The 56987-nt window shown below is 36.6% G+C and overlaps 2 protein-coding genes across 6 annotated transcripts; one reads left to right on the forward strand and one right to left on the reverse strand.

Moving 5' to 3' along the window:
* Positions 1-459: 459 nt before the first annotated feature.
* On the reverse strand, positions 460-17423 carry LOC129260286 (DET1- and DDB1-associated protein 1-like). 3 transcript variants are annotated; one of them, XR_010293728.1, is made up of 6 exons: positions 17216-17423; positions 7583-7666; positions 7167-7221; positions 6742-6803; positions 3554-6296; positions 460-3094 (listed from the first exon to the last, which is right to left on the reverse strand). XR_010293728.1 is itself a non-coding variant. In XM_054898295.2 (5 exons), the coding sequence occupies exons 1-5, from the start codon at positions 17216-17218 to the stop codon at positions 6183-6185; spliced, it is 318 nt and encodes a 105-aa protein (XP_054754270.1). In that variant the 5' UTR covers positions 17219-17423; the 3' UTR covers positions 460-6182. The 3 variants fall into 3 exon arrangements, 2 of the variants coding, with proteins under 2 accessions (XP_054754270.1, XP_063956326.1); XM_054898295.2 differs by having other exon boundaries at positions 460-6296; XM_064100256.1 differs by lacking the exon at positions 17216-17423 and having other exon boundaries at positions 460-6296; positions 7583-7672.
* On the forward strand, positions 17077-39815 carry LOC129262102 (maspardin-like). 3 transcript variants are annotated; one of them, XR_010293727.1, is made up of 10 exons: positions 17305-17392; positions 19825-20045; positions 20974-21135; positions 22323-22403; positions 23467-23612; positions 29942-30050; positions 31632-31739; positions 33764-33904; positions 35228-36008; positions 36443-39815. XR_010293727.1 is itself a non-coding variant. In XM_064100254.1 (9 exons), exons 2-9 carry the CDS (start codon positions 19980-19982, stop codon positions 35372-35374), a joined length of 960 nt encoding a protein of 319 aa, XP_063956324.1. In that variant the 5' UTR covers positions 17077-17392; positions 19825-19979; the 3' UTR covers positions 35375-39815. The 3 variants fall into 3 exon arrangements, 2 of the variants coding, with proteins under 2 accessions (XP_063956324.1, XP_063956325.1); XM_064100254.1 differs by having other exon boundaries at positions 17077-17392; positions 35228-39815; XM_064100255.1 differs by having other exon boundaries at positions 17381-17733; positions 35228-39815.
* Positions 39816-56987: the final 17172 nt, after the last annotated feature.

Genomic DNA, 56987 nt, shown 5'->3' on the forward strand with positions numbered 1-56987 from the left:
TTTTTATCTATCCCCTCTCCCTTTCACCCCACCCTTTCACCCCACCCTTTCACTTCCTTTGCACGTACAGTATACGTTTTCCGGTTGTTTCACTTTCCACATTTTTAGAGGTAGGGGCTCTCATTTAAAACCTTAAGAATATCAAATTTTAGATGATTACAATATATATATAATCCTACTCATAATTGATTTTTTAGGAAATGGGAGAAAAAGAGGGATAAAATAAAATACTAATTTACAGTGCGTCCCACAAAAAACGAAACCGAGATTTATCTATGATTTATCATAACTTAATCACAAATACAATAGACAAATGACCTACCATTGTAAAGCTTAGAATCTCCTCTTTCATCTGAAATTATTTAGATTATTTCTCATTCACGCATGAGTGAGCAAAACAATTTGAAGAGGGGATACCAAAAAGTCATAGAAAGAAAAATGACAATTAACAAATTATCATTCATAATATAAATGCAGAATATTTTTATTAATCATTAACATAAAATAAATGATGGTTTTTAACCATCAGAATGTTGTTTCCAGCTGTTATGTGTACCATTTTGTAAAAGTATAACAAGAGCTACATCCATGAAATAGTATGTGAAGGAGGAGAATGAATACATAGTGTGATGTAGAATGTATAAAAATCAAATTGACTTTTTTTTTCCTTCTCGAGCCCCTATAAAATCTTACACATGGAACCAAAATCAGACTATGGTTATGTGTATTGCAGATGCATGGAAATATATTTATGCACAGAGGAAAATTACTTTTACAAAATTGATATGTTTTTGGTGCTCATACAGTATCTTAAATGCAGTAATGACAAGAAACCAGAGAGGATATATAGACAAAGAAATCAACAAATATTTAAGTTTGATATAAATTAATACATTTGGCATAACTGCCATTTAAATGCATTTCAAAGCATAAATATTTCATATCATCCTCAATTCCAGGAATTTCATCTCACAAATAGGAAGATCCATTCATGTGTATCCTAATTTTCATTCCCATTACAAAAGTGAGCAATGCTTACCGAAACACAAATTATTTCATAACTTTGTTGTCAGAATGTTTTATAAAGTTGAGTCTAAGAGCTTTTCATACAGCCATTTCAAAAGTGTAACCTTTCATAAGATACACAGTAAAACAAGATTCATACTCTGTGTACAAATAAATAGGCTTATAATGAGTTTTCACTGAAGCATACTACAGCCAAACTCTTTCCCTAATTGGTGCACACATACCAACTCACTGGATGAACACCCCAATTTCAATTATTACTTAAAAGTTGCATGGGTAAAAGTAAAACACCTTCCCAATTTGAATAACTTTAATTTTGCAGGGGAAAAAATCTAGGACCTGGGGCCCATTGCAAAATTTTGCCATAAAAAACTCCGGCAATTTTTTTTGCCAGAGTTTTCTGGCAATTTTTTTTGCCAGAGTTTTTTAATGTGTAATTTTCAATGGCATAATTTTGTTTGCTAGAGGTTTTGTTTATTTGCCAGAGTTTTTTATGGCAAAAGTTTTATGCAACAGGTCTCTGATGCAGAAAATTTTGCAATAGAACACCACTGCAAATATCAAGCGCAACTTGATATTCAAACAATCGAATGCGCACAATTTATACTTGATCTATCGAGTCATTAACATGCAAAATTTCCTGGAATGGGCACCTGATCAAAAGTTTACCCCTGATCATTTAAACTTGCCTGGCCAATTGCTACTGACCCCTGCCCCTCCCCAGTAGCTCTATAATGCCAAAAGGTCCCTTGATATGTATGTATAGTCCGGCATGACTGGAGCATACACATATACACAGAGCTGCCAAGTTGTATTTTGCATTTTCAGTATTCTTATCTCCCAAAATCAGTATTTTGACAAAAAAAATCAGTATTTTTACCGTGTGAGATAAATATTTTGTATTTTCCCCCAAAAAAGTGTATTTCATAATAAAATGCTTGGCGCACTCGTCCATCACGGCACTCAAGCTGCATGCAAGCTAAAATGTGCACTGCTCTTGAAGATAAAAAAAATAAAATTGAAACTTGTGTATATCTCACCCTGGTTTTTACAAAATGATTGAAAAAAAAACAAGTTACCTGAAATTACATTGATCTAATAACCATATTTGTGTACGTTTCATGAAATAGAGACATATAGAGATGATTTTTCTCAATAAATTTCGATTTTAAAAAAAAAAAAAAATACAAAAAACATATTTTTTAAAGAAAAAACGTACTGCCGTATTTTGGTTGCAAAAACGTACTAAATACGGAAAAATCGTACTACTTGGCAGCTCTGTATACACTTACAAATGATACATGAAAACATTTTCAATTTCCTTCACTTGGACATCAAGCTGCCTGGAAGTATCTATTAGCAGTAGCACAACTTGCAACTAGCACATCAATGATGTGGGGCTCATCCGGCATCTCGCAACGAAATTTAACACAATTTTAATTTCAGCCCAGTTGACACTGTAGTGAATTATAGTGGTGACATTTATTGAGGATACAGAATTGAAATTGATGAAGAAATGACATAGAAGCATGTTTTGTGATCTATGAATAAATTTCATATAAATTATTAAAGCATAAATAATCTTCTAGTCAAAATTTCTAAACTCTGTGTAGAACCTTGGTGAACCTCATGTAGCTCTCAGATGGAACAAAAATAATCAAAATCAATCAACAAATAAATAAGTATTTTTTGTGAGTTTTGAAAATATATGAATAAATTAGCATATTTAATGAGTTTCAAAATTCTGTGTTGAAATTTTGTATCAACACCTAGAGCAATCATATAAAGCGAACAAAATTGAAATTGATTAACAAATGAAGGAGAAAAAACATTTATTTGTGATTTATGAATAAATTTTGCATAAATTAGCATAAATAATTTTCTAGACAAAATTTCAAATTTGTGTGTACAAGTTTGGTTAACCTCATGCAGCTCTACCAAATGAAAGAAAAAAAAATCAAAATCATTCAACAAATAAAGAGGAGGCATTTTCTGTGATTTATGAATAAATAAGCATAAATAATTTTTTACTGAAAATTTCAAAATTCTGTGTAGAAGTTTAGTGAACCTCATGAAGTTCTACCAGATGGAAGAAGCATTTTATGTGAATTTTTAAAAATACACATAAATTAGCATAATTAATGAGTTTCAAAATTCTGTGGAGAAGTTTTGAATCCCCCACCTAATGCTATCATATAAAGCAAACAGAATTGAAATCAGACTTGAAATGATGAAGAAGAAGCATACTGAAATTCCGGCAGTCAACAAATAAAGAGGCATTTTCTGTGATTTATGAATTTCGCATAAATTAGCATAAATAATTTTCTACTCCAAAGTTCAAAATTCTGTGTAGAAGTTTGGTGAACCTTATAAGCTCTACCAGATGGGAGAAAAAAAATTGAAATCGGTCAACAAATAAAGAAGCATTTTATGTGAATTTTTTAAAATATGCATAAATTAATTTCGCATAAATTAGCATAAAATTGTTCTAGTCAATTTCAAAATTCTGTGTGGAACTTTGGTGAACCTCATCAAGCTCTAACAGATGGAAGCAAAAAATTCAAAATCGGTCAACAAATGAAGAAAAAGAAGCATTTTTTGTGAATTTTGAAAAATGCGCATAAATTAGCATATTTAATGAGTTTCAAAATTCTGTGTCGAAGTTTTGAATCCCCCACCTAGTGCTATCATATAAAGCGAACAGAATTGAAATCGGACTTGAAATGGCGAAGAAGCATTTTGAAATTGTGGACAGACGACGGACGACATGGCATAAGCTCATCTGGCCCTTCGGGCCGGATGAGCTAAAAACAAAACAATGATACAAACATACATTGTAACTTTTCTTCGTTTAGAGCTAAAATCATTTTAGCCCCATACAGATAAAAGTTAAGAATGCAATAAAACTTTAAAGCAAAGTGGTTAACAATATGGTAAAAATCATATATAATCCCACATATTGAGAACTCATTTCAAACCTGAAACAAATTATGTTCAAATAATCAGGAAAGCATACATGTATTAGGCCAAATACTAATCTATGGATTACAAAAACTATCAGTAGGCAAAGATACACTACACATTTTTGTATGAATTAGAAAGGAGAAGTTGTGAGATTGATGGACAAGGAGGAAATTTGGATGTGATAATTTGAGTGATCAGAAATTACAGTCAACCTATCAATGCCATGCAAGTCTTATGCACTGGATATCAGAACACAGACACTACTTTCTGGGTGCATAAAAAAAATCAAACGATGATTATGTGAGATTTTGTTCCTATTTTAAACTACTTGGGCACATTTTAATTCACATGCATACATGTGGGTTTGACTAACAATGTAATTCTATTAGAGAAAAATAACTGCTGTAGCTAAAATAATCCCAAACAAACACTATATTTCCAATGTAGCTTTGAGAATCAATAATAGGAATGCAGATGGATACATTCCAATCTGCATTGAAATTGCAGTGGTTCTGAGAGCAAAAATTTACATCAGCAATCAAGTTGTTTATAATTTTTCCTGAAAAAAGAATATTTGGTCCACAACGATGTACTCACTACATGCATGTATACAGTACATGTATGATCGCCTTGCTGAGGCCGCTGCATAAAACTTAGCATTAATAGTAACTTTGTCGGAGTTTGTCCCAAAGGTATCAGCCATAGAATCTGAGTTGATTGGCTGGTCCAATGTTGTCATGGTAGATAATATTACTGATTACTGAGTTACCTTTAAAGTAATTTTTGTATCAGGCCGAGATTCCACTTTCAAGAAGATACATGGAGAATAAGGAAATAAACCTTTAAAAATGTGAGAAAATAATTCAACAAGTTTCAATTATACTAAAACTTCATACATCACTATGATGAAATAATGAAATAGAATATAATGAATAATACTTATTGTTATTTTGGGGTTCCATGAAATTATCCACCTGTTTTTTCTTTTCTTTTTTATTTGAACCAAACTGACATGTTTATATTTTGTTATAAACAGAACAATTGTGCCAATTCTTTACAGAATTCAGATACCATAATCTACTATATGTAAGTATATTTAAATTCAATTGCAAACTCAAATTGGAGTTTTCAAAGTAAATTGGAGAACATCTGGTTTGTTTCACAAAGCTTTCTTTTAACTAACAAATAATTTTATGCACAAGTTTGTGACCTATAGTTGGATTCCAAATCCCATCTGCTACAGCTGAATTGAAATTTGATTTAAAAATTATAATTAACATCCATCTGGATGAAAAATTCAATATTTTTAAAAAGTTTGATCAGGGTTAAAAATGTACTCACAAAGCAGGGAAAGTGTTGGTTACCTCATTTACAATTTAGCATAAGGGTCAACAGTTGCATGTATTGCATTTTAATGAACAAGAAATAAGTTCTTCAACCTTTTTTATGTAGCAGTATTTAAACAAACTGCATTACGTACAATCTTCCACTTCAAGGAGTGAAATATCTTGGACTTGAAGGAAATAGGTGTGCAGATTCTTGCAATTACCTCTGACATTTTTAGAGATGTACTCAATTCATACAAGACCTACCACTCATCTACACATTCATATTTATTTATTGACAAAAATGTAAGCCAACAAAAAAGGCTTAAAAGACAATGCAAAGTCTACTATGCATTTTGCGCTCAAAAACCCATTGTCTTAAAAAGCCCTTTTACATGTGGGCATGAAAAACCATACATAATCATTTATCATTTATAATAATAATAATAGAGTATCATATACATATACATTTAATAGCAAGGCATACAAATAAAGAAAATACATTTGTGGGATCAATTTTTTTCAGGCATTTCCTCCCCCATGCTCAGAACGACCCCCAGTTAATTTGTGCACTTCGTTTCTGGAAGCGAGGGAAAGCGGCAAGTGTGAATCCTCTCCAAATGTCCTTGATCATCACATAGAACACAACACCGCCTGCTGTTTCATCCCTATACGACTTCTCGAGCATGTTCACACTGGCCATGAAAACATTACTAGAAGACAGCTGCCTCAATCAAGGGGGTCACATGCTCAGGAATGTTCCAGCCTCATCGTTTCGATTGTTTTTTTTTGCATGCAAAATGGCGACAGAGTTTGTGACATGGTAATAGCGACGATATATCGAGACTTTGCATGGGAGACAGCCGTTTAGTGTCCTGCGTTGTCTCTGCTGCTATTGTGTTGTAGCCTGGGCATCTTTCGGGCTGGAGGTGATTCTGTGTCTAGGTTGGCGTTACCTTGATCTCGCTTTTTATGAACATTCTACGATAAAAGAAATACAAAAAATCAGTTTAAAAATATGAAGTAATCAAAATCAAAGTACATGTAGACTGCTTTACAATACAGTACAAATCCTGTTTTTCCATTTATGTAACGTACAATTTACCAGCAAATATCAGAGTCAATCCTGAAAGCTACATCATACGTGGGCGAGTTCTCGAACATCTTGAATGCCATTTATTTTTCAACTTTGACTGTTTTTTACGACTCAACTGATGACTGCAGAAGGTCCAGCATTTACATCTAGGACTATGAATTAAGCTAATTTCATTTACATTAACAAATTCATTTACAAATTAACATTGTAGACCCTATTTCTTTAAGACTATAGGATTATGGTAATTACCAGTAACCATTATGGCAAAGCTACCATAATTTTTACTTTATGAAATGTCATAAAATGGACTTGAATAAAAAGATAGATTACCTTCTTATCCCACTGCTGATGTAGATACCTTAGAAGGATGTTTGTCTTTTCTGTTGTGATAACTGGATAACAAACAAAATAAACATTAAACAAATTATAATCAAGCTTTCTCACTCAGGTAAGTTGTATTTATAAAAGTAAGTGTATGTACATGTATGGTGGGGAGGTGGGAGGGGAGATTCCAAATGCCAACGTTTACAAGAATACCTGTACAGTTTTCAAGATTTCATTTGCTTGCCTATATGTAGACTAGAGTGAAATGCTTTTACAGAAAACATATTAAAGGTCTACTGGCTACTGCATAAAAGAACTTTTAAAAGAAATTGACCCACTCTCAAGATTCTATTTTCATATAACTAATTTCCCCCAGGTTTAATCTTTCATTCTCCTTTAAGAACCATTAAATCACCAAGAAATATACAAACCTTGTTCTGAAGGGTAATCTTTGGTTGGTAAGTACACATTAGGCTTCTTGCTCGGCTGTATGAGCGAAAGAAAAAATGGAAAATTAGTATACATGTATGTTAGCCATGTAATTATGATTTTATAGCATCTGTGCAAATCATATTACTAGTTATGCAATTATACTGTATCATCAGAAAAATAGTTTCGTCTTTAATAGCACCAAATGTCCCATTTGAAAACTTCCTTGTAAAATGGCATTGTGACAGTGTCATTTTTTAAATGAAATGAAATAAATGTGAAATCAATCATTTCAAGCACTCTCTCAGAAAAAAAAATCGACAATTTGAAATTCTTGTGTTTAGATCTACAAACAGGACATGTTTATAAAATTGTGCTTCTAGCCGATTTGATACTAGACAGATGTCATGATACTTACAGTACTTCTGTTTGGCTCGCTGTGGTATTTGGTGAAGTTGTTCTCATCGTGGCACGGAAGGCCCTTTAGTAGCTCTCCAACACTCTGCATTGAGTAATAATTTAAGGAAGTCAATGAATAAAACAATAAGGAAAAAATGGGAATCAAATAATCAAGCAAATGAATAGCTTGACACTAAATCCTGCTTCACCCGGGGCCCATTTATTTCATAAAGGACTTGCAACTGTTGTAACTTTGCCATAATGGCAACTACCATGGTCAGGGCTCAGCAGCCAATCAGAATCAAGGTTTCCATGGAAGTTGCCATAATGGCAATGTTACAACAGTTGCAAGTCCTTTATGAAACGGGCCCCTGGTCTAGCGCACGGGATATTTTACCATCGTGGTGCAAAACCTGCAACAAAACAAAACAGAGTAACAATACTCCCATTCTCGTCAGCCCCCGAGTTACCCTTCCTGGTGGAGGACTTCAGGGAATGGAACTACAAGGTAGATTCATGATATTTATCGGCAAATGCACACATTTTTCATCTAGCACCGCTCATGATTTTTATTGCCCTCTATACGCGTCTCGTAGCTAGGCTGCAATAACAAATAACAATGACAAGATGGCGATTGGCGACAATAGCATCTGTCAGTAAATGATCCTCTTTCATTTTTTTTCTCATTTAACATGTAATTTTTTTTTTAATGAGAAATATTTGGGCCAATAGGGTTAAAGGATATTGTAGCTCATTTACATAAGTTTGGGCTAAAGTTGTGATTTTGACGAACTTTATTAGTGGGAAAAATGACGATGCGTGTAGTGCAATGGCATGCCGTCCCTGGCTGCGTGGAGATTAAGCATGTCAGTGGAATGACTTTAATCTCTAGGAGCCTCCGGGCGAGGTTCAACCGATGGTTTTCAAAACCACCTTTTGTGAATTCGGGCCTATATGTCTGCAATGATCTCAGGATTGATCTACATGCAGACTACATGTATTAGTATATGTTTGACTTTGCCTGAAATTTAAGTATGGTAGGTTAAAATCGTGGAAAAGAAATACAACCTTAAAAAAAGGAGCCCTCATGAGCTCCAAACTAGCCACCGCAAATACATTAATGGTGGCTATTTTGAGGGGGGGGGGATCTAAAAATAGCCCTCGTAAAAAGAAAAGTAGTTTTTTGGTTGGTGCGCAGACATTTTTTTTAGATCAATGTCAAGGTCAAAAGATAAAGATATGACTTTATGTATTATTTGGAGCCTAAAATAGAACCAGAAAGGAACACGATTTGCAATTATCAGCTTAAAGTCACCATTAGTATTGAAATGACACACAAGTGAAAGTGGGTGTAAACAACCTATAATAATGGGATATCGGCGGATTATTGAATTTTTGTGTGGATTTCAGCTGTATTTTCAAGGTCATTGTCATGTAAGAACAATTAATTAATACTATATCTTCAAAGTACTCATTATGGACTACCAATACTGCAAATATCCATTCGATCAGGCATTCAGTCTGTGAGAAAATCAATTTTGAAATGTGTTGTAAAGCTCACGTGTTGTGAATATGCTAATGTTAGGGCATTTATAGCTATTTTTAGATCAATGTCAAGGTCAAAAGATAAAGATATGACTTTATGTATTATTTGGAGCCTAAAATAGAACCAGAAAGGAACATGATTTGCAATTATCAGCTTAAAGTCACCATTAGTATTGAAATGACACACAAGTGAAAGTGGGTGTAAACAACCTATAATAATGGGATATCGGCGGATTATTGAATTTTTGTGTGGATTTCAGCTGTATTTTCAAGGTCATTGTCATGTAAGAACAATTAATTAATATTATATCTTCAAAGTACTCATTATGGACTACCAATACTGCAAATATCCATATGATCAAGCATTCAGTCTGTGAGAAAATCAATTTTGAAATGTGTTGTAAAGCTCACGTGTTGTGAATATGCTAATGTTAGGGCATTTATAGCTATTTTTAGATCAATGTCAAGGTCAAAAGATAAAGATATGACTTTATATATTATTTGGAGCTTAAAATAGAACCAGAAAGGAACATGATTTGCAATTATCAGCTTAAAGTCACCATTAGTATTGAAATGACCAACAAGTGAAAGTGGGTGTAAACACATTTTAACGCCCTATCATTACGGAAAATTGACCCGATTTATTGTTTTTGATGATTTTCAGCTGTGTTTTTCAAGGTCATTGCAAATAAGACAAACTATTTGTGATGCATATCCTTTTAGTACTCATTACAGACTACCATTACAGACAATACCAGTGATTTCTCCCTTTTCATTTTGGATTTATCCTAATTTGAAATGTGCTGAAAACTTGTACGTGTCGTTTTACATCGATTTTGGGGTGTTTACGACCATTTTCGAATGCGTAAACCAGCTATTAAACATTTCGGTCACAAAAAATTTTAAGTATCCCATGAAAATATAGGTAAATGTCTATCAGTATACAGAAATTGGGGTCGCACTTGGATGGGACGAGGGGTGATTTGTGACCTTGAACTTGGCAACTTTTAGAAAAAATCCAACTTTGAGGGCGCCCTACAAGAAATTGACACGCATGGTAGGGCCAATTTTTTGTAGGTCTGTTGAGCAAGTCATAGTCTTCAAATATGCATAATATTGGGTTCTAAGCTAATTGAATTTGGCAGTTATGAGCCTCCAAACATGCACCCAAAAACATTGACTTGGACGCTTAACACCATGTTCGGCGACCTTGTGCGCAATAACGGCTGGTCAGATCCACGTCTAATTATATTGTGTGTGTTAAGACTATAAAGTTCTTCCAATTTACAGAAAATTAGAACACTGCGTCATCAAACTTGGCTCCAGCAGTCAATCAAAAATAGCTAATTTTATTTAAACTTTATTGTTTGACCAGACATTGGTTGCTAAGGGAGGCCATAACTTAGCAACCGTTTGACCTTGGGGCAAAATATTTCATTTTTTTCCGTCAGACACTTGGGGGAACATTTGGTGCGAGTTTAAAGAAAATCGAAGGGGGTCGGGTGACAAATTGTCTAAAAATTGGTTGATTTGACGTGGATTGACCCATAAGAATATTGGGAACATTATGAATATCAAGTGACTAAAACATTTTTGAACTGTCTAATTACTCCTCGTGATCCGAGTCCCCTTCCCATGTTGAGACTGCCAATTTCCCATACTAGTAGGGGACTCAGATAACGAGATATACTTGTTATCTGAGTCCCCTCTCAACACGGGAAGGGGACTCGGATCACAAGAAGTAATTAGACTGTTTTTAATAATGTTTTTAACATGATTTTTTATTTTTTTAATTCTTATTATCGAAAATATTCATTTATCATCTATATGAAACTGTCTAAAAGTGGCAGAGTGGTTTTGAAGAGGAGGGAAATCAGGGGTAGATTAATATCAATGGGTAATTAGCCGTTTTGTATTTTTAGGGGAGGGGACTTGGATGATTGGATCACAAGTAATAGTACTCCTCGTTATCCAAGTCCCCTCCTCTGGGAAATTGGACAGTCTTAACACGGGAAGGGGACTCAGATCATGAGTAATTAGACAGTTAAATAGTATTTCTAATGTGATTTTTATTGATTTTCATGATTCTTATTATACAGTATCGAGAATATTCATTTATCAGATCTCTAGGAAACTGTCTAAAAGTGGCAGAGTGGTTTTGATGAGGAGGAAAATGAGGGGTAGATGAATATCAACAGGTTACATGTAAATACTTAAATGCCGTTTTGAATTTTTAGGAGAGGGGACTTGGATCACGAGTAATAAAGTATAAAGTGAGAAACATGAGATAATCCTAATTTATCTAGGTCTAGTATAAAAAGTGGTTGACGACGAAATAAAGCAATAGGGACTGAAAAGAAGTACATGCGATTCAGATTTATTTCGTAAATTAGGAACTGACAAAATAAAGCAAGCGGGAGACTGAAGAGGGATAGATGCAATTCTGATTTATTTAGTAAACAAGTGGAATGCCTCTGGCCGTCTCACCTGTATCACGCGATTCAATATAGCAGCAGTGCTGATTTTGAAAACTACTATAACTCGCACAAGATGTTCAGTGATACTTGGTTACTCTTATTTCCACGTTTTATGAACTAGACCAATACACTTATAGAGATATGATGGCAATTCAACAAATACCCCCAACGTGGCCAAAGTTCTTTGACCTTACATGACCTTTGACCTTGATCATGTGACCTGAAACTCGCACAGGATGTTCAGTGATACTTGATTACTATTATGTCCAAGTTTTATGAACTAGACCAACACACTTTCAAATTTATGGCTGTAATTCAACAAATACCCCAATTTGGCCAAAGTTCATTGACCCTAAATGACCTTTGACCTTGATCATGTGACCTGAAACTTGCACAGGATGTTCAGTAATACTTGATTACTATTATGTCCAAGTTTCATGAATCAGATCCATAAACTTTCAAAGTTATGATGGTAATTCAACAGATACCCCCAATTCGGCCAAAGTTCATTGACCCTAAATGACCTTTGACCTTGGTCATGTGACGTGAAACTCATGCAGGATGTTCAGTGATACTTGATTAACCTTATGTATAAGTTTCATGAACTAGGTCCATATATTTTCTAAGTTATGATGACATTTCAAAAACTTAACCTTAGGTTAAGATTTTGATGTTGATTCCCCCAACATGGTCTAAGTTCATTGACCCTAAATGACCTTTGACCTTGGTCATGTGACATGAAACTCAGGCAGGATGTTCAGTAATACTTGATTAACCTTATGGCCAAGTTTCATGAACTAGGTCCATATACTTTCTAAGTTATGCTGTCATTTCAAAAACTTAACCTCAGGTTAAGATTTGGTGTTGACGCCGCCGCCGCCGTCGCCGTCGCCGTCGGAAAAGCGGCGCCTATAGTCTCACTCTGCTATGCAGGTGAGACAAAAACGTAATAGACAAAATAAGCAAAATTTTAATTGTGAGAAACATAACTCATAAGATGAATGTAATCCTGATACATATAAAAAAAACTTGTCTACGAAATAAAGCAATGAATAGACTATAGAGATTGAAAAGAAATAAATAGATGCAATTCTGATTGAAGTCCTGACGCCAATAAAGTGGAGACTGAAATGAAGATACACAGATATTTAATATTGCGAGGTTGGTAGAGACAGGACGTAGACTGACAACATAGGACTAGGAGTCTTAGGCTAATAAGTCTTGGACTTAAGACATTTTTTTCTTGTGAAAATTGTCCGTGGCCGTGGATCAGTCGCCGGCCGGAGTCGAGAGCTTGGATCATTATAATGCCATAAATTATTAATTCTGAACCGATCTCCAGCTCCATTACTTTTATTTTCAAAGTTTGGGTGGCTGTCGCAAAAGGAACTCTTCCCAACTTCGGTCTCAGAGCAGCTCAAGTTCAAGTTCAAGTTCAAGTTCAATTTATTAAAAAAACCAGACATATTATGAGTACAAATCAATGATCAGATGGTACAAAAGAATACATGATACAATATGAACGGTTTTCTAGGACCCCGAAGAAGCACAGCTTGTGAGTGGGGCCCTATACATGTACCTCTAAATAAGATGTAGATCTAAATGTATAAAATGACAAAGGAGAATACATAATAAACAGATATATCGACTACAAATATGTACAAAATGTACATTAAACAAGTGTCAGCATAAACACAAACACACTCACACACACACACACACACACACCCTAATACACATGACTAGGGTGGCCAACTACGAGATACATGTAAAACATAATAGACTCTATGGAAGAAAAAACTTTCTAATTTAACTAAGATAATAGATTGTCAAAGAGGTATTTTTTACATTGCACTTTAAACCGATAAAGAGTTGTACAGTTCCTTATATCAGAAGGTAACCTGTTCCACTCCTTGATACAGGTTGTTATGAAAGAATTTAAGGATACATTAGTTCTTACATAAGGTCGGTGGATAAAGTTACTGTATGTTGACGTGTATTGTAATTGTGTATCTGAGAGTTAAGGGGAAATAAGTCTTTTAGTTGGCAAATTTGGGGGCAAAAATGAAGATTAAACATGAAAATCAGACAATTAAATGCAACTAACTTGTCAAAAGGGAGCAATTTTAGCTGAAGGAATAAAGGTTTACTAGGGTGTCTGAAAGTTGAATTGGTGATGAGCCTTATGATTTTCTTTTGTAAAACTTTTAGTTTGTCAATGTAAGTCTTAAAAGTATTACCCCATGCAACATTGCAGTAAGTCAGATAGGGAAGCACAATGCTGGTGTATAAGATTCTTAGAATAGACCCAGGTAAAACACACCTTGTAGGCCTAATATGCAAACTTTGTGTGTGTGTATTTGTGTGTAGATCAACAAAAAGGGCACATGACGAACTGGGTTGCAATTTGAACTGTAGAAAGTTGATAAATGCGTGCAAAATAGGTAGAAAAATTGCGCTACTTTGAAAATTATTGGTTGCCCGATTCGGGCCACCAAAACTTAACATTTTATCAATAATGGTTGCCCGAGGTGAATTTCTGGTGGCCCCGGGCCACCGCTAATGTCGAGCCTTGCCTTAACCTACATATAACACCTACACCTCGAGAAACCTTTGTACACACTGATTCTAAATGGGGTTTCCAAGTCAAATGCTCATCAATAATTACTCCTAGAAATTGAATATGCTTACTACGAGCATCATTGTGGCCCCCAACATCAAGAATATTGACAACGTCTGGAATAATTTTGCCTCGTGATCGAAAAATAATACATTTAGTTTTCTTAGCATTTAGCAAAAGTTTATTACAACAGAACCATGCAAGTAACTTTTTAATTTACATTTGCAACTGAAATTAGAGTAGCAACGTTTCTATTAGACAATAGTAAACTTGTGTCATCAGCAAACAGAGAATACAAAAACACATTTGATGAGTTAATGATATCATTGACATAGATTAAAAATAACAAAGGACCAAGTACTGAACCCTGGGGCACACCATAGTGAATATTACCAGATTGCGATTTAACACCATCAACCATGACATATTGTGTACGATCTTGTAAATAGCTTTGGAACCAAGCCAATGCTACTCCGCGTACGTACTCCATAGTGCTCAAGTTTACTAAGAAAGATGACATGGTCAATCGTGTCAAACGCCTTGGTCAATCGTGTCAAACGCCTTGGACAAATCAAGGAAAATTCCAAGGCAAAAATTACCATCATCAAATGATTTTATAATAGTATTTAATAAATTGAAAACACCCATGCATGCTGATAGAGAAGTGTTTTCGGAAACCATGTTGCTGAGGGATCAAAATGTTTCTTTCCAACAAAAACCCGTTCAATCGCTTGTAAACAATCTTCTCCAAGAGCTTAGAAAATATTGGCAAAAGAGCTTTAGGTCTGTAATTAACAATATTCTTCTTGTCATCTTTTTTGAAAACAGGAACAACCTTTAATAGCCACTTTTAACTTCGATGGGACTATCCCATGTGACAAAGAATTATTAAAAACTAGATTTTAATTCGTCATGCGGACGAATTAGGTGGTCTGTCCTTATTCTCGCCATCATGATCACTATTACCATGTTCAAGCAGATCAATATGATCTTCATGATGACAACGGAATGTTCATTATGGATGGAATACTTGTGAAAGACGGGAGATGATAAAGCACTGTGAAAAGGGTCTCTTTGATATATGAAAATACATGTGATATGAAAAAAGTAATTATAATCTGTTTAATCTTGCTAAATTTTAACTTTCATACCTTTTAATTATCATAAAGGATCATGTACGAGGTGGTAAAAAAAAAAAAATAAATAAATCATCTTGTTCACCCCCAGGACTCGAACCTGCGCCCCCGAGAACTCAAGTCAAGTGCGTTATCCATTGAGCCACAATATTCCCCATAGAGATTACACGTTCCCATAGAGATTACACGTAAGCAAATTTGAGAATTACAAATCCAATTTTGCAAGCGAAAAACGGGCATGATCCTGGCATCTGATCGAAAAATAGAGGGCACACTTCCGAAAGCTTAGAATCTCAGCTACATCATACCAAAAGCTCAGGGATAACTAACAAGAAAAAATGGAGATATAGCTCACGAAATAGAGGAATGTAGAATCTAGTTTTGAGAAAAAGTCATGTCCCATAGAGATTACACGTAAAATGAGGAAAAATGACATGCCTCTTTTCATCGCAATTTTACACCATGATGCGTTTTTCAAAATGAAAATTCATGTTAACTGACGAGAAAGAGTACATTCTAAACTACATCATATCGAAATCTGGGCAAAAAATGATCAATATTCACGGAGTTATGATCAAATTTGCATAAATTTGATGACGTCATTTTTGAAAAAATGAAATTTTCAGTTTAGGCGCTATTTTGATGACGTCATGATCAAATTGAGGGACAATGGTGACATGAAATCAAATCTACAACTCATACTCTATCGATATATGAAAAAAAATTGGAGTCAATGGACTATTTAAAGAGCTACAGTGTCGAATTTTCAATAGACATGTTTTTGCCCATATATGGCCTGTAGTGAGAGCTCGCGCGCACACGTGCTGCAAACTTTAACGGGTGATAATTTCGTTATTACTTGTCGTAGAAGGTTGATCAAGGTATCAAATTGTTCAGAATTATATTATCGGTGCATTGATATAAAAAAAATTGGCGATTCTATGTTGGAAGATGCAATTACGCGCGAAAACGCGCGCGCATGTGCGTGCGCGCGTTTTTTGCAAAATGCTTAAAATGGCCTGAAACGTATGGAAAATTAATTTGGAACGAATTTGAGCATTTTAAAATTTTAATGCGCGCGTACGTGCGCGTCGAGGTGCGCGCGCGGAATTTGATTTTTAGTTTACCGTTGACCTGAAGTTGATGTATACCAAATATAGTTGATTTTTGATGACTCGTTATAGAGATATGATAATGACCTGATTTTTACAAAATGGCGCCTGGATGACGTCACGATGACCTAATGACCTTGAAAAAGTTGATTTTACTAGAAATCATTAAGCTTGATGACTGACAGAAATTTGAAGGAAATTTATCATGTCAATTTCGAATGAACGTGTGTACAAAAAAGTGTACGGAAGAAATAAAAATAAAGAAATAAAGAAGAATAAATAAAGAAAGAAAATTCTGGCGAAATTAATAGGTGATCTGTCGTTGACAGACCACCTAATAACAGTACACACAATGGTTCAAGACTTTAACAAAATAATGAATACATGCCTTAACAACCCTTTACCCTAGGGGCAATATCATCAGAAGTCAGAACCCACTAGTCTCAGCTCATGCCTCAGGCCCTCAGTCAAGTCAGTGACGTGACACACCCCAACTTAAGTTCCCAACTACAGAAACAGAACACAACCAACGTCATGAAGGTCGCACGGTACCACTACCGGTACTAAACCTCTCTTCCACTCACGCCCAAGCTGTCGGGCTACGATATTCCAAGGTCCGGTCCAGAGGACACATGCAACATTGGCAATGCGAGTGTTTCATTTCAGCGCGCAGCGACAAATAATCGCTCACTACAACAAGGATAAATCCTGTTTCATACATAATACCGCTCAAAATAATTAAGGAGATTGAAAAGAACTCACCATGCTTCAAAAGATTTGTCCTCGTAGTCGTAAACAGTTCCAAAATGATCCAATTTCACTCCACTCGACTCGACTCAGCTCCGACGTGTGTCTCGATCGAGTTCAAAGGTCAACTAAAATTGCGGTTACGTTTGCGAAAAGGAAGCTAAGTCAGAGGCCGAGGTCGAGGAGAAGAAGGTAGGCTGAGCTGAGGCATCATTTTTTGTGCTATAAAAATAATTATTGAGTTATTTGTGTCACAAGAAGTCATAAAGTTGTAGTGGGAGACTGGGAGCGCCCGGCACTTCTAGTTCTACTCTTTTACGAATTTACTTTAATTTATTCGAACGTTTATTTAAATACGGTACACACGGCACAGCAAAGCAAAGACATTGAGAAAATAATTGCGAGCCCACATATTAAGTTTTGTGTTTGTGACTTTTTTGTGTCTCTTTCGGCGTGTTTCGACATGTTCGACTAGAATTCTACACTGACTACACTCACTAGTACGAGGTTAGACTACAGAGACTCGTTAAAAGGTATATGACCCGCATTAGTATCCAGAATTCCGGAAATTAAAATTCCCTGTTGTTACAGACGCGATGCGGTTTATTAAACCGCATCGGCAATCACGCAAAATACGGATTACGTTTGGACCTGACATGTATAGTCTAGTGAGTGATTGTATTACCGACCGGCCTTGTATTACCGAACGCTCGCATCATACGTATCAGAAACTAATTTCATACGCTCAAAATTTTGCAACATCCTTCCAAAGAGAACTTGAATAGAAAGATGATGAAAAATGGTCAAAAACACATTTTCAAAGTCTTCATATTCTAAAAATAATAAAATATGGTCAAAATAGCCCATCAGTGATTTTGTTGTTTTCTCAACTTTTCCCATAGAAAACACACGTTCGGTAATATGATACCTTTTTCAAGTGACCAAAATAATTCACATGCGAAGAGGGGTCCGATTGGAAGCTGATATCGTAAAAATGAAAAAAGACTTCGGCAAAATTGTTACATATTTATATTTTGTAGGGAATTGTGTGAATTTATGGTGAAAATTTGGTGAATTTTATGAAAATAATGTGTTTGATATGATTGAATTCATGAAAAGTGTTCGGTAATACGATCCTCTACCATACTACTAGTACATTGGTACATTTCATTTTCCCATAGAAAACGCATGGGGAAATGGCAATCTCAACACACACACAAATAAGGGTTTGCAATTTATTTCTAAATCCTTATATAAACTTGTCCTTACTGTCAAAAGAAGCCCATGAATTTTCTCTTTCCATACATGCCAAACACAAGGCAATAATTCAGATCACATTTTTCTAGCAGCCTGAACTTCCTGAAAAAAATGTGCCATATTTTCCCCCAAATCAGCCTGTTTTATGCTGACACTTTTCTGTGTGGCTTCAGACACCCTACTAGTAGTACTACATATAATGATATAGGAGTGGTCTACAGTTTCTCAACCACCAGAGCTGATGAGACACACGGCCAATATGGCATACTAGGAGACTCCAATATGGGAGATAATCTCCCATAGTTAGTGGACACTTGCTTTGCAAAAGAAACAACAGCCTAGCCTAGGCTGTGCTGCACCAGTCCGAGTTTGCTCAAACTCGAGATTTTAGCCCAATCGGCCCTCTTCGCGATTAGTCTCGAGATTCAAGAAACCCTGTCTCCAGCATCGCATTCGCAAGAAGAGCGATTCCTGCTCGAGCGAGGCATCGATGCAATATGGTTTGATGATGCTGTGAATAAAATAATCCTGAGTGCGTCTGCACCTGCAAGTTAGTGGGATAATTTGTAATATAGCGCGCTATTTTGCAAATAATCCCCAGTTGACTTGGGATTGCAATCTCAAGATTAATCCTGCGAACTAGCGCGATAATTGCATCTCCATTACAGATAATCTCGAGATTGTTCAGATCGGGATAATTTGCCGGATCAGAAATAGTGCGCTAGTAATTTGAAAACTTGGGCTGGTGCAGACGGCCCTACTGAGGTCAGAAGCCCATTTGTTTTGTGTGTGGATGACAATCATTTTTTGGTTCCCTATCCTTACGTCAAACACTTAAAATAAAATCATCAATTTTTATCTGCATAAAAAAATGCAGCAAATAATAGAAATAATCATGAAATTTCATGCATTGCAATATTGTGTCAGAATGTTTTTTATTGCTTTATGAATATTGCCTGTTTTCAATTGATTTTTAAAGTACATTTAAGAAGCCCTAGCTATCTCTTCTATGGTTGGCCACAACACTTATGAGCATAATCTAACAGTCTTTAGTTTCCTTAAACACAAGACAAATAGTTAAGAGAAATTAGATATATGTACATTGTAGGAAAGGATGAAGAATGGTGATAAACAGTATACTTTTTGAAGTTTGAATGAAAATGGGTAGGTATTCATTTAATAGAAGGCTATGGGATGCAAGTACACTAAAACAACCTTTTACATGAAGCAGAACACATTGTTACTTTTTGAATTATGATGACACTCCAACTAACATGCAGATAGCGATACAGTTTCTCAGAGCTTAGCATGTAACAAGTGATCTGTGCATTAACAAAAAAATACCTAACCTTCTATTTGCTTCATAGTATTTGAATGCAGGCAGAACCTTTATGATGCTGCAAGTCCATTGTGATCCAGTATGAGCTGGAAAAACACCATTCTCAAGTGAATTTATGAGATTGACTCCAAGAAACATCAGAGAACATTGACTCTTAGTGTGTCTTTCTAATCAAACTCCAAGATGCCTTCAGCCATCTCTCAGTCACCAGAGTATCTTAGCTTCAGAAGTTCAGTGCCTCAGAAAAGGGTAATTGCTCTTTCAATTTACAGACAGCACCAGTGGGGGTTGATGTACATGTAACAATCTATCTAAAAATTTGAATTGTTTCAGTCAGACCTGCTAAAAAAAGGCTTTATTTTAGAGTTTTGACATGAACGTGCAAGTGACACGTGACTGACAACCTTCTTTTGCTTAGAGTTCTCTACAGATACAAAGTCAGTTTTCAGACAATACGAATTTCCATAATTTGATAATAATCAACAAGAATATGTACATCTTGTAGCTCTATTTTAGGGATGCATAGATGGCATATGCATGAATTCTTTTATAATTTGCAGAAACAGTAAAACAGAAGCATATGTACACTTGATGTTTCAGACAAAGTTTTGTTGTCTGTAAGTTAGGGTGTGTGGGGAGTGTTTCATGTCCAGAGCATCTTGTCAGCGACTTAATTGATTATTTATATCATGAAATGCTCCCTGGGCCCCATTGAAGAAAGAGATGCGAATGATCCAATAAACCTCTACTTATATTGAAATCCAACATTGTCATAACTTTTCTGACAGGAAATCTGCACAAAGTCAATGTCCTTTGTAAACAAAGAGGTGCACACTGAATGAATTGTCAAGATGACAAATAAATGAAAGTACAAGTATTTATCATTTCTGGAAAACATTTTGAATCAACATGTATTTTAGAACATATTTCTCAGTTAATTTATGTTGATATTATGTTGAAGAGTCCATGATTTTACTTCAAGTATTTTGGCAAACAAAGTGATATTTTTTGTACCCAAAGATCTACCCCTTGAAGCTTGATAGTGATTATCTTTGACCTTCAAACTTCAAACCTTCAATACCCGCTCGTATCCCTCACTAGTCCTGTTACCAATTGGTTATATGTACAGTATGCAACATTGAATTACGCAGCTAAATGATTGCATTTTGTGTTGTAGGTGGTGGTGGATGATGATGCTGATAAATACTGGACAATGTATGATGCTGGTCCAAGGAATGTCAGATGCCCGTTGATCTGTCTCCCTCCAGTCAGCGGCACAGCTGATGTGTACTTCAAACAGATTCTTGGCCTGACTGCCAAAGGCTTCAGGGTTATAGGGGTAAGTTATATTCATGCACATTCAGCTTTGAGCTTCAGCAGTGCTTTCTACTTACAGGCTTTGATAAAGTTCTATATATTTAGGGCAAACTCACTTTTCAAAAGGGCAGGGTTTTGTATAACGTCTCCACTCTTGTAGCCCTCCTTTTTTAGATTTATGTTTTTACTTTTTTTTTAAAGGCAATTTACATGTGTAATGGTCAATAACAACTTGTTTTGACTCTATCACCTAGAAAATGTATTTCATCACAGAGGCACTAAGATTTCTACAAGCTCTGCTTCTTATTTAGTGTCTCTTTTATCATGTTTTCTACATCCTGTGTAATCAAGCTTTTGATTTTTTTATACTGTATGTATCTAAGATTTATTTTCCCGTTTATCTCAATTTTTATGTTCCACTTGTAGTTTTATATTTGTAACCTGTAACTGCTCATTTGACACATGGGAAATGAAAACGCTTAAAATGAACTGAACTGAACATTACTAATGGGATAATTGGAAGGCACAACAAATATCTAAGACCAGTGGAAGTTACATTGAGACTTGTCATTGGGGAATTCAAGGTCATTGCCTTTGGTCAATTTAAGCAATGGACTTGAATGATGAACATCTTATTTTCACTGTATGCTTTAATTCATTGAATTTTAGTCAGTCCTTGTGAAAACTTCATCTCCAATTGCGTGTCTATTAAATGAAAGCATTGTCCTGAAGTGAAAGTCCTCGTAAACATTCCCACCTATGAAATAATGGATTCAGTTAATGATCAGCTGCATCAGTATAAATATGTTTGTATTCAGTAGAATTTGTGTAGTGTTATTCCTGTCTTTCAAGGTATAAGCCAGTTTCTTTTTGGTACCCTATACTTTGCCAGATTTGGATACAATACAAATAACATTACATGTTGACACTGTGATCAAAAATAAATATTACCTGTAAAGTTCTGTATAATGAATTGGTCAGTGACTTCATGCTGAATTCAAGACAATTTCTGATGATGGTTAAGTAAGAACTTTGCCAGTTCTGTCAATTGCATGATATTATTGCTTTGCATTGCCTGGATGGGTTAGGCTACATTGTAAAACCATTCTTATATGAAAATCTATGTTCATTTCATGGTATTGACCGGTTTATATTTTCAAATTAGTTTATTTCTAAATATAATGCACCCTTTGTTTTTTTAACATACAGTTGGAATTCCCTGTACATTGGACGGTTCAGGAGTTTTGTGAAAGCTTCAGGAAGTTGTTGGATCATATGCATTTAGACAAGGTAGATCATTTTATTCCTTCTAAAATTCTGTATTCTATATTCAAATTTAACACTCACAAAAAATGATTTTGTTTTGATCTTATTTTTGCCATTATTTTTGTTCTTTACTCTTTATATGTCCTTATTTTCCTCATTACTCTTCTTTTTTATTCATTGGGCTTTGAAGCAATTTGTATATTGTTTTACAAGCTTTATGTCCATGTATTATTAACATTTTTCAAAAGTAGATGACTTAATATCAATATGCTGTTAAGATATAGGTTTTTTTTACTGTTGGAATATCATTTCATTGTTCATGTAATCAATTTTAGCAAATATTTTGCCCAGTTATGTCATTTGTAAGGAATTCAGCAAAATAATAAAGTACAAAGAAAAAAAAATCATTTGAATAAAGGGGGGGGGGGGGTTAATGCATAGAATACATGTACACTAACAAATAAAAATACCTATTTAAATAAATGGAGGAAAAATTATGATATGAACCTGCACAGTTTGTAAAAATATTCCACTGGTACACTGTAGAAGGAAAGTGAAAATCACATATTATCAGTCACTACTGCCACAGGTCCCTAGTCTGCTGGGCAAACCCTTCGCTCGAGTTAAGGGTCTGAATGTGCAGCCTACTCATGCCTTGTGTACTGAAGGCTCTCTCGCTATTGGAACAGCAAGTTTTGTATGTGCTAGTCTTTGCGTGGAGGCACACTTGTTGATCAAAGTTCCAATGAGGGTCTGTGCCTGCAGACTAACAGGTCCCTTAAGAGGAAACATCAATTATTGTATATACATGTATAAAGAGAAAGTTCAAAGATTAATTGAGCATGTGATGTATTTGATAAACCATAAATGATTTTTAAAACTCACACAGTTGTATTATGCACATGCATTATGTCAGGACCAACACATATTCATGCAATCTAATATACTGTACACTCACTATGCATTTGTCATGTTTATCTTTGGTTTGATAGACTGTAAATGTGAATGATTAATCTTTCAATTCATGTAATATCGTTCATGTAAATTTATTTTTCATTGCAATTTGCTCTTTGTCACATGCATGCAGGTTCATATTTTTGGTTCATCGCTTGGTGGTTATCTTTGCCAGAAGTTTGCAGAGTATACATTCCGTAGTCAGAGAGTAGCCTCCCTCATTCTTTGCAACACATTCACTGACACAGAGATATTCCAACAAAGCATGGCTGCATCGTCGTAAGTTAGGAAAAAAAATTAATTAGATTTATTGACAAACAATTTAAATTATTATTTGTACATTTTCATAAGTTTTATCACTATCAGATCTTGAATCTTAGAGATACTGTACAGTACATGTAATAAAGCACTGGTATAAGGAAAACCTTTCATTTCATTTCATTTATTTCATTTTCAACAAAATATAAATCAAATAAATACAATCATAACAAGTCAACATCATAAAAAAATATACCAAGGTCATAAAATCAACTTGAAAAAAAAAATGTTATAAGAAAGTAACATACAAAATAATCATGTGTAAAGGATTTGTGATTTATAATTTGTGAAAATGGAGGATCCTACTAAAAATAGGAGTGGGCTATTATACATGGGTCAAAAATGTTGTTTTGTCATTTTAATATGGCAACAGTTTTTATCTATTCCTTGTTATGTATCTCAACATGAAATGACAATATTTTTTGTCTAGGGTCCGAGAAAAAAGTGTGCCGGGCCAAAATCCAAAATGGCCGCCAAAACCCCCCAAAATCACACTTTTGGCTACAACTTCTCTATTTGGTGGCCTTTTTCTCTGGTTTTGGTGTCTATTCATTTGTTTTGGGGGGCAGGCAATTTGTTTTACCTCAAATTAGTACTTAAAAACCATTATTTGTTAAAAGGTGATTTTCCCTAAATTTACACATTTTCAGACCCTTTTTTCAGCCAAAAATTAGGTTTCACCGTCTTGTGGTTCTTGGAGATTGGACGATACAAGCTCCACAATAGCAAGTAGTTTCATATAGCTATATTGCTCTTATTCCTCTACTTGGGGTTTTACGGATATTTGCGAAATGTTTAATATTAAATAAAAAATGTTATTTATTCGTAGGGGCTATACAGTATTCATTGTATTGTACAAACTGCACTGCATACATGTATGTCCATGCATTGACCACCATGACAAGGTCTGTATATAAACTATAGTGTCATAGAAATGAGCTATTGAGAAATTGAAGATACTGTATGTTTTGTCTCAGAAATTGAAGACATGATTTGTCAATTATGCTCATTCAGGGGGTGGAGAGAGGAAAACATTAACAATAGATTAGTCAACCCCACATTGCACTGGTTAAAATCGGAGCGCTCAACCTGTTGGCAGCTCCTCTATCTGCTCTCTATTTCTTTGCTTAATTCGGGTGACTTTTGTTGTTATCTGGAACCAAATTATCAACAGTGGTTTTGAATTCATCTATAGATTGTTCTGGACAAGTTTTGTTGAATTTGAGTCACAGGCTTTAAAGATCTGGACTTGTACTTTTCTTACTTCCAACTTCACACTGCTGTAATGTAGCCATGTTGTTAATCTTGCACAGTGTACTCAGTAGTATTGATACTCACTCAAGCCTGATTATCACCTTTACCAATGCCCTATTGTAACAGACAAGCAGGACTGTCCACAACAATGGATGCAGTCAAGTGTTTTACAATTGTGTTTCTTCTTGGACTGTGCCTTGGACATGATAATGGTCAGCATTTTATAAAACATGTACTTAAGCCTACATGTACTGTACCACAACCGTTCTTGTCCACTTCTGCATGTGTTAGGAGATTCTACGGTAGACGAATTAACTATTACCCGAATTCAGATGCTTCTTACCAAATATCCCTTTTGAGGGATGGCGATGTTGGTCCTAGTCCTGGGCCTGATGTTGGTTGCGGCAGCTGTGGTGCAGCGCCGGAGACTGTTGCCTGTGCCGGGGAACGGTTGTGTGGTGTCGCCCGTCGTGATGTTTGCCACCGGCGTCTGTCTCCTGTACTGTGGAAGAAGCTTACTACCCTTGGAATCTCGCACAAGAAGAGAACAAAACGTAGTAAGAGAACATGGATTAAAAGGAGGAATAAGATCTTGCGATCATCTTTATCCACTTTCCCGGATGATAAATCTCCTACTAAAGACACTTCATTGACCTGCATTTCATCTGGTGAGGCAGATTTTAGTCTTGTATGTAATAAACGTCTGAAGAAAAGAAATCAGACTGTAATTGGCCTTTGGAATGCACGTTCTTTGAGCAATAAAACAGTGTGCATATGTGATCTAATCCTGGATAACAACCTTGACGTACTAGTTGTCACAGAGTCATGGCTCACAGGAGATTGCAGGGATGACACTGATATAGCTGACTTAAAGTCAACGCTTCCCAATTATGAAATCCTACATTGTCCTCGAAAGACCTCTAGAGGAGGAGGCATATGTGTCATCCATCGATCATCTGCCACTACATCTGTAAAGGAAATACACAAGTTTTCATCTTTCGAGCTCCTGGACCTTAGCATCCGTTTCTCACCGTCGTCAGTTCTGCATCTGTATGCAGTTTATCGACCGCCACCTTCTTCTTCGAACAAACTGACTTGCGGAATGTTCACGTCTGAATTCTTCACTCTCTTGGAGTCTGCAGCTATCGATGATAATTGTCCCCTAATAGTTGGGGACTTCAACATTCATGTCGATAACACTAGTGCAAGCTACGTGAGAACCTTCCTTGGTTCTCTGGACTCACTTGGATTTCAGCAGCATGTTCAGGAGCCAACTCGCCGTGCTGGACATGCCATGGACTTAATCATTTCAAGGAGAGTTGATGACATAGTCTCTGGTATCCATCTTCTGTCCAACCTGCCTTCTGATCATTCTGCTGTCATTGCAACAATTAAGACTGAAGGTTCTGGGAATCCAAGGAAGCGGATCACGTACAGGAAGTTACGGAGTGTAGATGTCTGCTCCTTCAGGCAGGACATTTTGGGTTCATTGGTCATGTCTTTGTTATCGTCTTGTCCTACAGCATCTGTAGGCGTGTGTGATATGAAATTGTTGGATCTCCTCAGTGGGCGTGCTCCTGTGGAAGGTGAGGTCGTCACAATCAAGCCCAAAGCTCCATGGTATAGTGAAGAAATCAAGGAAGCGAAGAGGTGCAGACGTCGTGCTGAGCGACTGATGCTGAAATCTGGACTTTGTATTCATAAACAGCTTTACAGGCAGGAATGTGACTCTTACTACAGTAAACTCTTTGAGGCTAAGTCAAGCTACTTCAAAGGTGAGATCGCGGGATCAGATTCAAAGCAGCTGTTCCAGATCGTGAAGAAATTGTCATCACCTCTGCAGTCCACCACATTTCCTGATCATGACTCTGATGAGGACCTTGCCAACAGATTTGGGGAGTTCTTCGAGAATAAGGTCGCGTCTATCATTTCTTCATTCAACGTCCCTTTTTCTGATGATCTATTACTGCCTTCTCAGACTGGGATTTCACATGACTCCAACCTTTCAGAATTTGACCTTGTTTCTGAAATGCAGGTTAAGCGTGTCATCAAGTCACTTCCTTCGAAATCTTGTAGCTTGGATCCCCTTCCGGCTTGGCTGGTGGGGGCATGCCTCGACGAACTCCTGCCTGTTGTAACTCTCATCATGAACCTTTCCTTATCATCTGGTGTTGTTCCTGAGTCTTTTGGGACAGCCTGTGTTTTGCCACTTTTGAAGAAACCCAGCCTGGAAACTAATGATTTCAAGAACTACAGACCTATTGCTAATTTGCCATTTCTTAGTAAAGTTCTTGAAAGAATTGTTGCTGCTCAGCTCCGAACTCACCTTGATGAAGGAGGGCTGTTTCCACCAAATCAGTCAGCTTGTCGCCATTTTCGTTCTACTGAAACGGCCCTGTTGGGGGTTCAGAGTGATCTTCTGCTTGCTGTGGGTGAGGGACGAGAGGCTGTTCTTATCCTTTTGGATTACTCAGCTGCGTTTGACACGCTGGACCATGGTGTTCTTCTTCAACGTTTGGAGCATGGTTGCGGCTTCAGCGGAGCTGTTCTTCTTTGGTTGGAATCCTACCTTGCCGGACGAGGCCGTGGGGTTGTCGTGAATGGTTCATTTTCTGAACCCTTTTCTCTGCCCTATGGTGTCCCGCAAGGCTCCGTTGTCGGACCTCTCTTGTATATCCTGTATGCTGGTCCTTTGGGAGGGATTGTCAACTCTCATGCAGGTGTCCAGTGTACTACCTATGCTGATGATACTCAGATATATCTCACCATGAAGCCAGCGGATCGAGGAGTTGCTGTTCAAAGACTGTCTGCCTGCATTGCTGATATCAAGCGTTGGTCATCCGACAACAAGGTTCAGCTCAATGAACTAAAAACTGAGATGCTGCATGTTTTCTCTGGGTTTAGGAGTTCAGGTCATTTACCTTGTTTAGATTTTCTCGCTGGAAATATCAGTGGTTCAGATACTGTAAGGGATCTTGGAGTTATTATTGATAACAACTTGACCCTTAACCAGCATATCAGAAATGTTTGTCGTTGTGCATCATGGGGTATTTGTAAGATAGGGAAGTTAAGAAAGTATCTTGATAAATCATCTACTGAACGTATAGTACATGCCTTTGTATCATCCCATTTAGATTATTGTAATGCTTTACTTGCTGGTTTACCTCAATCTAGTATAGCCCCCCTTCAAAGAATTCAAAATACTGCAGCTAGATTGGTAACCCTCACTAAGAAATTTGAACATATCACCCCTATTCTCTACTCCCTCCATTGGCTTCAGGTTCATAATAGAATTATTTTCAAGCTCCTTCTCCTTGTCTATAAAATCATCCATGGTCTTGCCCCATCCTACCTTCAAAATCTTATCTCTCTCTGTCACTCATCCTCTGCAACTCAACGTCTCCGATCTTCTTCTACTGCTCACCTTCGACTATCTCTAGGACCCCGCACTTTTACCCGTTATGGCGATCGTGCTTTTTCTGCTCTTGCCCCTAAACTCTGGAACAATCTCCCCATCTCCATCCGTAATGCATCCACTGTCGAATCTGTCAAAACACTCCTCAAATCTTACCTCATTAAGCAGTCCTCTTAATTCCATATCCTGTTCTCTTTCACTGTATTTTGCTACTTCTTTTTTCTCTTTCCAATGCGCTTAGAAACTGTTGTATTAAGCGCTATATAAATGTTAATTATTATTATTATTATTATTATCGCACTTACACTGTGGCTATTCTGATTATGTTAACTTTGCCGTCCAATGGTAACTTGCATGGAATCCTTGATTCCGATTGGCCATTGATCAGTGTTACCTTGGTAGTTACCTGACCCCATACACATAGGGTTAGACCATCAGGTAAAAACAAGCCTCCAAATGAAGAAGATATGACTAAAGCCTGCTAAAAATGTGATGTACGTACATATACATGTACACGTACATGATGCTTATGTGCAATTTTTGTTTATCCTCCAGGTACATCATGTACATCAAATAACATTAACAGGCAATCAAATTTAAAAGTTACAATCTAATTCTAAACCTCAGGAGCTCACTTAAACTATGACACTATACATGTAGTTTATATACAGGACTTGTTATATATGTCATGGTGGTCAATGCATGGATAAATATACATGTATGCAGTGTACAGTATTATGTACAGTGCATAGTATACCGTACAGCTCCTATGGATAAAAGACATTTTATTTTATTTGAAAAGATGTATTTCGCAAATATCCGTCAACCCCAATTTTGGAATAAAAGCAATATATAGCTCTACAAAGCTCCTTACTACTGGTCAACTGGTATCGTCTAATATCCAAGAACCACGAGACGATGGAACCTAATTTAGGGCTAAAAACAGGGTCTAAAAATTTGAAAATTTAAGTCAAATCACCTCTTAACTCTACAAATAATGGTTTAAAAGTATTAATTTTAAGAAAAACAAATTGCTTGCCCCTAAAAACATATGAATAAACACAAAAACCAGAGAAAAAGACCACCAAATAAAGAAGTTGTGGCCAAAAATGTGATTTTGGGGGGTTTTGGATTTTGGCCCGGCACACTTTTTTCTCGGGCCCGAGACAAAAAATATTGTCATTTCATGTTGAGATAAGGTAAAAGGAATGCAAAAAAACTGTTGGCACAGTAAAACCAAAAATCACCCATTTATAGCCCACTCCTACTAAAAAGCAAAACCTTTCAAATCATTTCAATAACAAAAGACTTTCAATTTGTTTCTTACTTTGGCCAAATGACGTGTTTTGATGTTAAAAAGATATTCTTTGACAAATGTTTGACAATCAACGCTAATACAAACTCATTTGATTCAAAGTTCGCTTCTCCGGGGCCCCCTTCCACAATCTTAGCATCTAACTGTGCAATGGATTTATTTAATTCCCCACATAAACAGTATTACCCTGGAGATAAACAGTAGTGCCCTGTAGCTTCCCCACATCACTGGAGAGTTGACCTAAAACCCATTCTCCCAGTTTATATACTGTACTAGTCATGCAACATTTGATTTCCATACCTGCAGGTTTTGGATGATTCCTGGTTTTCTGCTGAAGAAGATGGTCTTATCAAGCTTCAACAAATCCCTGATGGAGCCACAGATAGCTGACTCAATAGATTTCATGGTGGAAAAGGTATCTCGACAAATTTAAGAATGGGTGTTGCAAATTAGAGTTGTTGTGAGGTCAGAGAAGCTCAGCCTTGCATTGCTCTATCAAATTATAATTTGATAGAGCAATGCAACGCTGAGCTTCTCTGAACTCCAATAAATCCCAATAAATTGGGATTTGTTTTAGTTGGAGGCAATAAAGCTAAATGAGACTAATATTTTCATGGAGGTATTTCTGTGATTTTTTTCCCCCGACCTACGTAATTCCACTATTAACAAGTTCTGGTTCAAGAATATATAGTAATAACGAAATAATGATACTGAGTTCTTGTATAGCGCAGATTACCTTATCTTTCACAGCTCAGTATTAGCAAAACAAAACTTTGAATAAAGTCATTGATTTTATTTTTAGTGCATTCTGGGTACAACTAACAATCAATTTTGAACATACCACAATGGTATTACAAAATATTGTTTTGCTCAGTTCAGAATAATACGGTATGTAATGACTACATGTAATTGTATTTTGCACACAACACTTTTCTGGCTTGCTTATCTCAATGCAATGATGGAAGAGTGCATTTTAGAAGCTATTGGGAGAATTCAGTAAACCTCAGATGCCTTAATAAGCTCATGTGTGGCTGAAAGATTTTCCCTTTGGCAATGTTGTGCTATATTAATGATATCACACTACATCCATGTTCCAGTGGATTGTGATGCTGGGTGCCAGGGCCGCCAGTCTTTCAGGAGATTTCGGCTGGACGGTAGTATGCACCTTGTACATTTGTCTGGTGAAATACCAAGGTGATGTGATCATATGTTATGAATTGATATTGCTGTGTGCTTTGTAATATGTTTATTCAAATTGGAAATGCTACCGAGGCCTCGTCTTATAAAGAGTGTAGTTATTGAAATTGTTCTCAAGTATGGAAGACAACGATACTATCATTCTAGCTGAAGCTGAAGGCTTATCAAATTTTCCTTTATAGATTTACTTCTTGGTCTCATGCATAAAAGTCATTGGTTATCGAGCCTTCTACATGTAGATGACAAATTTGTGTGCTTACTCATCGTTCATAGATTTGAATCAATGGTAATCTTTGAGATGGGGCACACTTTTACTAAAAAATGTATGGAACAAACATTTAGTAAAACTGCCCCATGGCTTATGGAAAACAGTTTCAGCCTGCTGTCGAGTGTATGTGTAAAAGGGTACTAACATCCATGGCCAGTATTCTGAATTTTTTTATACTTTTAAAATTTAATCTTCAGTTTGTGCATTTGCCTTTGAAATCATTGAAGATTTTAACAGTGAAGTCATAATTTGCTTTGACAGTGCAAGAATCTGTGAACATGGATCAGCACACAAGTCAGTAGTGCTCAGCACTTGATCATGTATGTATGGCTGATTGATTACATTAGACTTTGGTATGTACAATCAATCATAGAATCATCTGCATGATCAATTGCTAAGCTTTGTTTGCTGGCCCTCAGATCTTGAAAAGTTTCATCAGCTATGAACCTGAAATATAGACAACTAACAGGTAAATGTTCTCTCTGTTTCATCCCTCTTTCCTCTCTGTTATGATTTCATCTGTCCATTCAGCTTGATGGTTTGAGGCAGCAGGAGCTTGCTAGTCGACTCACCCTCAATTGTCTCAGTTCTTACGTTGAACCACAAAAACTCAGAGGGGTTGATGTCACAATCATAGATGTAAGTCCAAGCTGTTTACTTTAAATTCTTTTTGGTTAATCTGGGTAAAGTACACGTAATATGAGCTTCTAATCATATTTTGGTATTCAATTTCTTTACTGTGTGGGTTCATTTTTGTGATAATTTCAATATTTATCACACTGTGCAAATCTGCTATCACACAAATTTCCCCCAAGATTATTGTTAACCATTTCTATACTTGACATATGCTGGACCTCTGGGAAGAACAGAGCCATTATATCAATGCCAGGGCTCGAAATTGGTGCCGGTCCGGGGGCCATTGACCGCCTAAAGCTCCGTCGGGCACCCTAAAAGTCGGGTAATAGTGCCCGGGCTGACCACCAGAAAAAATAAATGTAGAAAACCGAAAATGAGTAGGTATAAAACGAATGAAACTTCTCTCATGCAGAGCGTTTAAACTTATATTTTGTTGCTTACTTTTAGAAATTTTGAAATCCGTTTTTGACGAATTCTGCACTGATTATTCCATTTTTTTTACAATTCTCCCCGACTTCATTGTAGATTTGATCCACATCGCGCATCAAAGACAGTCACGCGCATCAAAGACAGTCACGCTTAGTCTAGTCCCACGCATGCAATCAATCTCACATGCACACACTGAGCAAGACTGGTACCTAGTTTTGTAAATTTTGTGTGTATGACGCACACACTCTTATGCCGCGGTATATGGTATCATTCAACAGACTGGTGATCCCACCACTTAGATATTGTGCGGCACTACCGTACGCTCTCAATATGACCGCATATTCAATACCCTTCATTATTTCGCGGCATGTACGTTGATCAACCCACTGACGGTTCGGCTAGCCCACGGCACTAGCGCACGACTTTCATGGGCTGATCGACGGCCAGCGTATCCGGTCATTGATCGGCCCATTGAACTTGAATAAAGTTAAGTCCTTTCATTATAGTATCAAATTCAACGTGTGGTGAGCTTGTTGTGTGTAATTTGGTGATTGAGGACACATTTTGTGATGTTGGGGAATGGACAACGACATGATCACTTGTTTATGTTTTGCCTCATCCAAGCCACTTGTGGTTTTGTTCCCACTCTTTCTGTAATGTATACTTCTGGGGCCCATTTCATAAAAAGTTGCTATAAATTCTTTAGCAGCCAGAGGCTGAATTGTGGAATCTTTTACAAATCAAAAATATAAACATTACATAAACATCATAAATAATTAGATAATTACACAATCCAAAATTAAAATACTAATATGATATCCAAAAACAAACTATGAGTACAGGATATCATGCATTAAAAGAAAACAAATTAAGCACAGAGACTCAGAGTTTACCTTAGAGAGAGTGACAGAGAGAAAGGGACAGGGACAGAGAGAGACAGTTACACACAGAGGTGTGAAAAGGATCATGAGTAATTTTTTAAAATCTCCTTTGAAACAAAGGCTTGAGTTTGTCCTTTTTAATTCACAGAAAGGTTCCATCAGTAATGTAGTGTTTCGCAGCAAACTTACACATACAGAGTTGATACACTTCACAATTTGTCATGATACAATATTTTCAATATGCATGTGATGACCACCTAAACTGCCATTTGACCACCTAAAGTTCAGTCCAGGGTGCCCGGCTGACTTCCAAAAATTAAAGTTAATCGAGAGGCCTGAATGCTCTGATTAGAGTGATCCATCTGTATATATTAATGTTAATATTCACAGTTATTCTTCACTTTTTTTCAAACTGTATATTGTACTGATTTTTATATGGTGAATAAAACCAAACCAAACCAATCTACATTATGACAGAGAAGCGTCTTCCCACAAGTATATGGCACTCATGATATCTCTCTCTCTCTCTGTTGTCCATTCGCTTCCGTACAACAAGCTGGCTTGATGTTGTACAATACCCATCGTAACTGTCTGCAATAACATTTTAATACCTGCTTGCCTTACTGTATTATCTTACGGCGTACCTCCTAATACTGTGACTTAGCCATCTTATAATGGTTGACGTCATACAGTTAATCACTTCTGTTTTGCACGCAGGTTTATGATGAATGTGCCTTAACACAAGAAGTGCGTGATGACATGTACAAGTGCTACCCTGAAGGACGGAGGGCCCATATGAAGTATGGAGGAAATTTTCCTTATCTCTGTGCCAGCGATGAAGTCAATCTACATCTTGAGGTTTGTAACATTTTAGTTGAAACCAGGAATGTGATTGTGTAAAGCTAATGGGCGTTAAGGTGTTTTTTGAGGGGGGGGGGGGGGAGGTTATAGAAGAAACTTATAATTCAAATAGGATGAAATGTATTGTGCTAAACTGTATTAATGGATTGGTTTTCATTGCTTGAGCTTATACTGATTATTTTGACAATATTCCAACATTATGGCAATTCTTCTTTTTTTTTTTTGGGGGGGGGGGTGATGGAGTTGGATGGTACTCTGCTTTGTATGCTTTGGAATCTAAAGTAAAATGAAATTCATAAATGAAAAAAAATATAAAAATGAAAATATATAAACGATTAAAAATAATTACGCAAGACATATATGGTACATGATCCAGAAGTAGTAAAGACCAATAACACAATCATATCAGAGTGTAGTATTAATACTATCTGTGCACATCTCCTTTTCCCAGTTTTGCTTTTGTTGGTGCAAAACTGGGAAAATGTCCTGGATTCAAGTCTTGGGAGAATTTAGTAAAAGTCAGACATGTTTATGGTCGTGAATCTGAAAGATTCTCCCAATGACTGGAATGTGCTAGATCAATGACATCACACTATATCCATGTTAGAGTGGATTGTGATGCTGGGTGCCAGGGCCGCCAGTCTTATGAGAGATTTCAGCTGGACGGTAGTATGCACCTTGTACATTTGTTGCTCTGAAGGCTTAATGATACAATGATTTGGATTTGATTTGGTTCAGATATGCTGATTAATATGAATTATCTTGTGTGTTCTTCTTTTGTAATTCTTGTTAAATGTATCTATTGTTTTATTTTCCTCTAAATTTCAGTAAAATCACAGTATAAGTGGTCTTTGTGGTTTTTGTTGTTTTATTTATCCTATTGAAAACAAAGTAGTCTGCGTGTATGATTTTATGGGGAAATACTGAGCTGTCAGCACTTGCCTTGGGTTTTTAGGAAAAGGAATTATGATTCTGTCATTTGTGTCTTCTCTGTGATATGAGGATTGGGTTCAGGTGTGAAAATTAAATGGTATATTAATGCAATAAATGAGCAGATGTAAGTACATGTAATGACATTGAAAATAGTAGACTTGTAATATTTTTTTGTTAGGTTGGCATCCCAGGAAACAGATGTGGATTTTGATGGATAAAAATATATTGAAAAAAAACCTTATGTCTCCTCGTGTTGATATATTAATTGTCACCGACTCTTTGTTTATCTCTCTCTCATTTTCTCTATCTCCTTTGTCTTTCATTGCACCTTGAACGTCCCGCAGAATGGATTATAAATAATATCTATTATCATTTATCTATTCTTAGATTCATTTGAGAAGGTTTCTTGATAGCCGTTTCAGCGCAAGAGATCATGCCATTAAGGAACCCAAGCCTGAATTAGCCTCAGAGGCTGCATCCACATCTCAGAACAACGCGGGGTCAAGCGGTGAAGCGGAAGCCTCTGAAATGTGAACATGCCTTTTGCAGAAGACTCTGTGTATTTGATTTTGAAGTACCGAAGCAAGTGTGTCCATATTAATCCTTCAGGTTTTAGCTGGTTAGTGAACATCATTCGAAGAAATTTAAACATGCTTCCTTTATACTTTATAGAAGAACGTCTTTTGGCACGAAGAGAGAATCAGTTTTCTGGTGCAGAAGGCATGGCGACTTCCAAGAGAGTGAACATCTTTGTAGTTCATAACTGAATTCAAGTCTTAAAATCAGTCTTACATAAACTCACCCATGCAGACTCTGACAGCAATATTTCAGCTGTTATGAAGAGAGAGACATTCATTAAATCTTCCTACATGATTGGATGAGGTCAGCAGGAAGCCCTGAATGATTTGAGAGTTGATAATCAATAAGAAGAAGAATCTATTTTTGACATTTCCTTGTCATATCTTCATCCAATTATGGATGAATTGTGTCTTTCTGTGTTTCATGTTATGATGACATAATGTTTAATCAAGTATTTATGCCATGACATTCATACATTTTCTATTAACAATATTAACTACAATTTACATCTAAAATTGAAATATTATAGCATGATCATTAGAACCTTGACATTTGTTTTGCTATAGCAGAAATTTATTATCTTTGTAATGTACATCTCTGAATTGAAAATATGCAATGTAAAGTTCAAGGTCCATGCATATTGTTATGATTGTGTTGTGAGCTAAGTAATCTATTGTCTTGATTTCTCATTGCTGGAATACTCCCAGGAGTGGGTATTGTGCATACATGTACACTGTATGCAGGCAAGCCAGAATCTAATGATTAGAGCACATCTGGGCCCGTCTTACAAAGAGTTACAATTGATCCAATCAATCGTAACTCAATGGAAATCCATTAGTTTCATAATTTTTTCTACAGGAAATGTCCTTTGTAAACAAAGAGAAGCACAGTGAATTTTCAAGAAAACAATTAATGCATGAATATACATCATAGCTGGAAAATATTTTAAACAAATATGCATAATAGATGTTGACTGGCCACCCGTAGATTCGATTGATCGGATCAATCGCAACTCTTTGTAAGACGGGCCCCTGGAATGTATTTTCATACATTGTTTTTTTCAATAAATGTTGACATGTTGTTTTCTTTTTAATCAACATTTTCGTCTCTCTAAGCAGAACTGAGATCATTAGAGACCCCCTCTCCTTGATGCTTATATTGAAACACACTCTACTTTATTACTGTCGACTTTCCCGTAATATACATATAGTTCGAGTATGAGCAAGGAAAGTTCATTTATGTAATAATCAAGATTGTAAAGTTGCTACTGATATGATTTAAGTTGTGTGCAATGAAAAGATGAGAGAATGGGCAAGTACGGTGGAGTATTATTTTTTGTATGTGATAGAAAATAAGGAAATCTCAAGAGTGATTGGTAGAGTATTGTTTATATGTATTAATCATATTCATAGATAAGATATACATGAACAATGAATTCTCCAGAATGATTGGTAGAGTATTGTTTATATGCATAAATCATATATCCATAGATAAGATATACATGTATGTAATTGATATTCATCTGTTAGATGAGGGAATTTTGGAAGCCTGGCTAAAGCTTTGTTAAAGGGCCATTTAAATAATGTGAAATATAAGTCAAGGATTTCATCTGACTTTCTAATCATAAACAAGTTTAGTGTCTTTTTTTCTGCCATTAAAATTGAAATTTGACATTGCTTCATTTCCAGCACCCTCTTTCTGCAATGTTTCTAATTTTCTTTACTGAAAAGAGCTATTTGACCACCTTTTTATTTACATATCTAGCAAATGGACATCAGGAAGCCACAAACGATGATATCCTGGAATTTTCAGCTCATTTCATGCATTGGAATGGGTTTTATATTAAAAAAGGCGAAAAATACCATTTTATTTTGATGTTTGAAAGTCATTTGTGATTCCATTCTTTAGCTTTATCCGCATTGTGCTGCACTCGGCCCAGGTGAGGTAAATGGGTACCCGGAAGGAATTAATTAATTGTGGGGGCGTTGTGGTCTAGTGGTTATGACTCTCGTCTTTCAATCTGAGGAACGTGGGTTCGATTCCCAACCAAGGCGTGTTTTCCTTCAGCAAGAAATTTACCCTCATTGTGCTTCACTCAATCCGGGTGAGATGAATGGGTACCCGTTAGGAAGAAATTCCTTGAATGATAAATTGTAATGTGCAGTTCAGTATATACATATAGAAATTGCGCAATATAGATGTACAATTATTATTATTAAAGCGTGTGCGCTGCAAGTAAAAACGGCTGCCAAGCTAAAGCTGGGGTAATAATATCCAAGTCCTTTGGAAACGCATAGAGACGTTATATTCATAAGGTGATATGCGCTATACAAGAACTGTTTATTATTAGATGTTGTATTATTATTTAGTAGTAACTATGCTTTATGTTTTCTAAACCATATATCCTTTACTTGCTTTATTTTTGCCTGCCTTAAAATCACGGCATTAGAATTTACCACATGTACATTAAAGTGACCTTAATATGAACATAAATCTGGTTTAAAAAAAAACTTTCATGTTCAGTGTGTGTTTGATGAATGACTTTGGAATCAGATTTGATGATTTTTGTAAGTGGATTTAATTTGTAAATGTATGCTCATATCTGCATTTGTATTTTTCATATATTAATTTGTTTACCGCTTGGGCATGCCCATTCCAAGGATAATATACCTTAAAGCATATGTTCACGTTTTTGCTGAAACTTCATTTATATTCATATGTAAGAGAAAAACTGAGAATCATTAATATAAATTTTAAATTACATTTATACAACAAAGATAGGAAGTATTATATATTTTGTAAATAGTCAATTATATATTATATGTTATGAATTTCCATTGAACAGTACATGGTATGAATGTTAGATATCCCCCATGGATCTGAAATGCAAAAGTACTTTGTGTTTATGATATAAAGTTGTAGGATTGTATCACTTGCACCATGAAATGGTATTATTATTGCTATTATGTTAAGCCCTGCTTCGTTTATCTCGTCATCCAGGGCTCCATATTTGTCTTATATATCTAAGGCAATTTTTCAAGGGGGCATTTTCTTCTCAAGTATTGTTAAAATATAGGGTTTTTTTTATTTGAGAGTCAAATTAAAAGATAGTCAACAAAAAATCTCCTCACAACATCTTTACACTTATTTAGCCAGCCCATCCACCAAATACCTCCAATAAATTGCCAAATTTAAGTTTTCTCTTCTTAGTTCAGGTGCTAAGATTTCCATTGGTAATGTGACCCATCTTGATTGGTTGTTACAAAATTACCCTCAGTTACAACCTTTTCTTCACTGCCTCAAAAAGGCTGTTTAATTCTTTGAAAAAATTCTTTCTTTCACAGGAATAAAACAAAGCCATGATGATTTGAAGTAATGCGACTTTGGACAGCAAAATAAGTCATTTTATAATTGCTAAAGTGTTTTGGGATGAATTTTTACCCCTAGCTGTGAGACATGATATGTTGTTTTAATTCTAGAGCATGTGGCTTGTTGGTGACTGAGGATGGTGGGTTACAAATCTGTATTTTCCCACAGAAATATATATTTGAATTTATATGTAATTGTTGCATAATTCCAGTAAAAAATATTTTGGGCATATAAAATGAATGACACAACTCTCCAGGTATGTGTTAATGTAGGTTTGGAGAAAAAAAAAGGAATGTATCTATCGCATCCAGTTTCCATTACTTCAGCATAGTGTGTATGAGACATATCGTCATACTTTTAGTCGTTATTGGTTTTGATACTGATATCTTTAAAAAAAAATGTTTCATCACTTATTAGTTTATTCCCCAACATGTTTATTCCCAATTTTTCATTAGCAGAACAGAGAATATAAGTTTGGGGTTAGTATTGATGATAATATTTCTATGTGAAGTGAATGCTATAATAATCAAAGACATGTATTTAGCACTAGTTTCAATCGGGTGGGTGTTTTGTTAATCTGTTTGTAAGATCAGAGCAACTTTAAGAACGACTGGTGAACCTCTCTTACATGTAAACGCTAAATAATCACTAAGGATCATTTAATGGTGAATATGATTTAGCACAAGAAAGGATCACCGGTCGTTCTTAAAGTCGCTATTACCTTGTGAACAGCTTTATGAAATGGCCCCCAGGTATATTAGTGTCTTACTTAAGTAGTCTTATCTTAATATACTGTCTTCATCAGTTTCATCACATGTCAGTAAAATGTGTATCATTCTTTGACTATCAACATGAACAATTAGCACTTTGGTACGCTGCCTGGTGTACTTTCGTATAAATGTACATCCATTATCCATACGCATAAAGTGTTCTTTACAGTCATGCACATTAGTGCGTTTATATTATATTTGATGCATATTTTGTCATTCCCAGAATTTTGTAATAAATGCATAATACTCAAACGTAATATTTTGTTATTGAATCTTTGTACAGTCATGAGCCAATAAGTGGTATTTCTAGGTTTGTGACTTTGTGTAGGTACATGAAAAGCAACCCTGTTTTTGAAAATGTCCCTAGGGGCATAATGGAATCACACTTTTATCCTCAGATATAATGGATTAATTAGGCTGCACACACGCACACATGCACCGTACACAACACTTCTCCCTTTGCAGTTCCTCCTCTCCATCTTTTGATCCTCAGAATTGTGTTGAGACCTGTACAGACTTCAGGGGAGCTTTTCATGAAAGGACTTGTCGGGTGTTTTATCTGACGATTACCAAACACGGCTTTTTAGCATTATCGTAATCACAACAATTTGTCTGATCATACAACTTGTCACACATACAATGTTGATGAAACATTCCCCAGGATGTACATGGAGATAAAATTTATTACTACCCAGGACTAGATAATAATTTGGGCCTGATGGATGTTCCATAAGCTCTCCGTAAGTTACAAGCGACTTTACGAACGACTGGTGACGCTTTCTTGTGCTACATGATTATCCCTATGTAATTGACTTTCCACCTAAGAACATGTTCCGGTGGTTCGTTAGGTCATGCGCAACTTCACGAACAGCTTTATGAAACACACCTGGTTATGTGGGTTAACTCATTGCTGATGATAAATCTATAATTTGACTGTCAGTGTCAACATAAATTTATACAAAACCATTTTGTTCAAGCCTTGTCCCTGCCTAAGAATACTTAAAATTGTTTGGGAGTGAGTTTATTTCTGAACTATAAACTTATTAATGAGCCACAGTTTCATTTGACAGCACAAATGCACAAAATCTGTACAACTCAGTTTTTGTGGCCTATTTAGAGTAAAACACAAGAAAAATTTCCACTAAATATAAAAAGCATACAAAAATATTTTATATATTTGGCGTTCCCATAACATTAGTACTCTAGACTCATAACGTTTCACATGAATTCCAAATGCAGGCCTGTAACTTTGTTTACTTTACATCCCCCAAAAATGTTCGTTTATAGAACCGTATCTTTGTATGCAGCCAAAATCAAAGCCAATAAAATATTTCTTGAACTCTTTCTCTTATGACATCAAACACAGTTCTTACAAATCACTGACATTCTCTTCATCAAGCCACATTTCTTTCTACTTCACTCAGACTCTGACTAGCAATACTCAACTCTTATTCCATTACTGGTGCTTTCATGCTCAGCACTAATCACTCTTATCTGCAACAATCAACTTCTGTTAAACCTTTACTTTTAGACACACATAAGAAAATAAAATTAGGAGTGCAATATCATTATTCCTTTTATTCATGAAATAAGCAAATACTGTGGCATGTTGCAATTTAATGCCTCCATTAATTGATGTGGTTGCCAGAGGAAGTATGATTGAAGTATAAAAAGGTTTTGAGCATTTTAGAAGTTAAGCGTGTGTAATGAATTTCAGATCTGCCTATGGCGGAGGCATGGGTTTAAGCTACGCATCTGAGAATCCATCTACTGTAAATGTGAATAAGATTGGTTCTGAGAACATATCAGCAAAGTTTCATAAGACAATTTAAACAGATGAAAAACTTTGTGAATTTGGGCCTTTTTGTGGCAGATCAAATACAATAATTTAGTGCCTTCTACTTTGCTGTGCCAAAGTCAAGAAGCCAACAAGTAAAACCTTGACGAGAAACTGAAAAAGAAGAAGACAAGTATTTGCAAGTGGACTTCCATTATTCAAATACCTTGATACACCATTTTTCTATAAAGTACTCATGTTGGTAATATGCATCAATCTTGTGTCTGCACAACAGGGGTTGGTGATATAAACTATGGATTATCTAAAATTATCACAACCTCCCAACACTTGATGTCGGTGAAAGCAATTTACACAGGGCCCTTCCAACTTCAAATGTAGATGTTTTGATCTCTTGCCCCCCCCCCCCCCAAGAAAGTGGAACCAGGCCACGGTACACTGTAATCAAAGGACATTGGATTGATTACACTGTTAATCATCATGCCATAATGATCATGTAAGGTACCCAATACATGTACATTCCGAACAATGTTCCAAGTCTTAAGTTGTTCAAGGACCTCTCTTCTCTGTGTACATACTTCCGTCAAGAGTGGGAAGCACTGATGTGTTTTCTTCACAAAGGACTTCACCTGTCCTTTAGTTTAGATGATCACTCACTGATCTCTCTCGGGGGAGGGCAAAGAGAGCACCTGCCCCTGGTAATGCTACATCAAGGCCAAATCAAGGAGTTTCCAATCATCATCTGTATTCCAATAAATCTTCAAGATCAGTTTCTACCAGAAATTCATGATCTGCATTAAACACATTGTCAGTGTCTATTCATTTGCACAGAGCTAATGGGTCAAGAGTCTTCGCCCCTTCAACAGTCTTTTCCAGATGGTTCCGATTCCTCCTTGGGTTTTCATCCTCTTGTGGAAGCCATGCTTGGTTTTCCTCTTCCGGTTGCTTGGCTGGTACTCGTTCCCTCTGGCTTTCCCTCTGCTTGGCTGCTGTAATGCGATTGCAGTGGGTGTTTGAGTGAGAAGGGATGATGTACCAGTCTGGTGAAGACCTGTCCAAAGGCAGGCATGAGAAGTTGTTTCCGAGTGCAGGGGTCGACAAAGGTTTGCTGAAGATACAGATGATTGAAGCGGAATCTTTGTGCAAGCTGTCAAACCAGGCATCAGTGAACTGTTACTCAGTAATCTGAAGGAAAATGTGTAAAGAGATAAAGGGAAGGGAGAGATTATATCTGGTTCGTTTTATTTCTTTGACAGACATATCAGTGCCACTAAGGATATATACATGCAGTTTTTTAACTGCACTTGATGATTTTTTATTGTCTTTGACTTGGGTTATAAGCATACATGTATTCCCTTCCAACCCGATCCCAACGCCAGCCCCCCCCCAAAAAAAAAAAAATAAATAGGAGCTGTAAAATAAAATAATTTAAGTGGAACCATTATTAACTAGGCCATGGTACACTGTAATCAAATGATACAGGTGCAGATCCCTTCATCCACTCATACGAATGCGATGTCCTTGCATAACAAAAGGGCCTTTCATCATACAATGCCGCATCTCCTACACCCGGGGGGGGGGGGGGGCACTTAGTACAAATGTATGATACGTATGTACCGCTGTTGAGACCCCCTTTTTCAGCCTAAATTTCTGTTCCAGAAAATCACCAATTCAGAGAGCCATAGAAATTCCCATTTTTTCCCCGTTCCAGAGACCCTCAAATTTGTGATTTCTCGCTCCAGAGAGTGCCCTTCGTGATCTTGATCGGCGCGGAGCCATTAAGCTGGCCTGCCGAAGCTCCCGGCCCCGCGCCCGCAAATAGCTTGCGCTGGCCAGATATGAAACTAGCAAGACGCGCGTGTTTTATGCCAACGATCTAATGAGTTCCAGAAATAGACCCCCGTTTTTTATGTGGTGCGTTCCAGAGCATTGCATTTTTAGCAATCCTTGATCCATGAGCCGTTCCGGAGACACCCGTTTTAGGTAGAAATGCCGCATGATTTCTTTATTTTTAGAAAAAGTATATCTTGTGACCATTCATCTTGAAGCTTATGACTTGCTCTACACTGTCAGAGTATGTTTTTTAAAGTTGAGTCAAAATTTGCATATTTTAGCAAAAGTGATTACATGGAGATACTGATAAAATGTGTATGTCATGACCATTCATTTTGAAGCTTATGGGATGCTCTACATTTCAGAAGTGCATTTTTTAAATTTACCTTGAATAGGAAAAAAGTGCAATTTGCATAATTTTTCATCAAACTTTATGAAGATTTTCTCAGTGATGAGTCAACATGGATTTGTCTTTTGTTTTCTTTTTTACATACAAAATAGTGTACACCTTATAATAACTTCATCATATTCATAATTCAAATATGTTCTAGAAACTCTGTTGATTTTTTTGGTACAGTTTCCTATTATGCGCCGACGACTTGAATCTAGACTGTTCGATATGAAAAATTCGCATTTCGATTGTTGTTTGCACAATTTCCACCACAGTATTAAGGATCGGACGGAGTGTCTTGCCTGAGATTTGGAGGTAAGCGTTTAAAATCCCTTTTTATAAATACGTTCGAGCACATTTTTAAAATTAAATTAAATGATAAGATGTAGATGAATAAATTTAGTATATTGTTTCATTCTCTCACATTCGTGTGATGAATGAAAACGTCAAAATTCATTATGAAATGACATTGACGTTGTGCGAGGTTAGTATGGCAGTGTATCCTATTGCCGGACACCTTTATTTCAGTGCTTTAAAAATGACAACTAGATGAAATACAATCAAGAAAAAATCACACTTGCTATTCCAAATATTATGAAAATGATAAAATTATTTTATATTTACCAACCATTTTCTTTGCATCGCAGTTGCCGCATACCCCTCCACGAAAAACAATTATTTTCGTGCGCGACAAATTACATCATGATTCCGGACGCGCGCCGGACAGGTAAAGATATCCTTGATTATAATGATGTAAGAACAAATTTGTGTGACTTTTTTCTTCTTATTTCATATCATGAGTAAATTATAAGTTTTTATTTGCTTTTTATATCGAATCTGAGCAGATGTTGGTAATAAATTCGTGTTTGATAACTTATTTGTTTCCTGTTAGCTGCATGTTCCAAGGCACTTTCCAATAATATATGCTCGCGTTCGTATCGTGATGCTCATCAAGTTCTATCGATGCGCTGCCGATCGACGGCTCTACTCACGGTAAACCTCGCGCACAGGTACCTCGAGATCTAGCCGTCGACGATCACCTACAATACACCACACCTCATCATTCGATCGAAGGAGTGGACGAGATTGAAATTCGGCAAATCAGGCCCATATTTCCGTTAGAAAATATATCAATTGTTAATGCAAAACTATGTTATATGATATTTTAAGCATTTTCTGATTTTCAGAGATAAATAAGGTAAAAGTTGGATTTTTTCGCCTTGTTTTATGTATTGCTATGTGAAATTGAATTGCGGAATTCTTACGGTACGAAATTGTTTTCGAACGCAGTAATATGCGCGCCCGGAATCATAATAGTGTCCGGTAATACAATACGTGACTATACAACTAACCTCGCATGCTTGTGTGCACTCTAGGCGACACCGCAATACTTACCCGTGTTAAGAAACTGGGACTCCACTCACGCGCATTTGGGCCGCCCTAGCTTAGAACTAAGTTTTGTTTTACTAAAAAATAAATATTCTTATAATTCAATAGATGTTACTAAATAAATTAGTACTGTTAAATCGGTACTCACCGGTTCTTTTCTTGAATTTTCTGGCAATTTCCCACGCTTCTGGCTACAATTCTGCGACTAGCCCTGTCGCGGTAGACAGCTACACATGCAACTTTATTTATAAATGGAGCGCCCCTTACGAGAGTTGTTAATGCCGCGGAGAAATCGTTAGGCATTTTGGCCCGTGTTCAAGGCGTAGCTGTTCAATTTTTTTTTATAGGTATGAGATCGAAATCACATTCACAGCGAGTATTTACACTCTTCCATAATGATTCCGATAGGGAGACGCAACACCCCCACCCACATGGGCGCAAATCCCAGGGGGACATGTCCCCCTCACCCAAAATAGTAGGGGGGCACATTATGAAATGTCCCCCTACTATTTTTGGTCTTTTCATTCAAAATCGAAATAAAACGTGTATTTTGGAAGAGACGATCTTACTTTTGGGGTGCCCCCCCTTTTTTTGTTGTTGCTTGTTTGCTTGTCAAATTTCTTTTGGTCAAGATGACCTTCTTTTGGGGGTGATAAACCTTCTTTTTTTATTTGTTTGTTTATTTTTGCTTGTCAAATTTTCCAGTCCCTGGTCCCCCTACCTTTGGGGAGAGATTTCCGCCCTTGCCAAGTAGACATACTCTTGATATTGTTTGCGAATCTGCACGGGCGTCGGGGGCTGGGGGATGAAGAAAAGCGGTGAGACGAGAAAGAAAAAATAGAAGGGAAAAGAGGACAGAAAAAAAGTGAACGAAAGAAATATTAATGGAAAATAAAAGGGAGGAGAAAATAGTGAGAAAAGTGATGGGTATAGGTCGAGATTTTATGTGCCCGTGCAAAAAGAAATGAGCAGAGGTTGAGATGTTGTCCGTTTGGGCAAATGCCTGTCTGTTTGTTGGACTGGCACCTGTTGCAAAAATTATTATGCTGATGGAATCAGAGACTGCTTCATGTATACCGACAGTGACAGGATTTAGCGGTTGTAGGTATAAATCGAGCTCTAACGCTCTAAAACTGTGTTCTTTATCAAAAAGTTGTCCTTCATATTCATTTTCGCAAAAGAATATAAAGTTTTCAATCAATTGTCTATAGTTATCCTGTTTATGATAAAAATACTTAGAAATTGGGTTAGGGTTATCAAATTATCAGGGCAGAAATTTTTTTTTTTCTTCTGATTTTGCGTGTTGAGCTGGCATTATTTGATCTGTGAGATTATGTTTTTAATGACATTCATTCTATTCACAGCAATATATTATTAAACATTGCGCGCTGCATGAATTATAGATAGGTCTATAGTTATCAGGTGAATAACTTACCGCTACACACTGATCATGCTGATACTGTTTTGTAAATTAAAGGGGAATTTCACCTTGATATTGTGAAAATATAAGAAAAATAATTTCAAAATATCGGTGAAGGTGTTATTTAAAAAAAAATAGGAGTTAATATAATTTCGAATGCTTGATTTGTGACGTCATAAACGAGCAGTTGCTCTATATTCTATGTAATATAAAATGCCAAAATTTCCCATTTTTAATGGTCCTTAATTACCCACTTTTTCTTTTTTGGAACGAGTATGAAGTTATCTATTGATATACTGAATGTACAATAAAAGTCATTATCATGTATTTCTTGACATTTCATTTACTTTTTTACCATAATTATATCCCATAGCTGCTCGCATAGACCTACGCCGTCACAAATAATTAAAAAAAAATCTCACCTTTAATTTTTTTTTTTTGGTGGGGGATGGATTTTCCTCGAACGCATACCAATTTTTCAAATTATTTTTTTCTGCTATTTTCATAATAAACTTTAAATGAATTCGCCTTTGCACTACTTAATTCTTTTAAAGACAAAATAACAAAATTACATCTAGTCATCATCATCATCATCATCGTCACCAACTTCATTCTCATCTTCATCACCACTACCACCATCATTATCATCATCATCATTACCGCCACCATCACCACCACTATCATCGATGTTCACCAAGATAATTTTCATCATCATCATCATTGCCATCATCGTCTTTCTTGTTTTCTTATTTTTCCCCCTTCCCTTCTTATTTTCCTTCCTATTTTCCTCCTTTTTTAGAGGGGCACACCACCAGGCCCCCTCACTGGATATCCGCCTCTAAATATGTTTGTTGTTGTATATAAGTTGGCGGATTCCTCATGAAATGAAATAAAAGAGAAAATAAGGAAAGGGAAACTAAGAAGAAAAAGAAGGTCTGAGGAGAAGAAAAAAGAAAGCCAAACAAACAAGAAAAAACAATATCAAAATTTTGTTGTAAAGTCTTCTACGTCAGTTTAATAATTATGTTTTCAATGAAATGAGAGCATAAAAGAATTGAAACAAGTAAAAAGGGCTACATCATAGTTAAAAGAAATAGAGGGAAGCTCCGAGACAATAAAAAGGGTGAAAAAAAAAAAAGACTTTGAAACACTCACAACACGAGCATAATAAAAAAATTTGGAATAAGCGAGGACAAGTTAGCTGAGGGACCCCCCCTCTCTCTTTGGTTATTTATCTATCAATCTATCAAACTCGCATAGATACAAGAACTTCTTACTAATCAAAATATTGCGAGCAAAAAGCACGAGCTAACATTTTTTTTTATATTCAAAACTGATAGAGAGACACATTTTAAACAATTCATGAAACATAATAATCATTCATTAGCTTACTAATCGAATCATTCGATTGCGACAAATGATCTAAAAATAAGTGTTTTTAGGAATTCATTAAAAGCATAAAGTTGTATCTCAACATTAAAATAAGGCGGGCGCAACGCATCAGCTAAAGCTTTATACACCGATAAAAAATTTGGACATTTTAAGTATTTTCGGTAATCATGAAAAAGATTGATATTTCATGAAAGCTCAAATCCCGAGGAGGAATATTTTTATTAATTGACTTAAAAAAAACTGTTCTAAGCCCCATTTAATATTTGATTATAAGTCGAATAAAACAGTAAAAGCTGAAAAAAATAAAGTATTTTGTGTTCCTCTATCATAATTCTCTTTCTCTTCAACCCTGGTTCCTTTTTTTCTGGGGGAGGGGAAGTATTTTGGTTAAGAAAAGAGAGAAAAAAAGATAATTGCTGGCTTGTGGACGGTAGTGGTAGGGACACCCCCCCCCCCATTTGGCATTTTATATTACATAGAATATAGAGCAACTGCTCGTTTATGACGTCACAAATCAAGCATTCGAAATTCTATTAACTCCTATTTTTTTTAAATAACACCTTCACCAATATTTTGAAATTATTTTTCTTATATTTTCACAATATCAAGGTGAAATTCCCCTTTAATTTACAAAACAGTATCAGCATGATCAGTGTGTAGCGGTAAGTTATTCACCTGATAACTATAGACCTATCTATAATTCATGCAGCGCGCAATGTTTTATAATATATTGCTGTGAATAGAATGAATGTCATTAAAAACATAATCTCACAGATCAAATAATGCCAGCTCGACGCGCAAAATCTGAAGAAAAAAAAATTTCTGCCCTGATAATTTGATAACCCTAACCTAACCCAATTTCTAAGTATTTTTATCATAAACAGGATAACTATGTCTATAGACAATTGATTGAAAACTTTATATTCTTTTGCGAAAATGAATATGAAGGACAACTTTTTGATAAAGAACACAGTTTTAGAGCGTTAGAGCTCGATATATACCTACAACCGCTAAATCCTGTCACTGTCGGTATACATGAAGCAGTCTCTGATTCCATCAGCATAATAATTTTTGCAACAGGTGCCAGTCCAACAAACAGACAGGCATTTGCCCAAACGGATTTTTCTTTCGTTCACTTTTTTTCTGCCCTCTTTTCCCTTCTATTTTTTCTTTCTCGTCTCACCGCTTTTCTTCATCCCCCAGCCCCCGACGCCCGTGCAGATTCGCAAACAATATCAAGAGTATGTCTACTTGGCAAGGGCGGAAATCTCTCCCCAAAGGTAGGGGGACCAGGGGCTGGAAAATTTGACAAGCAAAAACAAACAAACAAATAAAAAAAGAAGGTTTATCACCCCCAAAAGAAGGTCATCTTGACCACTCACACATATTGCGAGGTTAGTATTAGTATACTAACCTCGCACCACGAACCGTGTTTGGCAGTGGATTTCTAACTAGTGGGTCGCGCGTGCTGGGATCTCACTTCTTGGGTCCACAACACACGACTTCTATGGCTTGAATTTTCTGTGCGCGGCGGCATGTAATGAACCCTTGGGTGATCTTGACCAAAAGAAATTTGACAAGCAAACAAGCAACAAAAAAAAAAGGGGGGGGGGCACCCCAAAAGTAAGATCGTCTCTTCCAAAATACATGTTTTATTTCGATTTTGAATGAAAAGACCAAAACTAGTAGGGGGATATTTCATAATGTGCCCCCCTACTATTTTGGGTGAGGGGGACATGTCCCCCTGGGATTTGCGCCCATGTGGGTGGGAGTGTTGCGTCTCCCTATCGGAATCATTATGGAGGTGCCGTGGCCGAGTGGTCTAAGGCGCCTGGCTATACATGAAAAAGTCCGGGGTTCGATCCCCGGCCGCGGCAGCTATGCCCGTAAGCAAGGCATTTAATCTACAGTGCTCTTTTATCCTGCTTTCAAATAAATGGAAATGCTATATGCATTAATTGTAACTAGGTGTGAACTTGTTTTTAAAAAAAAAAAAAAAAAAAAAAAAAAAATTATGGAAGAGTGTAAATACTCGCTGTGAATGTGATTTCGATCTCATACCTATAAAAAAACACAGGCCAAAATGCCTAACGATTTCTCCGCGGCATTAACAACTCTCGTAAGGGGCGCTCCATTTATAAATAAAGTTGCATGTGTAGCTGTCTACCGCGACAGGGCTAGTCGCAGAATTGTAGCCAGAAGCGTGGGAAATTGCCAGAAAATTCAAGAAAAGAATCGGTGAGTACCGATTTAACACTCCTAGTACCAATGAGGTCCAAACATTACATGTATGGACCTCATAGGCGGCATCAGTAGTATTTTTGGTTAGAAATCTCTGAGAACAGGATATTTCTATATTATATCACAAGTACAAGCTATATTCCTTTTTCTTATTTAAATTATAATTTTATAGTGTAAATGCATCGTTAGCAACAACAAAAAATGAAAGAAATGAAGGGGAACTTACATTTTCACGGCTTTTTCCTGATTTTCTGGGCAGTTGCTCTTCACTTCTGACTCGCGATAGAAGCTGATATGAAGATCACGTGATTCGCGTTCTCGTCAGCTGATCGGTTGATTATTCTTTTTGTCAGACGTTAATAATATATATTTTATAATGCTAGCATTCATCGCTAATTTAGGTGAAAGAGATTGAAGTTAAACAGCGCCAGGTCGGAATCATAATTATTTTTGAAGAGTGTATTTATACACTCGATCTCATACCTGACGTAGACGGCGCTATTCAACAAATGCACAATCTTCAATATAAAAAATAAAACAGAAAGAACGCCTTGAACACAGGCCAAAATGCCTAACGATTTCTCCGCGGCATTAACAACTATCGTAAAGGGCGCTCCATTTATTAATAAAGATGGACGTATAGCTGTCTATGGCGACAAAATTTGCCGCAAATATTTACGAAGAATTGTGAGAAATGGTCTGAAAATGCAGCAAAAGAACCGGTGAGTACCGATTAAACATTATCAATTTATTTAATAGAACATATTTTATGACTACAGTTGAACAATTTCTAGATAATATTGCTTAGTTCTAAGCTAGGGCGGCCCAAATGCGCGTGAGTGGAGTCCCAGTTTATTAACACGGGTAAGTATTGGGGTGTCGCCTAGAGTGCGATTTAACAGTAGGCCTACTAGTACTAATTTATTTAGTAACATCTATTGAATTATAAGAATATTTATTTTTTAGTAAAACAAAACTTAGTTCTAAGCTAGGGCGGCCCAAATGCGTGTGAGTGGAGTCCCAGTTTATTAACACGGGTAAGTATTGGGGTGTCGCCTAGAGTGCGATTTAACAGTAGGCCTACTACTACTAAATAGTATAGTGAGTGATTGTATTACCGACCGGCCTTGTATTACCGAACGCGCGCATCATACGCATCAGAAAATAATTTTATACGCTCAAAATTTTGCAACATCCTTCCAAAGAGAACTTGAATAGAAAGATGATGAAAAGTTGTAAAAAACACATTATCAAAGTCTTAATATTCTAAAAATAACAAAAATATGGTCAAAATAGCTCATCAGTGATTTTGTTGCTTTTTCAACTTTTCCCATAGAAAACACACGTTCGGTAATACGATACCTTTTCATGTGACCAAAATATTTCACATGCGAAGAGGGGTCCGATTGGAAGCTAATATCGTAAAAAGGACTAACGATTTCGGCAAAATTTTTACATATTTATATTTTGTAGGTAATTGTGTATTTATGGTGAAAGTTTGGTGAATTTTATGAGAATAATGTGTTTGATATGATTGAATTCATGAAAAGTGTTCGGTAATACGATCCACTACCATACTAGTAGGCCTACTAATTTATTTAGTAACATCTATTGAATTATAACATAAGAATATTTATTTTTTAGTAAAACAAAACTTAGTTCTAAGCTAGGGCGGCCCAAATGCGCGTGAGTGGAGTCCCAGTTTATTAACACGGGTAAGTATTGGGGTGTCGCCTAAAAGTTAGAGTGTTGTGTGAGTGGTTTTCTAGATGCGGCATTGTATTGTTAGACTTACAAAATAGTTAATACATGGGACCGAAGTCAAGTAGGGTCTAACTTCAACATTATTTTATTATTTAAAAATTTATAGTTACCTCACAAATATCTGATGTGAAGACATCATCTGACGATAGATGATATTCAGGAACATATTTAGAATCTCAAAACGCACTTCAGGGATGTACAGGCCAGGAATAAATAAAATTAGAATGCTTCAATGTTTTAATTTTATCAGACTGATCTGAGTTCTCCGTTCTCGACTGTAAAGTTTGAATCAATAGAGGGCTCACCCAATTCAAAAGGTGTCAGAAGATGCAGCCGCGGGTAGCAAACGCCTACTTTGATGAGCTTTTTGATGGTGAGGGGAGGGGGGGGGGGGCTCTATTTTCCAGAAATTAGGTTGACTTTCCGCAATTATTGTGTTGCATCTTCAACATCACGGTTGTTGTTGTTTTCAGTGATATTTCGGCAAGCTTGTGTCTTGAGCACAATATCAAGATTTGTTCGAACTTCGAATAAGAATATTAGGCCCCATTTGAAGAATACACCGTTTTATCTAAAATTTTAGTTATTGGTCAGTCTCTTTACTGCATCGAAGTTTTCAAATAAAAATCGTACCCTAACGTATGTTTTAAGTTCCGATTCGATTATTCCTATCCAACTCCCAATTCAGTGTTTTCCAGGGGCCGCGGAAGCGGGGGGGGGGGGGGTTTGGCTGGGGGCTTCAGCCCCCCACTTTTTTCCAAAACCATGTACAAAAACGTAAAAATGACAATTTTTTGCATGGTCAGCCCCCCCCCACTTTTGGCTCAGCCCCCCCCCCCCCACTTTGAAAACCGTTCCGCGGCCCCTGTTTTCGATTCTAAGTCAATCCCGTTTACATTTTAACCCTCTTATAAGTTCAGAATATTATCTAAATGCTTTATAATGTTTTCTTTATTCCATTAATATTCAAATTTACGATTTTTCTATGTTGATCGAGCTTCTAATTCCTTTATAAAGGCGTTATATCTTAATCAACAAGTCTATAGTGCATCGGTTGGTTGGACGGAGGGACAATAGGGTTACAGTGAGTAACTGTTCTCCTCTACGGGCCCCAGGCTATGATGCAATGGGTAAACCAAATTCAAATTTGAGCTTTTCACATTTCGTCTAATGATCTAATACAATTTTAGTCTACATGGTTAGATGACGGGGAACTGTCTATGAAGCAAATTCGATTTGACAGAAGTAGATGAAGTGGATATTAGACCAACTGCATGGATTAGATATTGCAGTTAAGTAGGTATCAGCACAAAATTATGTTGTGTAGTTATGGTAGAGGAACTACCGTTAGACCAAATTGGCAGGACATTGGCCAAACGGCTTTTGTGGTATAAGGCTATCTGAGAAGAGGACCAACTTATTGCAGACCAAACCAAGGTGGTTTGTAAAGAGCAAAGTGTCTGGTTCCTTTTAGTGCGTCACAAATCTCTTTCATTTTTGTTTCATACTTAATTCTCCGAGTCCAATCTGTCTTTTACCTCTGCTTTGCCCCTTACCACTTGAGATACTTTGTCATCTTTCTCTAGCTTGCCCTTCTGCCAATGCCCCCCACACATTCAACCCCCTGCCAACCATTCCCCCTTTTTGCTGTTTTTACGAGCTAGTTTCATACCTTTCGTCAAGATCAGAATTTCATAAATGAACAGAGAGAGAGAGAGAGAGAGAGAGGGGGGGGGGGGTGAGGGGGAAGTTGATCTATTTTTTGTTTCCAATATATTATTCTGACTATAAATGCAACCTCACTTCGCAAAATTCACACCAGGGGTATCGGTTACAAAATGGTGAATTATATTTAAGTCTAATATAAGGGCACGTGAGTCATCCCAGGTAACAATACAGCGTTGGACCAACGTTGGATCAACGTTGGGAATTTTTTTCCCAACGTTGCCTCAACGTTGGCAGGCCAACGTTGCATCATCGATAGAAGTGCACGCGCATACATCGTCAGACCAACAACATTTCCAACGTTAGTTCAACGTTGTCCAGCAACAATGTTTCAACGTTGTCTGGCAACGTTGATCCAATGTTGGCTAAATAGTCAAATACAACATTGCTACAACGTTGGTAAGCAACGTTGTATCATCGATAGAAGTGCACGTCCATACATCGTCAGACCAACAACATTTCCAACGTCAGTTCAACGTTGTCCACCATCAATGCTCCAACGTTGGTATAATGTCGGCTGAGTCATCAATAACAGCGTTGCTGCAACGTTGATGGGCAACGTTGAAGCAGCGATGGACGTGCACTTGCATACATCGTCAGTCCAACTATGTTTACAACGTTGGTTCAACGCTGTCCAGCAACAATGCTCCAACGTTGTCTGGCAACATTGCTCCAACATTGTTACAACGTTGTCACAACGTTGCTCCAACATTGCTCCAACGTTATTCCAACGTATGGCAGTAATTAACAAAACATTAATTGGTTTCAAGGTGAAGTCCACCATTACAACTCTACACTCAAATCTTTATCATCATATGTCTTATCCTATCCTAAAATCCTACATCCTAATCCTATATCCTATTCCTATCATCCTACACCTATCCACTGTAACCTGTCATTGACTCCTATATATAGAGCAACTTTGCTATACTTGGCAGAATACAGTTAATATCATTTTCCACACTTAACCTTGAATATTTCACTTAGAATAATATGTTTTGATTATATATGATATGGTAATGGAGCCACATACTTTTCTGAAACTTTTCATGGTGGAAATATTGAATAAACATAAATACTCTAATTATTATAGCAATATTACCTAAAATTTTGGTCATTTACTGATGTAATGAATATTCATGAGTGCATAATCATTGTCCAGATGAGGCAGGTATGGCAGCGTTGGTCCAATGTTGGTCCAACGTTGGGTGACGTTGATCCAACGTTGGTATAATGTTGGTCCAATGTTGATGGAAAGTTGATTCAACTTTAGTCCAATGTTAGTCCAACGTTGGCGTAAACGTTGATTCAATGTTTGTCTAATATCGGTTAAATGTTGTTGTAACGTTGATTCTTTGTTGGTCTAATTCTAAACAAATCCAACGATGCGCCATCTCCATCAAACAGTTTTCAACACTGTGCCATCATCATCTGTAATCTGTTCATGATTCTATCAAAAAACATTACAACTATTATTACAGCTATTCATTTCTTTTCATTCTTTCTGTTACAAGTCTCTTCACATAATTAAGAGAAATCAAGATAATTACGTGTGATATTTATTGAGGCCTTTGTAGCATTCAAACTTTTTTGACATCCTCTTTTTCTCAAACAAGACTAATACCAAAAAAACATATGCATATGTAATAAAAATTAAGATGTATTACATTTTCTTGCGAGTTGCAATCTCTGTTTCTGTCTACAATTGTTTAATGACTCGGTATGCAATGCCAATTGCAACGTCAGTAATCATCACAAAAACTCACATGTGTAATTGCAGTCTCTCAGTATTTACAAAATCAAAAAAGGAGGTCGCGTAACTTGGCCTCACTCAGAGTAACGTAGCTACTGCCTACTGTAACTAAAGAGTGCCTCTTTTTGATTAAGATAGAAGTCAACTGATATCTCAATATGCATGGCCATGGCCTAGTCTCGCTCGTGCCATAACTATTAAATTATATTTCAGCGTCAAGTGTAGCATGCCTCACATAGCAACTACAGGTTTGACTGCAGTTGGAAAACACTCGGTCCAGGCTAGGCCAGGCAGGACCGACCAAGTCAATTCAAGGCAGCGTATAATAAATAAGGCAGGAATGCCAGGTAGCAAGTCATTTGGGTGATTTCAAGTACGGTGTACGGTGTTGAGAGCGTGAAAGGGCTGCTGAACTGAGCTCCAACACCAAGCGTAATATCATTTTTCATTGAAATGTATTAAAACTCTAATGATTTGCTCTCATCTTAAATGTAAAAGATAATTTTACGGAGATGGTTCGTCGTGTTCGCCCCCTGTTCGTAATAGCTACAGTTCATCAACACCAACACTGAACTTTAAATCACGATTCTCCCAATCCCTGGGGTACGTCGGTGTTGCTGAATGGGGAAATTGCTTGTAGATCATCAACACCATGCAGCCACAGTGCAGTGTTGGGTTCAGCAGATGACAATCAACACCAGCCTTCAACACAAACTGCCGGAAATACACCATATTTTCCGAGGTCAATCTTAACACCAGCCTGATTCAAGTACGGTGTTGTCACAACACCAACACTAACCCAGGGAGCTCCGGCCCGCTGAGCGGGCCGGAGCCCAGGGGCTTACCGTGTAATTCACCATACCCACGGTAGTAGCGTGAAGTATGGTCTAAATAATTATCCGAATAAATAGTTAAAACAGAAATTAAGCACTTACCACGATTATATGGATGAAGGTCTAACGATTGGCAGCTTCCTGACATCGAGGCACAGACTGGAACCTCAAAAAACGAAAAAGTTATGTCGCGGTAGCTCTCCTTCTTTCAGAATTCATAGCAAAATGGCCGTTCGAGACCGGTACCGAGGGTGTAGGGCGCATGCGCGAATTTGACAAAGTCTATATCATAGAGATGTATACTAATGCACTAGTGCTATTAGTCTCGGTCTCAATCGGCCATTTTGTTTTGAATTCTGAAAGAGGAGAGCTACCGCCACAGAACTTTTCGTTTTTTTAGGTTCCAGTCTGTGCCTCGATGTCAGGAAGCTGCCACTCGTTAGACCTTCATCCATATAATCGTGGTAAGTGCTTAATTTCTGTTTTAACTATTTATTCGGATAATTATTTAGACCATACTTCACGCTATTACCGTGGGTATGGTGAATTACACGGTAAGCCCCTGGGCTCCGGCCCGCACAGCGGGCCGGAGCTATTCGTAAATATTTGCGGCAAATTTTGTCGCCATAGACAGCTTAGCATCCATCTTTATTGATAAATGGAGCGCCCTTTACGATAGTTGTTAATGCCGCGGAGAAATCGTTAGGCATTTTGGCCTGTGTTCAAGGCGTTCTTTCTGTTTTATTTTTTATATTGAAGATTGTGCATTTGTTGAATAGCGCCGTCTACGTCAGGTATGAGATCGAGTGTATAAATACACTCTTCCAAAATAATTATGATTCCGACCTGGCGCTGTTTAACTTCAATCTCTTTCACCTAAATTAGCGATGAAT

Source organism: Lytechinus pictus, chromosome 5, assembly GCF_037042905.1.
Source record: "Lytechinus pictus isolate F3 Inbred chromosome 5, Lp3.0, whole genome shotgun sequence".
Taxonomy (NCBI): Eukaryota; Metazoa; Echinodermata; class Echinoidea; order Temnopleuroida; family Toxopneustidae; genus Lytechinus; species Lytechinus pictus.

Coding starts and splice junctions, on each gene's coding strand:
- LOC129260286 (XM_064100256.1), bottom strand. CDS start 7,672: ATGCAGAGTGTTGGAGAGCTACTAAAGGGCCTTCCGTGCCACGATGAG. Junction 7,222..7,582: donor GCGAGCCAAACAGAAGTACT/GTAAGTATCATG, acceptor TCGCTCATACAG/CCGAGCAAGAAGCCTAATGT. Junction 6,804..7,166: donor AGATTACCCTTCAGAACAAG/GTTTGTATATTT, acceptor TTTGTTATCCAG/TTATCACAACAGAAAAGACA.
- LOC129262102 (XM_064100254.1), top strand. CDS start 19,980: ATGCCTTCAGCCATCTCTCAGTCACCAGAGTATCTTAGCTTCAGAAGT. Junction 22,404..23,466: donor ATCATATGCATTTAGACAAG/GTAGATCATTTT, acceptor ACATGCATGCAG/GTTCATATTTTTGGTTCATC. Junction 23,613..29,941: donor CAAAGCATGGCTGCATCGTC/GTAAGTTAGGAA, acceptor CCATACCTGCAG/GTTTTGGATGATTCCTGGTT.